Source organism: Amphibalanus amphitrite, unplaced genomic scaffold (genome assembly GCF_019059575.1).
Source record: "Amphibalanus amphitrite isolate SeventyFive unplaced genomic scaffold, NRLGWU_Aamphi_draft 000009F_arrow, whole genome shotgun sequence".
Taxonomy (NCBI): Eukaryota; Metazoa; Arthropoda; class Thecostraca; order Balanomorpha; family Balanidae; genus Amphibalanus; species Amphibalanus amphitrite.
In genome coordinates, this window is record NW_024881505.1 from 1,624,789 (window position 1) to 1,696,877 (window position 72,089).

Sequence of the window (72,089 nt, forward strand, 5' to 3'; positions counted from 1 at the left end):
TACAAATGCGATAGCAATGGTAAAGCGGTAAACGGTGCGGACTCATGCTGCCAGCAAGCACCTCCGAAGCCGATCTGCCAGGAACTGCGAGTAGAGATAATCACGCCAGAAAACACCTCCGAACCAGCAGGTGACTGACTTGCGCCTGGCTTGCGTACCTCATACGTAAGTCCATATGACGTCTTTCGCTCCACCACATACCCCGGGATTCATTTGGGCGTTAGCTATTTGACATTCCCTGGTTTGACGGCAGGATTGTACACAAACACAAGATCCTCGATTTCAAATCCCTTGGTTTTTGCTCGCTGATTGTACAGCTTCCTCTGCCGTTCACGCGCCTCCTTTTGGTTTCCAATGACTTGGGAAATGGCGTCGGCTTGTCGCTCTCCAGAGCTGTCACGAGATCGTCTAATTCCGCTGAGTTTGGGGAGATGTCGCCCGACAGAGCCTTTTCGATCGGTAGTGTAACACGTGTGTGTTCTCGTGCCCAGGGCGGGGCACGGCGAATTGTTGTCGGCCCTCGTCAGAGACGATCGTCTTCTGGTCCAGTTGTATTTGAGCACAACACAGTGCAAGGTGATCGGCCCCGGATCTCTGCGTTACTCTACATGACAAGTGGTAGGCCGGAACGTCTCACAGCCATTACCCCGACTGCCACCCAGGCCACTGTCATCTACAGTAATTGACTAAACTATGCATCGTAGTTCAGGTGAATAACTCCGCCATTTTGGGGCACACGCGGTGGTTTGCGTACCCTCGTGGGTTCGGAGCTAAGCTCCTAAGCCATGATGACTAACTAGTAACTAAAGTACCGAATTAATCAGACTCCGCTCCATTCCCGTTCTCCTCCGACTCAACCCATCTCCAAAGGCAACTGGTCAATTCACACCCTTTGTATTGTTAATGCCGAACATTATAAAAGAGTGCACACGGATTATCGCCTTAACGCGACCATGGCAATCTTCCGCTAACCGCAAAACTAACCTAACGATACCCTACGCCGCGCAAAATAACCTAATCCTCCACCCCGGTGCTCCTACCTAACTAAAGGATGTCCGTGAGCCCGCGACATCCCGGCGTGACAGGAACATACCTCGAGCCAGCCAGCAGCGGATGAGTAGTCGGGCGAGCAGCGTCACGGCACTTAGGCAGCACCGACACTCCCCCGACTCCTCCTCACGCAGTGCTTATATACTGGCTCGAGATGGAAACGCCCCTCTTAGTCGACCCGAGGCAAAAGCCAGCTAACCGGCGCGCCCGGTTCCTATCACGCTGGCCTCCATCGGTCACATACCCCGTCCTCGTTAGCCCCCGCAATCTTCTTGCAGAAATCCCTAGAGATTTACAATTGTAACACGGCGGTTTCTCGTGCCCAGGGCGGGGCACGTCGTGTTGTTGTCAGCCCTTGCCAGAAGAGACGATCTGCCGGTCCAGTTGTATTGTCTCACGAGCACAACACAGAGCGAGATGGTCGGCTACGGTGTCGGTCGAGACCAATGCAGGTACACGTCCGGCGTGAGCGGAGGCTGTGGGTCTTCTCCCAGTCCCCCCGATCGGGTGACTTCAGCAGAGCTATCTTACTCTTAGGGCGTAGCCCTCTAACCTACGTGGCAGCTTACTATTGGCCAGGAGAGCATTTCATATATGGTTACACAGTTGCGATTGGTCCCTACCACGACGGAGGAGGGAGATGCACTGCCCGAGGCTCACCCGGTACTGACTAAGTGTGACTAAACTATGATGGACAGGTATGTAAACGGCAGATCTAAAGCTTTGTTAAGTACAGGGCAGAGTCGAGATAGTTGAATAGCGCGCGCCGCTAAATCCTCCGAAGATGGATATGCGTGGCACCGTGACGAACCGGCTTTGGGCGGCGGCGCGGCGCCACGGCTGGGCGGCGGCGCGGCGGCACGGCAGCGCAGGGTCTCGGCCGGAGTTCGGCGAAGTCGGCACAGTCGGCCCCGCACGGCAGAGATACAGTGAAGTAATGAACGTTGAAAATGTCTAATTGAAATAGGGCCACCACGCAGGTAAAATCAAACTAAAAACTAATTAATCCCACTAAAATAGAAGCGACGGTTAGCGGAGACAAACAGCAATAAGCAATTAACGAGAAGCAATGAACGAAACACACACATTACACACCTCCCCCTAAACCCACTAAAATAGAAGCGACGGTTAGCGGAGACAAACAACAAACAATAAGCAATTAACGAGAAGCAATAAACGAAACACGCACGTTACACAATCAGCACGCACTTCATTCCTAACTGACAGCTACATACGGCAAATCATTGAAGTGGCCGGCTGTGCACAGAAAACACTTTATCAAACAATGCACGAACGAACCAAACAATGCAAAAACCTCTGTATATACTATACGCTACCTCCCTACATCACGAAGGATCCTGATGCTGCACGTTGTGGATGTTTTTGAGGTCGAGAGTCTCTCCTCTGCTACTGTTCTCCCGGGCGGTCACTGCCGTCATCGTTGATGTCACGGGTTCCTTTGCTTCGTGATTCTCAGGGGGGGGGTTGCCAGTTTCCACCGTTCTAGTCGGGTGTTTTGGATGCGACCCTTTTGAGCATGGCTCAAGACGTATCGAAGTGGAGCGTGATCGCTGTGGAGCTCGAAGTGTCGTCCGGAAATGTAATAGTGGAACGTTTGAATGCAGGCGACAATGGCAAGGGCTTCCTTTTTAATGACACTTTATCTTGATCTCGGCGGTATTGAAGGCTCTTGAATATAAGGCGATGGGCGGTCTATCCCCACTTTCGTCTTCTTGGCTCAGCCATCCCCCGATACCAGTGTCGCTGGCGTCGGAAGTGACGATAAACGGTTTGGTGTGATCGTCGAATCGTGAATATGCCAAACGATTAGAGTTGACCAGTGTTGATTTTAGAGCTGCAAACGCCTCTTCACATTCTTTTGTCCGTTTGAAGTGGACTGCTTTCTTTTTGTCATGGATTTAAATAAAGCCGCCAGAGTGGCGAACTTGGGCACGTGCTTTCTGGAATACGAGCATAGTGACAGCGGGGCCATTAGCCCTTACCTTCTGCAAAGACGTCTGCTGGTAAACTGGTGTATTGTCGTCGGATACATGACTTAATATATGGTGAACACTGTAACGTGGCGCCCCTCGTGCTTCTTGGTGTTATTGAAGCAGACTCGGCTCCGAAGAAAACTCAGGTGTCGGTTATTTCTTCTATTTAGCTGAGCAGGGGACACACTAGCGTTACGACCCGGTGGATCTTGCGCCGCCTGTCTCGTAGCAGAGGTCTTTGCGGTACAGTGCCTTTGGCTGAACTAACCTAACTGACCGCGCGTCAGTCGGCTTTTATACGCGCGGGTCACGTTGTTGGCCTCGTCTATACAATGATGAGATAACACAGATGCTACCTAACATATACACAAGCGTCATTACAAAAAATAGCAGTGCATACACTGGTGACAAAAGGCAGATCGCATCTATCATAAGCAGTATATACAATGGTGACAAAAGGCAGATCGCATCTGTCCTTATAGATAAGTAGTATATACAATGGAGACAAAAGGCAGAACACAACTGTCATAACAATGCCGCGTACTTGTCAGTTATCGCTGGGTGTGACAAAGAACCGGAAGGGCGAGTTCGCTCTCTTTTATACACATGTCAAGTTTGATAAGAGCCAATTATAAACAGTCCCACCATAATAAGCTGCTTCTCGGAACGGGTGTGTCGGTGACGGTTCTCTCTCGGATGGTCGGCAGCGGTGGGTGAGGAGTGACCACTTGATTCCGGCCTGCCTCCTGACGGTAGTTCTCGGGGAATGGTGGGACTATAGCCACCGGTGTTGGCGGCTGTACCGTGGTACCCTCGCTGCCGGGTACTATGACGTCGTCGATGTCGTAGTCGTCTCCTATGTCTGCTGCTGTTGAGTTGATCTCGATGCCTTCGGTCGTCGTCGAGTGATCCTCAGGCTGGACCTGTTGTGGTGTTCCTAGGCCTGTTTCCGTACGGTCCTCCTCCACCAGCGTGGCGCAGTTGTAACGGCTGGGCCAGCGGTTGTTGTTTGGCGGCTTTAAGGGCTGGTTGATGTTTGTCCGCAGTTCTAGACTGGTCACAGGAGCTTCGACAGATGCGCGATACCCGTGGATTCTTGGTGAGGGTGGCGTATTTGGAGGGCAGCGGATAGCGGCGGGCCGGTTACTTTTGACCAGGTGAGTCAAATATACTGCTCGCGACAGGAAGATGTGTCGAGATGGGTGTCGTGGGCAACACCTCTCCAGGCAGTAGATGCAAGAGCAGCGATGGAAGCCGGGTGCTGATGTTGTCACCAGGTCACAACCGCAGTGGTAACAGTACCCGCAATCGAGGCACCTGTGCACGTCTGGATGGTAGTGGCACTGGCACTCGTGGGTCTGACTCAGGTTGTAGCGTCTTGCAAGATATTGCTTGTGATAGTCGCAGACCTTAGTTGACGTTAGGGCTGGGCCTTGTAGCAGATAGATCGACGGGATGATCGTATCCCAGCAGAGGCACTGGCCGTTGGGATTATCGATATCGTTGAAGTCAGTCCCAAGATTCGGTCTTCTAAACCCGTTATTCGGCGGTGCTGGTAGCACGGGGATGGTAAAACGTACCTCAGGGCTGGGCGGCGGCAGTGACATCGAAGTCGTTGACGTCACTTGATCCGGGTCACGGCACCAATGTAACGTGGGGCCCCTCGTGCTTCTGGGTGTTGTTGAAGCAGCCTCGGCTCCGAAGAAAACTCAGCTGTCGGGTGTTTCTTCTATTTAGCCATAGCCGAGCAGGGGACACGCTAGCGTTACGACCCGGTGGATCTTGCGCCGCCCATCTCGTAGCAGAGGTCTTTGCAGTACAGTGCCTCTGGCTGAACTAACCTAACTGACCTCGCGTCAGTCGGCTTTCCACGTTGTTGGCCTCGTGATCCCTTTGTCTATACAATGATGAGATAACACAGATGCTACCTAACATATACACAAGCGTCATTACAAAAAATAGCAGTGCATACACTGGTGACAAATGCAGATCGCATCTATCATAAGCAGTATATACAATGGTGACAAAAAGGCAGATCGCATCTGTCCTTATACATAAGTAGTATATACTGTTGTGAATTTAGTTGTGACTCGCTATTAGATCTGCGTCGTTTTGTTGTGTTGCATTTAATTGATGTCACGGATGTGCGAATTGGAGTTGAGTGTTTTGCCGCGTTGGGAGGTGCGGTCGTGGTGAGCCACGTGACCTTTGTCTGGTCAAGGCTGGTATTTTGCGCCTTATTGTTGTTGTCGGCTAGTTTCGAGTGATGCTGAAGTCTGAAGTTCTTGATCGGACGTTTTGTTCTTTTTTGGCTGAAATCGATGCTTGAAGTATTCTCTTTTCAACATGGGTTTCAATACAGAGTGTGATTTAATTCGTTACATTTGGTGCCGAAACGCTCGGGAACGGGATCTTTGATTTTCGTTTTGTGATCTCGCGTCAAGATGAGCACTGAGAAGCTTCGAAAGAGAGCGGCAGCGCGAGGATGGATGAGTCGCTGTCGCCGTAAGTTGGAGGAGTTGCTCGAGTGCCAAGACATTGATGTAAGCGCCCTTCAGACAGCTAAAGGTGATTGTGAGAAAAGACTGGCACTGTTGGATGAAGCACAGTCAGAAGCCGAGCTCAGTTTCCCCTCAGAGGCAGAGATGTTAGATGATATTGAGAGTGCTGCCGAGTTCCGAGAGGGGATAACTGATGTGCTGAACAGAGCTGATGCTGTACTGAGCAAGAAGCCCTCAAGTTCCATTGGATCCTCGCAAACAGGCCACCTGCAGCTACCCAAACTAGAACTACCAAAGTTTGGAGGAGATGTGCTGCAGTGGCAGTCCTTCTGGGAGTGTTTCGATGCCGCAGTGCACAATGCTGATCTGCCTGAAGTGACCAAATTCGCTTACCTGAGATCATTCCTCGTGGGTGAAGCCAAGGAGAGTGTCGCTGGCCTGCCTCTGACTGGAGCAAACTACAGCAGTGCTTGCGACCTGCTGATGAAGAGATTTGGGAGGAAGGAGGTGGTTATCTTCTCCCACATTCAGCAGCTGCTCTCTGTTCCGGAGGCGTCATCCTCGAGCGTCCCATCCCTTCGAGAACTTCAAGACCGTCTTCAGGTCCACATTCGCAGCTTGGCATCACTGGATGTCGGAGGTGACCGTTACGGCATTGTTCTTGTCCCTCTGATTCTGTCGAAGCTGACCCCAGACATTCGCCTCGAGTGGGCCCGTGAGGGCTGTGGCAAGGAGTCGGACCTGGATTGGCTGATGAGCTTCCTGTCTGAAGAGATCAACCGCAGGGAGCGATCCTGTGCGTTCAGCAGACTACAGGTGGCGTCTGCTCGAGAGACTGCTGCGTCCACCGAGAGTCGACCGAAGACCACAAACGGTCCTCAGCAAAGGAGGAAGAAGGAGCCGCGTGAAAGGGTGCCAGCAGCAGCAGCTCTGCAGTCAGGAGCGAGTCCGGGGTGCCCTTTCTGTGGGCAGACACACCAGCCTGAGGTATGTGTCAAGCTTCAGCCCCTGTCTGTCCCCGAGCGTAGAGATGCTATACGACAGGCAGGACTGTGTTTCCGCTGCATGCATGCTGGGCATGTTGCACGAAAGTGTGGGGCAGTGTGCGCTGAGTGTGGTGGACGGCACAATGTAGTGTGCTGTTTCAAGCTACATGGAGGGGGTATGCAGCGCGATCAAGGGGGTGCGACAGGAGCCAGTGATAGCAGTATCCGTAGCAGTGGCTCAAACCCAGCTCAGCATCCATCCCTGTCATGCAAGAGTGGTGGTCTAGAGAGGAGCTGCACAGTGCTGCCCACCGCTCGTGTAACTGTAGTAGGTCGCGGCGGACAGCGAGTAGAAGCCACTGCGCTTTTCGATACAGGTAGTGATAGGACATATGTCAGTGACAGACTCGTTAAGTCAGCTGAGCCCGAGTGGGTAGGCTCTGAGACAGTATCCTATGCGGCATTTGGAGGGACTGGCTCATCTGCTGAGCACAGAGATGTGTACCGAGTGGAGATGGTTGGCTCCAATGTAGCCTCTCCGACAGCCCTTTCCGTTCAGGCTATCAGGATCCCTGTGATATGCATGCCACTCCAGCGCCCACGCATGCCTGCTGCTGTGCTGCAGTCCTTCAGTCACCTGGAGCTGGCTGATCCGCCCTCTGACAGACAACTGACTGTAGACATACTGGTGGGGCTGGACTGCTACTGGGATCTGATGAAACAGGGTGAGATTCGGCTGGAAGGGGGACCCGTGGCGCAGGAGACCGCGCTGGGGTGGATCATCTCCGGTAAGGTGAGTGCGCCAGATGGTGCTAGGACGGTGGGCAGCGCCACATGTCTGCTGTGTCTTGGTGACATTCACGAGCGGTCTCTGAGGCGGTTGTGGTCCCTCGAAGGGATTGGGATCAGTGAGCCAGAGGAGACCGATTCTGAGGTGCTTACCCACTTTGATGCATCTGTGAGCAAAGTTGATGGTAGGTACGAGGTGGCGCTGCCGTGGAAGGCTGGCAGCGAAAAGAAGCTCCAAGAGAACAGGTCCGCCGCTGAGGCGCGCCTGTCGGGTCTGTCTCGTCGGCTGGACAGAGACCCAGAGCTGGGAGTGGCCTATTCGGAGGCACTCCAGGAGATGGAGCAGGCGGGTGTGGTGGAGGAGGTTCCCAGCCACGAGCTGGATGGTCCTTATCCTTGCTTCTACCTGCCTCACCGTCCTGTTGTAAAGGAATCCAGCACTTCGACTCGGGTGAGACCGGTGTTTGACGCTTCTGCAACTGGTCCCAATGGTGTCTCGCTCAACGATTGCCTTGAGGTGGGACCGTGTCTGATTCCCAGTCTTGTAGACGTGCTGCTTCGTTTCAGACGCTGGAAGGTGGCCGTGACGGCGGACATCAGCAAAGCCTTCCTGCAGGTGGGCCTCAGGAAGGAAGACAGGGACGCTCACAGGTTCCTCTGGATTCATGAGGGTCGGAAGCGGGTGATGCGCTTTCGAAGGGTGACCTTTGGGGTCAGCTCCAGTCCGTTCTTGTTGAACGCGACTATCCGCCATCACCTTTCAAGGTATCCCCCCTCTCGCGCGATAACTGAGATGCTCGAGAACTTTTATGTTGATGACCTCCTTTCGGGAGCCGACTCTGAGCAGGAGGCGAGCGCTCTGCTGACGGAGGCTCAGGCCGTGATGGCTGACGCCGGTATGATCCTGACGAAGTGCACGTCAAACAGCTCAGTGATGTTCGACAAGGCTCACGCTGCCTCTGGCACAGGCGAGCTCGAGAGTGTGAAGGTCCTGGGGGTGAGTTGGAGTCCAGCTGAGGACGTCTTCTCGTTCGAGGGCCTCACTGTCCCTGCTGATGTGTCTCCGACCAAGCGTGTGGTGCTGAGCTGCATAGCTCGGCTATTCGACCCCTTGGGGTTTGTTGCTCCGTTCGTGATGGTTGCAAAACGCATCTTCCAGGAGCTGTGGAAGCTCGGTATTGGGTGGGATGATGAGCTTCCCTCGGAGTCCAGCCTGATGTTCATGGAGTGGCTGAAAGGTCTGGAGCTGCTCCAGCAGATTCACATTCCCCGCTGCTACTCGACTGAGGGCTGGAACCGTGGTGCTGGCGTTTCGATTCACGCCTTCGGTGACGCCTCTCCTAAGGGCTACGGGGCAGCGGTCTACCTCCGGGTCTCCCAGTCAGATGGCTCTATTGAGGTGACCTTGGTCATGGCCAAGGCGAGGTTGGCGCCACTGAAGAGTGTTACTCTGCCACGACTTGAGCTACTGGGAAGTCTGCTGGCTGCACGCCTAGCCGTTCTTGTGAGGCAGGCTCTGAGGCTTCCTGATGACACAGAGACTCGGTGCTGGACAGACTCGATGATCGCACTAGGATGGATCCGTGGCGAGCCTAGGCGATGGAAGCAATTTGTTGCAAATCGAGTGACGGAGATACAGGGTCTGACCGCTCCTTCGGACTGGTCTCATTGTCCAGGTGAGGAGAACCCAGCAGATCTGACGACCCGCGGAGTATCGGCTGAGTGTCTGAGCGGATCGGAGCTGTGGTTCCGTGGTCCCAGGTGGCTGGCTACGCCTCAGGCTCGTCCCGGGGCTGATGAGTCAGTGCCTCTCGTGTCCAGTGAAGAGCTGCCGGAGGCAACACTTCTGTCGTGCGAGCTGGATGATGCCGGTGTCTCGGTGGTTGGGAGCGCCGGCCTCCCAGCTCTGGTGACTGCGGCACAGAGTGCCCCAATATTCGACTGCAGCCGCTGGTCGTCTATGAACAAGGCGGTCAGAGTGGTGGCTTGGGTGAACCGCTTCCGCCACAACGCGCGGTCTGGGCGTCACAATCGGTCCACTGGCGATCTCTCGGCCGAGGAGTTGGTGGCGGCCAGGCACCTGCTGCTGCGAGAGGAACAACGACTGGCCTTTGCAGCGGAGTTCAGCGCCCTACAACGGGGCAAGCCAGTACCTAAAAGTTCGAGGGTATACCGTCTGTCTCCCTTCATAGGCGACGACGGGCTCCTGAGAATCGGGAGCAGGCTTCAGGAGTCTGAGTTAACCAGTGAGGAGCGACACCCTGTTTTGCTCCCAAAGGGACGGGTGGCCGAACTGCTGGTTTGGGACCAGCATCGTATGATGTGCCACTGTGGTGTGTCTACTCTGATCACTGCACTCCGAGCGGCCTTTTGGATCGTGGGTCTCCGCTGCCTGGCAAAGCGCATCAAACGCTCGTGTTTGGTTTGTCAGCGGCAGGATGCTGTCCAGTGTAACGAGCCGGCGGCGCCGCTCCCTCGCGACAGGGTAACCCGTGCGCCGCCGTTCTCGGTCACAGGAGTGGATTTCGCGGGGCCGATTTTCGCGGTGGACTGCCCGCGAAGAAAGTTCTATGTGTGCCTATTCACCTGCGCTGTGACACGCGCAGTGCATCTGGAGTTGACAGGATCACTGTCACAGGCTGACTTTTTGATGGCGCTCAGACGTTTCGCTGCCAGAAGGACTCTGCCGTCTGTTATCTATTCAGATAACGCGCGAACGTTCAGCGGAGCTGATCAGCTGATGCAGCGGTACTTTGGACATCTCGCTCCCCGGTGGAAGTTTATCGTGCCAAACTCACCGTGGTGGGGCGGTTGGTGGGAGCGACTGGTGCGCTCCGTGAAGGTGGGACTCAGGAAGTCGCTCGGCACAAGATGTCTCACTCAAGTGGAGTTAGAGACTGTGCTGACTGAGGTCGAGTCATGTGTGAATTCACGTCCACTGACTCAGGTGACTGACGCGATCGACTGCGAGAGTCCACTGACGCCCAGTCATTTCCTCACTGGACGTGGCGCCGGCTTCCAGGCCAGGCTGCTGGAGGATCCAGAAGCGGTAAGTGGTAGAGCGCTCTCCGACAGGGCTAGGGTACGCGAGAGGCGTCTGAACCGTTTCTGGACGGTCTGGAGGGATGTATATTTGCGGAACCTCCCTCACTCGGTGCGCAAGTTTTCGCATCAAGGTCAGCTACAGCCGGGGTCGGTGGTACTCGTCAGGGAGGATAACGTTCCCCGAATGAAGTGGGTGATGGGGACCGTCACTAAGCTGTTCCCTGGCAGAGATGGGGTGACCAGGTCTGCTGAGGTTCGAACCCAGGGAGGGCACTTGAGGACCCGGGCAGTCCAGAGACTCTATGACTTGGGACTACTCGACTGATGCCCTCCACCTGACAGCAGCAGGCAGCGCGCCCCTCTTCTTACCTCTGTCCCCTCATAGACAGTTCGAATGAGAAAGGGCTGGACGGATTGAGGCAAAATAGGTTTGGATTGTCAAGGCAATCCAAAGGCGGGGAGGATGTTGTGAATTTAGTTGTGACTCGCTATTAGATCTGCGTCGTTTTGTTGTGTTGCATTTAATTGATGTCACGGATGTGCGAATTGGAGTTGAGTGTTTTGCCGCGTTGGGAGGTGCGGTCGTGGTGAGCCACGTGACCTTTGTCTGGTCAAGGCTGGTATTTTGCGCCTTATTGTTGTTGTCGGCTAGTTTCGAGTGATGCTGAAGTCTGAAGTTCTTGATCGGACGTTTTGTTCTTTTTTGGCTGAAATCGATGCTTGAAGTATTCTCTTTTCAACATGGGTTTCAATACAGAGTGTGATTTAATTCGTTACATATACAATGGAGACAAAAGGCAGAACACACCTATCATAACAATGCCGCGTACTTGTCAGTTATCGCTGGGTGTGACGCATGTTGACCCTATACTTCTTTATACATCTGTCGACATTTGAAAAGAACCGGAAGGGCGAGTTGGCTCTCTTTTATACACATGTCAAGTTTGATAAGAGCCAATTATAAACAGTCCCACCATAATAAGCTGCTTCTCGGAACGGGTGTGTCCCGGTGACAATTGTATAAATTGTTAACGTTCAGCGGTGGAACGGGGCGCTACATCGACACTGCTCTAGCGTTTCATATCATCTCCAACTGATCTCAACCCACAGCCACAGCGGCGGTGCACCGCCGCCTTATCGTTCAGTCGTATGATCACCACGCTCTCCGCTAATACGTGATTTCGTCGGTGGTCGCTTCCGCTACCTTCGAAATTTTAGCTGTCACTGAATAAAAGCGCAGATACAGGTGGGAAATTTCGTAAATATGTATTTCAAGTCAACCATGACAAAACTCAACTATGACAAACGAGGCACGGGGGTCTTCAGACAAACGACTTCGCCGATGTATCTGTAACAAACGTAAATTGGTGTTAGAAGTAAATCATAGACCCTCGCAGCTACGCACACTACCGATTGTGAACAACAAGCCCCAGTAATCAAAAAGGGGGGCAAGAGCTGATATCGGAGCTCGGATGCTAAAATGGTTGTGGAGAGTTGGCCGAAATATTCAACAGTATATGGCGTTAAACGTTGGATAAGTCAACGTTGATGATCCTTACCTGAGCTGGGCTCAAGAGAGCTCCAGAAGAGCCCACTCGACCTCCCCATCAAGCCATTCTGGCCGGGCGTAGTTTGGGGAATGTAATGTGTAGATGATTTTCCGAAGCCGTTGAATTATTTCCTTATTTCTCCGGCGGGCCCGCTCCATGTCGCGGCGGGCGACCTCCAAATTTCCCTGCAAGGAACCATCACAGCCGTTAATAACTTTGATGATTCTCAAATTGTGAAGCTGATAGGCTGGCACAAGCCGCCGAACCCGAAGTTGATGAGCTGGAGGTCAACGGTATGGAGAAGAGGAAGAAGTTGAAGAATTGAGCCGGTGTTCGAAATACTGACAGCAGTGGAAATGAACGTGCTGCAGGGGTCGACGTGAAGGAAGAGGATTAGCTAAAAAAAGCTGTGTGAAGATGATGAAGCTTATGATGGCGGCTGATGAGAGGAAGCGGTTTTACGAATACTGAAAAGGACATAGAAGAAGTTGTTGAAGATAAGATAAGGGAATGAAGCTCTCTCATGAAACAAAGGATCCCCGCTCTTAAATTCCCTCGCTACACCTTCTCAAATCTTCCAATATCTGCATCATGTTTGGCAGCGGGTACCTAATCTGCTCCGTTACCTCGTTCAATTTTACGAACGATTGTACACGGCGATACTGGTCTGAGGCTGATTAGGCACCTGGCTTCTTTACCAGCAACACGGGTGATCGGTATCCGTCATAGGCGTGCTCGACGATGTTATGTTTGAGCATGAGCTGCAGCTGGCGGTGCAGCTCATCGCGCTCCGCCTCCGAGCATCGATAGTAACGGCAATACACTTGTGACGAGCTGGTGCGCAGGGTAATGGTATGTGCAGCGATCTGGACTTGCCCTAGAGCGAAATCTTGTGTAGCACGGTGCCCCTGTTGCAATTCTCGGTGGTGGTGAAGCCGACTCGGATCAGAAGAAACTCAGTTGTCTTAGATTCCTTCTATTTGGCCGAGCAGGGGACACGTTTACGTATGACCCGGTGGATCTTGCGCCGCCCTTTGACTGAGGTCTTGACTGTACAGTGCCTTGGTCTGGACTAACTTGACCTACCTCTTGCCAGCAGGTTTTTATATGCACGGGTCACGTTGCTGGCCTCGTGATCTCTTTGTGTGCATATGCGCGCTGACACCACACCGATGTTACCTAACATAAACGCAACGTCATTACACATTTGCAGTACCTACTATGGTGATATGAGGCAGATGTCGCCTGTCATTATATCGCTGTGCACTTGTCAGTCATCGTCGGTTGTGACGCATGCTGAGCTTGCAGTTCGATGTACACTTGTCAACGTTTGACACGATCCAGATGTTACATCGCTGCGCACTTGTCGGTCATCGTCGGCTGAGTTTGCAGTTTTATATACACTTGTCAACCTTTGCCAAGATCCAGATGTTACATCGCGTTTGTGCGCCGCCGAGCGGTGAAGCATCGTACGAACAAAGACAAGCATGATTTTGAAATTTTGGTGAGTGGAAGCTAGGGCTAGATGCTACACATGTGATGCGAAGATACTTTCGAATTCGCACAATAGGTGTTCTACTTCCAGCCTCAATGCCGCCTTGAGGTGTTTGAGGTCAAATTGTTCAAGAAAACTGTCGCGACTGGTCCATCGACCTTTCCACCGTAGTGCCGACTCAGATGCGTTTTGTTCGTTTTGGGTTGTTTGTTTCGGATTATCGAAGGTAACGGAGGCAGTGGCGGTGTGGTTGGCTCGGCAGTTACCGGACGTCCCGGCTGCCGGCCGGGCCCTTGGCCAGGCAGCGGAGACGTGAAGCGCGGTCAGCCGTGTGTATGTGACAGTCCATTGTGGCCCATGAGGAGTGGGACGGTATGCCGCAACAGGTGATGGGAGTATGGTCGGTATCAATGTCACATGTGCACATCAGACATACGAACGGGCACATACAATCCTTAAGAGTTATACATGATTTCCGTCTATGGCGATCTGGCTTAAAAGGATGCAAGTATGCACATAAAGCACGTGGCAACACATCAAGATAATTGCCGCCACACCGCCATGACATCAGCCGTAAGTATAAGTACATGGTGATATAGCCAAAATGAATGTCTCGAAGAGCAGCCGAAGGAACGATATAGCCAAGATGTATATTGGCTAGCGACGGCATAGATTTATTGCCATCGAAAAGATGAAGATAGCGGCGACCTGCTGTAGTGTTGAATAAGTGGAAGAAGTGGAAGATCCCAAGGAAGAAGCGGTCGAGAGAAAAGAATCGAAAAGACCACTGGAATGAATGATGGCTGTGGACTGGGCGACCGTCTCATTTCTCTGGGTAAGGGAAAGAGTAGGAGTCTCTAAACAGAAAGAGACGGGCTCGCAGCTTTTAATTTCGCTATAGTAGAGATAAACTCGTTCCTCGACACAGCGTGTGGGCCGGACCGCCTCATCCGTCACACGATTAGCATAGATAATAGGATTTTGCAAGGTTGAAAGTGTAATCTGTGAGGGTGCAGGGTGGAGCAAGGCTCTGCGACACATTCCTCCGAATATTTCCTGTCCCAACCTGGCAAAAGTCCTTGGGGACCCGCTAAGGCCCATCGGCAGGACCTTATATGTGAACAGCCCGAATGGAAGTACGAAGACAGTTTTGTGTTTGTCTTGTTCCATTATTGGCACTTGGCGACACATTCCTCCGAATATTTCCTGTCCCAACCTGGCGAAAGTCCTTGGGGACCCGCTAAGGCCCATCGGCAGGACCTGATATGTGAACAGCCCGAATGGAAGTACGAAGACAGTTTTGTGTTTGTCTTGTTCCCTTATTGGCACTTGACGAAATGTGGCTGTCAAATCAGAACTGCTGAACCACTTTGGTCGGTTCTCTCCTATTTTCGCTAAGAGCTCATCCGTTTTTGGTAGAGGAAAGGTTCTCCTTTTGCTAATAGCGTTGAGTTTTTGGTAGCTCATACAAAATCGTATGCTTCCGTCAGTTTTTTGGCCAAAACAACGGGAGAGATGTACTCAGAGCTGGCTGGGGCAGACAAACTGGTCTAGGATACGTACATGTTGTAGCGTGGAGTGTTGCAAAGCCAACCTGTCTGCCAAGAGTTTAGGGTCTCAGTGCGGACCTTTTTGGGTAGGTATCCTTGATACCGCTGTTGAGGCGACTCTGTCACCGGTGCCAGTGCGAATACCTGAGGGCATCGAGAGGGCCGATTGATGTGTGAACATCGTGGCTATGTCCTGGGCTCAAGATTCGAGAATCCTCATGGATCTCGTCTAAAGGCTTCTCAAGGCCGACACTCCAAGCCCTCTGCAGTTTATTGCATCTTTACTGATATCTGTGGAATTCTGTGAGATGGCTCAAAACAAGGACGAGATGTTGACAAGCCGATTGGGGTGATATTTCTCCAGAGACTCATGGAAAAGTTAAGTGAGAATAGATCCACTATCGGTGCAACCGGCAAGCTGAGCTTGAACTGTCCCTTACCGTTTACGTAACTTGGCACTCTAATTGATCCAAGGGATGCCTCGCATCCAGGCTGCAGACGGAGTATGCCGGTATCGGTCAGCTCAAATTGACCTGTGGGGTGATGTGGAGCACTCATCCTGCTCTGGCTAGAGCAGCGCACTAGGAGAGTTCCTTCGCTGCTCCCTAAAGCCATACTCCTATACCAACGTGGCGAAACATCGGTCTATCGTGGTATTCCACCTGTGCAAAGTGCAGGGCATCTGGTTCCGGTTGGCTGGTCTGAAAACAGATCGTAAAAGACAACGACTTTCTCGAGTCTGCTGCAGTCTCCTGAAGTATGTAAGCAAGCTGTTGGTCGGATTCGCTGCTTCTGCATCCGTCTAATGAAGCAAATCGACCGAGTCATCATCCTACCTTGGATGGAACATCAGATGCTTTCCTTATCGACTGCTACGGTCACCTCCTGAAGTAAATGTGCTTTTGATCGGGTTTGCTGCTGGCCTTACCCTCTTGTAGTCGCCGGAGTGTTCAACTCTCATACTCCGGTAGCAGTGCAGTTGCAGTGGGGTTTGCCGCCTTACACGCCCCATTGGTTCCGTTGTTCACATGCTAGAACCACCTCATTATCATGGATTGTCGCTTGTGCCAGTGAACTGCTGTGTAGCACGCCGTCGTTCACGGGCCCAGGGCTGGGGCACGGTGGGCAGGTGTTGGCCCTTGCAGATTCAAGTTTCTCGGCACAGATGTATTGGTGGGTCACACACGATTCAGACTCGATTGCACACGTCTGGTCTCGGTGACGGCCGAGGGTCTTCTGATCTCACCCTCTGCAGGGTGGTCAGAGCTCCACTCTGCTCGACCCCGTTCCTACTTTGGGCGGTGGCCCTCTAACCCTGCGTGGCAGCTCACGATTGGCCTGGAGCTAGCGTTATATAAGATTTGCACACTGTGATTGGTCGTCGCAAGTCGAACCATCGGGAAGCCTCCTGCGATCACGCGTCACGTGAGTTTGTGCCTCACGCGCTGGTTCCGTGGTGTTAAAAGCATCCGGCTACGCACCATTGCAACGACATGAGACGACACTTAGCAGACAGCAGCTGACTTCTAGGTATAGAGGCCTTAGAGCGCGTTTGACAGAAGACAGGCTAAAAGCTGACGTTTGTAGATAGCACACCGGCGGCGCGGCGCAGAGTGCTGGAGACAGTGAGTCACCTCGTGAATAAACTATGACACGTCCCGAGCCGGCCGCGGCGTCGGCTGCGCTGAGCTGAGCGCGAGCGGAGAGCGGTTGAGCGCGAGCGGGGAGCGGTAAAGATAATGAGCGTTGAAAATGCGAAAATGAAATATAGCCACCACGCAGGTATAATTAGACTACGAACTAATTAAGCCTAAACCCATAAAAAATATAAGCAGCAATTAATGCAAGGCAACGGCGATAAACAATGACACACACTTTACAGCTGCTACCGTCACTGCACGCCCAGCCAATGCCTATAGCTTAAGCTAGCCGAGAATTTCCACTCCTACCCTGCCAGTGTATATAATTTGGTGAGCATTGACCCCAGAAGACCACCCTCTGCCATGCTGCTCACTCTGGTAAACAGGTGAAGCAGGCCCCATCACCAGTTCTCCTCAGCTCCTACGCGTCCGGGCAGCGAGTCCTGCTCCACGCGAGCAGACGGTCCCGTGACGTCCTCCTCCAAGAGACGTCCGTAGGCTGCCCATCCTATCTAGCACTCACCCTTCTCTCAGGGACGTAGGTAGACGGCACGACCTACTCAATAAACGGAAAATCACCCTTCTGGCCCAGCACATCTTTCACCAAATACCTGGCGCTAATCATTCAGTCAAACATTCAGTCGAAACATAGACAAGTTGCCGAAACAGAGTGCCGATGCAAATTAAAGTTGCCGAATCAGTGGCCGAATCACGGGACTATTGAGCGCCTATCGGTCGCTTGATTGGTGGATACCGAGCGCCATCAGTCACTCGGGCTTGATGAAGCCGTACTGTAACAAGTGCAAGTCGCTGTCCGATCTCGGGCCCAGGGCGCCGGCCGTTGGCCGCAGACTGCCCGCCCGGCCCTACCCGGACCGAGGCGGGGCGGGGCGGCCGCTCACTCCCTATTGGCTGGGCCGGCTGCGGCAAACGGCAGCCAGCACAACCCTCATATGAATATCGACAGAATAATACACCAAGCATTCCAGCACCATGCTGGTTCCAAATGACACGGACTTCCTGAAAAAAGGTCAGCTACATTTGTCCCCATAGCGCAGCTTCCCGAGAGCTGGCTGGGGCAGACCACCCGGTCTATGATGCATGCTGTAGCGTGGAGTGTTGCATAGTGGGTGTTGTCGAGTGTGGTGTGTGTGAGTGAGAGCATCGTTTCTCCGTCTTGTGCCTGTGTTATGCCTCGCAGCTCACACAAACACAGATAAGGCATTCGCCAGCGGTCTAATTTCAGCTCTTATCAGCCGGTCGGCCGACTCAGGGCAATGTTGCTTACTTATTAGAGGCCTCCTCCGGAACGGTATGCCACTCAGTGCCGTACGTCTGCCCCTTCGTCGTTTATCCGACCTTGCTGATGCCAGTTTTAATCTGGTGGTACCGGCTCCCGGTCTCCGGCTCCATATATTGTGTGGTGTGCAGCAGCGACGGTACCAGCCCGATAACAGAACAGTCAGCCGCGCGGCTGTCCAGTTTTCACCAGTCTGAGTGACGCTGGGATAGAAATGCTGCCCAATATTTCTCACATCCCTCCCTTTTCTATAAAGATTCTCGGATTTCCTCCTTTGGGGTTTAACCCTATTAGCGTCAGGGAAGTTGCTTTCATCCACCCCTCACGGTTTTTCGGAGTATCTGCGAAACGACTGGAGCTAGAATGCTGGAGCTAGGCCGCTCTCTCCACCTGGACCGCATTGAGCCTGGCGAGTTCGGTCTTTATTCGCAGGTCATTGATACGCGATGCCGTTGACCCAGATGCTGTCGAACACTCGGCCTCGCTGCAGGTGTCGGCCCTTATACTCGGAGCTCGCCTGCTCGACTGTGCGCTCATCACTGGAGTTCGCAACGTACGAATGTTCACTCATCCGAACACTAGTTCACTAGTGTCCGGCCTGGAGGACCAATTTGTTCCTGACACAACCGCGCTATGCCGGTGACAATGTTCGTGAAAGAGTTTTTAGAGAATAACTTATTGTAAAGGGCCGAAATCAAACCACTTTCCGATAAATGTAGAAGTAGATTGAAAGGCAACACCAATATCAAGCCAATACCGGTGCGTCGGGGCAGCGGCACACCGTCGTCGTGGGTGCACCGCAGACGCACCTCTTCGCAGTAGGTACGGCCACGAGCACAGGGACTGAGCCGCTACAACGTGCGCCGCTTTCGGGTCCCTTCGATGTACTACTAACACACGCACAGCCGCCGGCTTTTAACGGACGGGAGAAAGCGAAAGCACAGCATACACATTATGTAACGATAGAAAATGCATTAGGTGTGCCTCTAGCGCGGAGTAAAAGCGCCGAGACAACACATAAAACAAGTAGAAAGCAAACAGTTATCGAGAGCGTGGTCACCCCCCCCCCCTTCGGCCGGTCGCACCGCTGGCAGTTTTCGGTGGTAGCAATAACATATCCTCCGGTGGTCTTATCCAAACGAAGGATGTTCGTGAGCCCGCGACAATCCCTTCGTGACGGGAACCTACCTCGAGCCAGGTGAGTCAGCAGCGGATGAGCAGTCGGGTGCACAGCGCAGCACGGCACTTACGCAGGCAGACACTGAACCCCGATTACTCTCATTTTCACGCCGTGCTTATGTATTGTGTCCTACATACTTCCACAGGCATCTACAATAAGAGTCTGAACAACGCCATAATACACGCTTTACATATTGCTCATGTTCGTGGGTTTGTTGTTTCTCCGGAGGACCAACACTAGAGGTTAACTGAGGTGCATTTGCGCGACGTGAAAACGATGGTTTTGGAGACGGACAAGAAGAGAAGAATCGCTGCAGGGTGAGCTGCGGCCGCTGACGGTGCGGTCCGCTCTCGGCGCCCGCCTCGCAGGAGCGTTCGTGCAACGCTGCCTGGGCCTGGATTAAAAACACTGGAATTCGTTGATTCTGGAGAAAAGATACATAACTTTGGGGAAGATGACAATGTAGGGTGGCCTCGTAATTGTCACACTCAACCATATGAGGGCTGACAATGAAGTTGGTGGCTAGTGACGACGAGGCCTGGATATCCCCTAATTGTCCAGGAATGGGCTGGGAATTTGGGGAAGCGGATTCCAAATGGGAGTCGGAAAAGTCATTGATATTTTGCACGGAGTAAGGAGATGACAAGGAAACTGGCTGGTCATAGGTACCTAAGATGCTGAATTCAATGCCAGATTTCGTGATAACTTGGTCAGATTGTGACAAGGCTGGTTCCTCTCCCTTCTGATGTTGTTGATGTAGCGGCTCGCCCACCTCCCCGAACAGAGTCAGAGTGATGTCGACCCGTTGATGTATTGGCGGTTCGGGTTGGCGGCGGCAATCAGACGAGAGCGAACAGCGGCTAACCTTCTCCCGGAGTACAGGTGCGCGCCTCGGAGCCCCGCCGCAGACTGCCCCTCTCGGTACGGAACAAAGGGTCGTACGCACCCGGGCCGAGCCACTCGTTACCAGTTCAAACCAGTACAGAGTGCCCTCTACCCGGTTACGCCCACTCCAGTTCTTTTCCATCAGGCAGTCTCGGGTCCGATAGCCACCAGAGCTCTCTAGTCCGCGCAGGGACTGGCACTGCTTAATAGTAAAATAACATTTCGACACCTCCGGCGGCCGCAGGCGCGTGAACTGTATATTTGTCTAGCGACACACCCGAGCGGCAGCGCGCCGGCGGACGGTGGCCGGCGGCCGACGGTGACCGCTGCATTCTACTAACAGATGACTCACACTCGACTGAGCCCAGCACCGTGCAGGCCTGGACTGGCGCGTGGGGAGGAGAGCGAGTGCGTTTCAGTTTGCTGATAAAAAATGAAAATGCTATTCTACAAAATTGCATAAAAAAAATAGAATCCGTGTCTGGCTGTTACAATACCTCCCATGCGTGCTGCTGATGGGACTTTGCGTTCTCTGAGTCTGCCCTACGTTTGCGACACGCTCGCTGGACGTGTCCAGCTATGCCGCAATAGAAGTATATGGGCCTGTTGTCTTTCGTCCACCGATACTCCTGTCGTGAAGGTCGGTTGTTAGAGGGACCACGGTTACCTTGACTTTGACCTTTGGGTGACTGGAAGTGGGGTTGTCCGCTGTGATACCGCTGTGAAACCTGTGGATGAACCTGAAAACGCTGATCTTGAAACTGAGGCTGTTGCTGTGGGACTGGTGGCTGGTTCTGGGCGACTAGAACCTAACAAATATTGTTTAGAGTTTCAGTCACCTGGTTCAGTTGTTGTTGAATGTGGTCGTCCTTTGCCTTTTCTTTAATCAGTGCATCGCAGTCCATTGGTTCAGAGCCCTGAGTGTTGTCCTTGAACAGCGAAACGTGCTCTCTTACCTGTTGCTCGTGATGAGCGTGTTTGTAGGCCTCTGCCAGAGTCCTGGGCATTTTTCTGGCAACATTTTCTTGGAGTCGGCGGTCGCGCAGTCCATTTATGAAAGCGTTGGTAAGGGTCTCGGTTACCTCTATCTCGTTTATGCGATCAGCTAGGCCTGTTTCCCTAACGTTCTGATCCTCTCGGCAAAGTAAGCGACAGATTCGTTTGTTTGTTGCAGGGCCGTCCTAATCTTTTGCTTTGATCTTATCACCGGGTTGAGGTGTACATACCTGTCTAGGATGACCTCTCTGAGCTGGGGCCATGTGGTAATCTGCGAGCTGTTTTCCATATAAAAGTCAAGGGCCATACCTTTCAGGGTCTGTGAGGCAACTAGGAGCGTTTGGGCGTCGTCATGATCCAAGCGGACACAAACATAGTCCATCATCTGCAACCATTTTGTTAGGGCATCGGCACTCGATCCGTCGAACGTTTTCTTTAAATCTATCATTTGTGCAATCTGTTGTCCTTTTTCCAAGTCACGTACTGATTTCGCTATTTCTGCTAGAATATGAGGATCCATGTTGATGTTATTTCCAATTTGATTTGACTAGAATGATCTGATTGAAAATTTGACAATGGGGCTTTTAGGGTTTCTGGTGTGAGGTACTCACTTGTCCTTTGCTGGCGCAGCGAAGTCTGTCTCACCAGTCGCCCTCCTCCGGTTGGTCTGGTATCGGTTGCGGCAGTGCTAGCGGCAGGAGGCCTGCCGCCGGGATGATCTGTCGGCGGACCGATGGGTCGGCCCGCTGACGCCAGTGTCGTCGGTATATGCGCCCGGCTCCTCTTGAGCCTCTTGTGCTAGGCGCGCTGATGGGGTTGTCGGCTCACGCGCTCGGCTCCTCTTGAGCCTCTTGTGCTAGGCGCGTCGATGGGGTTGTCGGCTCACGCGCTCGGCTCCTCTTGAGCCTCTTGTGCTAGGCGCGTTGATGGAGTCTTTTTCACCAGTCGTCCTCCTCCGGCTGGTCGGGCGTCGGCGGTGGCAGGACGAGTGGCGGTGGCTGGGTGCACAGCCGGTGCCAGGGCGCCCGGGGCGTTGGCTGGGCCGGCCGGCGTTGCGGCTCAACTATGGCCACTGGTATTTGCGTTGGCTGGGTGCTGGTGGCCGCGTCCTGACCTCGGGAGCTGTCGCTCTTGCGAGTACTTGGGCTGTCTCGGCGGTTCCCTACTCTGGCTGAGATGCGGTCGCGTTTGGGCAGCTGGCCTTTGACTGCACCTGTCTTTGGGTGTGATGCCGCCGTTCCTGAATAAAAATTTGGTGGGCGGTGGGTCTAGAGGCTGTGAGTTCAGATTGCGTACAGCACCTGGCTAGAGAGTATCTACAGGAACAGCGGTGAAAGCCGGGCGCGGAGGTGGTGACGAGATCGCAGCCGCAGCTGTGGCAGATGCCGCAGAGCTGGCACCGATGGTCGTCGGGATGGAAATGACACCTGCAGCTGGTGGCGCACTCCAGGCGTCGGGCCACGTATTTTCGGTGGTATGTACACACCCGTTGTACGGCGGTCTCGATGGGCACTAAAAGATGGAAGGCTGGGACGAGAGCGTCCCAGCAAGTGCACTGACCGTTTGGGTTGACGTAGTCCTGATGGTAGTTAGCCCCGAAGGTCGGTCGTTGGTTCCGATCCTGGGGTTGATGAGGCAGAATTGGTATGGTGATGCTGAGTCTTGGGCTCCGAGGTGGCGAGGACATCAGATGACGATGGAGTCCTGATCCGGGTCACGGCACCAATGTGACAAGGCTGGTTCCTCTCCCTTCTGATGTTGTTGATGTAGCGGCTCGCCCACCTCCCCGAACAGAGTCAGAGTGATGTCGGCCCGTTGATGTATTGGCGGTTCGGGTTGGCGGCGGCAATCAGACGAGAGCGAACAGCGGCTAACCTTCTTCGGGAGTACAAGTGCGCGCCTCGGAGCCCCGCCGCAGACTGCCCCTCTCGGTACGGAACAGAGGGTCGTACGCACCCGGGCCGAGCCACTCGTTACCAGCTCAAACCAGTACAGAGTGCGCTCTGCCCGGTTACGCCCACTCCAGTTCTTTTCCATCAGGCAGTCTCGGGTCCGATAGCCACCAGAGCTCTCTAGTCCGCGCAGGGACTGGCACTGCTTAATAGTAAAATAACATTTCGACACCTCTGGCGGCCGCAGGCGCATGAACTGTATATTTGTCTAGCGACACACCCGAGCGGCAGCGCGCCGGCGGACGGTGGCCGGCGGCGCGGTGACCGCTGCATTCTACTAACAGATGACTCACACTCGACTGAGCCCAGCACCGTGCAGGCCTGGACTGGCGCGTGGGGAGGAGAACGAGTGCGTTTCAGTTTGCTGATAAAAAATGAAAATGCTATTCTACAAAATTGCAAAAAAAAAATAGAATCCGTGTCTGGCTGTTACAAGATGTAAAAGTGTTGACTAAGTTGTTGTTGATAGCTTCTGAAATAGTAATCGTGGGTCGGCAAGTATGGCCGGTAATCTTATCCACACGATATGTGGGATTGTATTGTGGAACGAGGTACCAACGGAAATGTAAACAGGGATCATAATGAATGACAGAGCAAAAGCGAGTCTTGGCAGGGATTGAAATACACGAGGTAACTCCAGGCCAAGACAGAGCTTCCTTGGTTATTTCTTGAAAGTGATGTCGCCTATAGGGACGCAATGGGCTTCCCAACTACAATATTCGTAGTGAGGACAAATCAGTTTAGACGAAATATGGACTGAAACTGGAAAGGCATTATATTGATGAATTGTAGTCGATTGACAAGAGACGTCTTCAAATTTAATGCCGACATAGTACATATTTGAGCCACTATCATCAGAGAAGAAAAGACAAGTCGTGGAACCGATGTTAGACAAGGTGACCTCGGCTTGGCCAGACAGAGCACAAGATTGTTTACCGTTAGCAGGGGTTTGACACGCTGAGACACGAGAAGAAATTACTTTGACGATCATGTATGGGTGAAGCAAGCAAGGGAGGAAGAAAACAAGCTAAGAGGACGAGGCTGTACTTTAACTGAGACGTAGTAGGGGCCAGGGGGGCTCGGCGTTCGAAGTGGTGGCATCTCAACTGGATTATTAGCGAAAGCAGTAATGACCGAAAATGTCCGCCGTATGTGAGAACGAGTCGAGGTGCCTCAAATGGCACCAGTGCGCATGGCGAGGCGGAAGCAGGTGCGGAAAGCACGGTAAATTGTAAATAGCAGCCAGATGAATGCTCGAAGCATCGAGAAAATGGCGCTAAATGCAGACCGTACATAAATCAGAAGGAGGCCTGTAGTCAAAATGAAGGAACCTTATACTAGATATTGGAAACTTGAAGGCAGACACGACAAGTTTGACAACATTTCGGCACAGAAGGTGCACGAAATACGAGAGCAATGAGTTGAACTAGGAATGTCAACTGAGCCAGATAAAACATGACCATCGGTTGTCACAAAAGTAAAAGATAGTGATCCTTCATTATAGCGGAAAGTAGTGGGCAAAACAAACTGTCGATTTTCATCTGTTACGGTATGGACGATTTCTAAGCCGTCCTTCCTGGCCACAGAAGTTCCTGGGTCACACGAAACACCATATTCAAGACGTTGCATGTCATTTCATTTCATCGCTTGTCTTTGCATTGCAATTTATTGCAACATGAATTGTTAATTATAGTTATTACTAAAGGGATATGTACAAAAGGGAAGCGCTTCCATATATACAGGTATTATTGCTTCCAAATTAAGCTTGATCCTCACCTCGCTCCAGTACTGTAGTGAATACCCTACCGAAGACCGAGTTTTACCGAGATACCTACCCGGCTCGGCGAGCCGTGCGATAGACCAGAGGTTTGACATCCGGGGCCTTGTGTCATCCGGGAGTTTCAAACGCGCGGGTAGGGATGCGGACGTGACCTGTGGTCGGTCAGCGTTCGGCGATTTTGGCCTCGGGCGCCTCTGACGTCAGAGGCATGACCCGGCGCTCGGGCGCAGCGCCGGGCGAGAGACGGGCCGCAACCGTGGTGCAGCTGGACGCGCGATCGGAACGGAATTCAGCCAGGACCCGCATCGTAGGTCAAAGGTCAAGGGCACATATGGCCGGCGGGCGAGTCCAGCGGCCGAGAAAGAAGTCGCTGTGAAGCGAGGGCATCAGTGATCCGACCCCGGCCCGGGCTTGACCGGTGTCTGAGAATGTTTTTTGCTCTACTGCGGGGTGATTTGACTGCGTTAGTTTTAATATTGCGTGTAATAATCATAAGCACAGTATGATTTAAAACAATAATGTCAGTATAATCTGAACATATATTATAAATATTTATCAGATAATTATTAACCCGCGCCAAGCAGGTGCTTGCGCCAACCACCTCCCCTCCCCTCCCCCCACTAACTCGGCTCCTGGGCCACGTATGCGACACGTGGTAAGCGGCATTCGAGCTCGAAAATTTAAAAAAACTATTGTTTGCTTGCTTCGTGCAATCGGAAAAAAAATAATGTATGAGAAGGCACTCTCCTCGGCCAGCGACGTCTAGGACGTAAATTGATTCCCTGCTTCTGAGAATGTGAAAAGGTTTAGCGTAAGTCCGTGTAGCACTCAAGTTGCCAAGCGCGCCAAATATTTTCTCACCCGTAACACGCCCATCCAGCGCTCCCCACCCGATCATCGGCCTGACCACTGCAGCACGGTGGCGCACTCATCATCCCTGATTGGATAGAATATGACCCAGCTATGCATCACGCTCACGTGCCCGCCATTATCACAGGTCACACCCGTGTCCCTGCCCCAGGCGCGGACTGACAGTCACAAGGTCCACGCACTGCTTCAGTCTTACACGCACCTCACCGGGACAGCTACCCTGGCGATACGGGAGGGGTTCGGGAGGGTATTCAATGCAGTACTAGAGCCAGGCGCGAATCAAGCTTAATTTGGAAGCAATAGTACCTATAAGAATCTTTGTCCTTGGCTATTCTTGAGCTCTATCTGATACTTTCTCTCTTTTCTTTTACGGTACCGGAGCTCTATAATATATTCTTTCTCAATTCTCACTTTCCTCAGCACAAGGACGAGAGCTCTTCTCTATATAACTGGCAGTTACGTTACTGACCATATTTTGGAGGTGCCCGTAAGTTGGATCTTGGCCTTAAGTTATAATGCGGTGGAGCTTGTTCCATCGCTGGTCCTTGGGCATTGTAAATTTCCTCCATTTCTACCAATTCAAGCCGTCGCTGCTGCGGCATTCTGTCTCGGACCTCTCTCGGTTCCTGCGGTCTCTCGGGTTGAGGGTCTGCATGGGTCCCTGGGTCGGCCAGCAGCGTAATGGGAGGGTTCTCGCCAGTATTGCTGCTTTTGTTAGCGTCGCCGAGGAACGGTTAGCAGTTTCACCACTGTGAGCCACAGGAGGTTTCGGATCACCGAACGGCTGATCCCCGGTGAACTTCTTCAATCGGTTGACGTGTACAAGTTGTACGTCACCGGAATTTTCCAGATGCTAGATGCGTGCATTGACGGGACTAGTCAAATGTAGCACTCTGTATGGACCTTTGTTCAGTTTTTGGAGTTTGCAGGCGAGTCCTGGTTTGAGACACCAGTCTCTTCGGAGGCATGGGTTCGAATTCCACCGCTGCCACCAAATGTCAGCGGGGCCTTTAGCCCTTACCTTCCGTAAAGACGGCTGCTGGTGAACTACATGTATTTCGGTCGGACACAGGACTTTATATATGATGAGCACGCGTGCACGAATGTAAGACACGGGGTGACACGTGTGGATGTAAAACATAGGGCGGCCGGCTCAGCGCTGCAAGTTCAGCGCCTGATCACTATCATAGTCGTGTACGCGTGCGAAGCCGGGCCGCCTCATCTGTCACACGGTTAGTGTAGTGAATAGGATTTCGCAAGGTTGAAAGTGTTATCTATGAGGGTGCAGGATGGAGTAAGGCTGTACGACACGTGAGCAAAAACGCATGGCTGGCGGCGGGCCGCCGCATTTCACGTGACGCGACGCCGAGCGGGCGGCGGCCGATCACCACAGCTGTCGTAGATACATAAAGCTAGTTGACAGCGTAAGCACGAGGAAAGAGAAAGGAGTTAAGATACATTATTTGATCGCCAACAGATCATTTGTTGATATCTCTGTTGAACGTGGGGCCTGACTTTAAAAAGAATATTCGTAGCGCCTGACTAGTACCTCTAGTAGGTCTCCGACTCTTCTATTTAAGTTGACTAGAAAGATCTGATCGAATATTTGACAATTGGGCTTCGTTTCTGGTGTGAGGTGCTCACTTGTCCTTTGCTGACGTAGCGAAGTCCGTCTCACCAGTCGCCCTCCTCCGGTTGGTCTGGTATCGGCTGCGGCAGTGCTAGAGGCAGCAGACCTGCCGCCGGGTTGATCTGATGGCGGACCGATAGGCCGGCCCGCTGACGCCAGTGTTGTAAGTCACGCGCTCGGCACCTCCTGAGCCTCTTGTGGCGCTGGTGTAGTTGTCGTTACACGCGCTTGGCACCTCTTGAGCCTCTTGTGGCGCTGGTGTCGTTGTCGTTACACGCGTTCGGCACCTCTTGAGCCTCTTATGGCGCTGTGAATTCCATCCATTTCACCAGTCGTCCTCCTCCAGCTGGTCGGGTATCGGTAGTGGCAGGACGAGTGGTGGTGGCTACTGGCTGGTTGCGCAGCCGGTTCCTGGGCGCCCCGGCAGTTGGCTGAGCCGGCCGGCGGCGTGGCTTGACTATGGCCGCCGGTATTTCAGTTGGCTGGGTGCTGGTGGCCGCGTCAGAGACCTCCGGAGCTGTCGCTCTTGACTGGACTTGCGTCGTCTCGTCGGGTCCTTGGTTTGGCTGGGCTGGGGTCGCAGCTTTTTACTTCGGGCAGCTGACCTTCGACTGCGCTCGCTTAAGGACGATATGCCGGCGCTCCCGGATAAACATTTGGTGGGCGTTGGGTCTAGAGGCTGTAAGTATAGATAGTGTACAGCACCTGGCTAGACAATATCTGCAGGAGCAGCGGTGGAAGCCGGGCGCGGAAGTGGTCACCAAGTCACAGCTGCAGCTATGGCAGATGCTGCAGTGCTGGCACCGATGTTGGTCAGGCTGGTAGTGGCACCCAAAGTTGCTGGTGGCGCACTCCAGACGTCGAGTTAGGTAGTCTCTGTGGTAGGAGCACACCCGGTTTCTGGCGGTCCCTACGGGCTCTAGCAGGCGGAGGGCTGGGATGAGAGCGTCCCAACAAGCGCACTGGCCGTTTGGGTTGGCGAGTTCCTGGTTGTAGTTGGCCCCAAAGCTCGGTCGTTGATTCAGTGCTTGGGGCTGGTGCGGCAGAATGGGTATGACGATGTCGGCCGGAGATTGCCGACTTTCTTGGAGGTTCGGCGTGCCAGTGTGTCCGTAAAGCTGGTCTCGAGCACAGTGTGTATTTGACAATTCATGCACGCTTTATATACAAGGTTTTGCACGCACATCACGACCATGTAAGGGACGTCATGCGGCGAGCGTGTGGGCCTATTCGAGGAACCGCGCGGAAGCCTCTGCAGAGCCGGTCATTCGTTGAACCCGGACCTGCAGTGGTCGCACGCACCTGACCAAGGCCATACGCGCTTGTCGCACTAGTCCTCTGAACAAAGCCTTGCGACATTACCTCCCCTCCCCCCATGAGCCGACAATAGGAGGCGTCAGAACATACACAACACACGACCGGGTGAAGAGGCAGACGTCCCGAACTGATGGGTGACTTGCTCGCAGCGTGGAGATGTGGAGGTCCTCCGGATCTCGATGTCCGAGGTCTCGGCCCATGACGGAGCCGATGAGGTCGCCGTCAGCGGACAGCGACAGGAGGCGCGGCCGGCCGGAGCGGGCGGTGATGTCGACTGTTGGCAGCCAGTGATTGCGGGGACAATTGGCTGGAGCCGGCAGAGACATCTGGTAGTAGAGGTGACCTCCGGATGATGCGCGAGCAGAAGTCAATGGAGACGTCGCGAATCGATGTACTGGTACCGAACCCTGTGTGGCGATTTGACTTGTATGGCGCTTTTGGACCGCACTCGGTTGATGTGGTCCCGAGAATGCGACGCCAGAGAATCGCCGTGTAGTCAGGTACCAGTGGCGATGTCGTGGACTCGTACCGGCTGCCGGCCGGGCCCTTGCCCAGGCAGCGGAGACGTGAAGCACGGTCAGCCGTGTGTATGTGACAGTCCATTGTGGCCCATGAGGAGTGGGACGGTATGCTGCACAGGCGATGAGAGTATGGTCGGCTGTCTGCAACATACACAATTTCTCATCAATATTACATGCGTACACCAGACATACAAACAAGCACATACAATCCTTAAGAACTATACATGTTTGCGACAATGTTGAGTCTTGGGCTCCGAGGCAGCAAGGACATCTGATGATGTTGAAGTCCTTATCTGGGTCACGGCACCATTGTGACAAGCTGCTCCTCTCTCTCTCTCTCTCTCTCTCTCTCTCTCTCTCTCTCTCTCTCTCTCTCTCTCTCTCTCTCTCTCTCTCTCTCTCTCTCTCCCGTGATGCTGGCGCTGACTCGGCTCGCCCACCTCCCAGGACAGAGTCAGAGGGGGGTCGGTCCGTTGATGTATTGACGGTGGTGATCAGAAGACAGCAGACAGCGGCCAACGATCTCCCGGAGTACAAGCGCGTGCCTCGGAGCCCCGTGCTATACTGCCCCTGCTGGTCCAGAGCTGAGAGTGTACGGGGCCGAGCTTCGGGGCCAACTACAACGGGCGGTGGCCGACCACCACAACCATCGTAGAGTAAAGTAGTTAGTTGACAGCATAAGCACACGGAACGAGAAGCGAACATGATTTGATCGCTAACAGTCCCCTTCTTCGGCAAGAAGGGAACATTCCCTTACTGTGGGGGGGGGGAGAGGGTGGAGGGCAATCATATTCTCTGCCAGGGCCAGTCAAGTAGCCACACGAGGGACCTGGGCCACGACAGTGGCCAGTGGGCACCAGCCTCCACGGCGACGAGGCGCGCGCCTTTACGACGATCGGTGTATCGGCCCCCACGTTGATGCGGGCGCACCAGCCTCCACGGCGATCGCCTCCGTAGCGTTACGCGCGTCACCGCGGCGCCTCACACGCCTTCGTGGTGTTTTCTGCTTCCACATCACCGCGTTGGGCTTCTCTGCCGTGGCGTTCTCTACCGTGGAGTTCTCTGCCGTGGCGTTCTCTGCCTCGGGCGTTCTCTGCCCCGGCGTTCTCTGCCCCGGGGCTCTCTGCCCCGGCGCTCTCTGCCCCGGCGTTCTCTAAACTGTCGTTACCGGGTCGGTTTCTGCTCCGCAGCGGCTCTTCTGTGCTCCGCGCCGTTCTATGCTCTGTCTTTACCACGACGGCTACCATTATTGTTTTCCTTCCACTACGGCTGCTACGTATTTTGACTGCTCGTCACTCGTCAACCAACGCGAGGTGAAACGGTTAAGATGTTAAATTGGATTGGTAGTAGCATTATGTCAGCAGTTGATAGGTATTGACCATTGTGCTTGTGTGTTCACAGAAACTGGCGACTTCGTTTCGTCTGCCCTGATCGCCGCTTCTGTCGACACCATCGATCTGTACCTTATCATGAAGGAAGTTTCTCTGCGACTTCAATCACCATTGATGCTCAGCGATTGACACCAGGACATTGCTGATTCATGGCAAAACGCTCAGGCGGAAAATAGTTCATGATTTTAAATGTTCTTGCTAATAAAATAGACGCGAATATCATAGGTTACTTTGCATTGTACCAAAATATAATAATTCTAAACATTGTGCGGGTATTTAACGGTCAATAAGTAATAACTCATACACAGACTCACGGACATGTGCTGACAACTTTGACGTTATCCCTAAAATGCCAAATTACGCTAAGTGAGCTCACCAGTACCACTCATTGTGCAAAGTTGCCATCTTGACGTGTGTCTAGGATAGATTTGTACAAACGTGCAACTTGCAGAAAGTGTATGTAAATCTCAATGGCCATAATTATGATTATAGCTAGCTTCTATTAAAGGGACTATCCCACCTTCTAAAATGTTGTTAAAACCAGTTAAATTGTGTCCGACTTTATAGATTGGATGACCAGGAACACGGTTCTGGCTTTTATTTTTCATTAAACATCTTAGGCTTCCCATATTCCAAACACAAACTTTCAAATATGTGACGTCACAGCCCAAAATTACCTCCTTCCCCAGGCCACATTACTGTCATAAAGCTGATTCTTTTTACTCTGTAGGCACCACAACAAAGTTCAGACCAAGTTTTAAGCGATTTTTCAACGAACAAACCCATTTAAATCAGAATGACTAAACGAGGTGACGTCACACTAACGGTCGCTCCATGTTGAAGATAGGGCCTTGCGCAAGGCCCATTTTCAAATGAAGGGAACGAATTTCTTCAACACCAAGAGGCCGCGGGGGTTGCAACCTAGATAGATAGTGGTTTCTGAACCTCGCCGCAAACTTGGCTATCTCAACTCAAACCCCATGTTAAAGGTGGGATAGTCCCTTTAATAAGTTTTCAATTCACACGACCCCTTATGTCCATGCCCAATCGAGCTGGAAAAAGTAACTATCCACATTAACCCGATACCAAGCTTGCCTATCTTGAGCACTAAGTCGTGCCTATCTCAATAAAATTGTGTTCCCTACGACTTACCAGTGACCTCATGGAAGTGCGAGTGACTGGACCAAGCGTTCTCATAACGTCTCTCCGGTACAAACTTGCAAATACAACTGAAGTCAGCTTGTTACCTCGAACCGACCAGGAAATTTCCGGACTATTTCGTCACACTCGCGCTAAGACAATAAGTATCTAACAGTGCTCCTAATGCTGTGCCGTATGGTCGTGTTACAGGCTGTCACCACACCAGCTGACCCGATCGGTCAACCATCGAGCCGGGGTTGGAGCTGGGAGAAGCGCAGCTCTCATGGCTGCAGATGGACTGCTCTTCTCTGCAGGCTCCGCACCATTGTCAATATAACCAGCAGAACCGCCGTCCGCTACTCATCGGTCGAACTATTCGGGCCGGCGAACGATCACGTCCGGTGACATCTGCAGATGTCAAACCCCGCGCCGATGGAAGGGCTCAGTTAACGTGTCGGTTAACTGACTAAAGGCGGCACAGTCGACACACATCTCTGTTGCGGGCGATCATGTGAATGTGGATTAGTCACAGTCGCAGGGTATGACTGCGTGGTGCATTCATGTGTATGTCTGGAGGGATTTCCCCGAGATATTATGTCATTACTGGGAAGAGAGATGTGACGAGCAGCCAATGGGACGAATGCTAGGTGACATGACGTTCCTGTATAGATGTTTAGTGCGTCTGTCTAGCTGAGCGTTGCTATCGACCGTTGCACCTGAGAGCTGAAGTGTTTCTGTCGTGCCTGGATTTTCTCTACTAGTTACAGTGTGATTAGGCTTTAATTTGGAGCATTATATGGTCTTATGCCCGTGTTTGTTGTGGATTTTATCATCATATTATCGTTGTTTCACTTTTCAACATGTGGTTAGGTTAGGTTAGGTTAGTTTAGTTTAGGTTAGGTTAGGTTAGGTTAGGTTAGGTGATTACTTTTCATGTTATATGTATATAACATGAAAAGTAATCACCTACAGTTATGTGTCTTGTCGTGGTCTCATTCACATCACGAAGCCCACCTATTTGTTTGATATTTTACTGCACTTCTGAATGTTTTCAATGGGTCAGCAATACACGTCACTTACCGAATTTCATCAGATGTTTTCCACGAATCCCTTCACAACACCGCGCACTTACGTGTTAGAGGGCGCTGAAGCCTGAAACTAGCCTCAGCTCTAGCCGTGTCGGTGCTGGCCCATGAGCTTCTCGCTCAGACGAGGGGCCGTCGTTAACACTCTATCGCATATCTGGGCTGTTTTTGGCTACCAGCTGCAGGTTAGAGGCGACTGCAGCGGGTGCCTAAGAGCAGCTGTTTGCAAGGAGAGAGGAGGCTAGACTGCTCGGGTGGGTACGTCGCTGTTTAGGTGACCGGCGGGGGTGGGCGCATGGTATAGGGGGCTCTCGGAGACCTGTCCGCACGGCGCCATACATATGTACATAGATCCCGTCCGACGGCTGCTCAGGTGGGCAGAGTTACCTCCAGGGGGAAAAGGCGATTATGGGTAATTGGAACTCGGTAGTCGACCTTAGTACTTTCCTCTCAGGCCACTACACCTCCGGGGGCCACAACCCAGACCAACACACAGACTGTCAGTGTCGGTGAGCCGAACGTCACAGTGGTCTTTTGGGCTATCGGATTCTTTCGTTAAAAAAACCTCAAACCAATCAGTCAACTAACATAAACAAGGAAATCGGCTATGACTAATTGTGAACTCATATCGAGCTTAACCCGCACCCCGCTGGGGGTCATGGATTTCCACGCCCTGCTGGGGGGGGGGGTGTTGAACAACCCCTTCTAACTCGGGTCCTGGGCCACATAGCCATACGGGACGGGCGGCGTTCGAAAGAGCGTTAAAAATAAGGACGGAAAATAAGAAAGAAATCACTTTAGTCACTGTTTTGGTCAGGTCAAAGGTCAGGTCACCAGAGGTCATTGAAGCCCAAAATTCGCCGATTTGTAGGTCAGATGTCGACAGTTTTCAACAAATCGACGCACAACTCGGAAACAATAAAGCTAGAGCACCGCGAAAAAGCGCATTTGATAGCCCTTTTAACCCTATTAGTGGCAGGCTCCTGGCTACCCCTATTAGTGGCAGGGGGGGGGCTGTTTACGACCCCCCCCCCCCCCCTGATATCTCGAGATCTAACGGGCCGATTTTCCAAATTCAAACGGCATTCGATTTCGCTCAACGTGATCTACATTCCTAAAAAATAAGAATTAAGAAATGTCAATAGGGGGGTAGAGGGGGTAAAAACGGGCAAATTGCAGATACATTTTAGACTGTTTATCACGGCCAGGTTTCTGAACCAATGTTAACGCAACTTTTGCCGATCGATAGAGAATGAACCAGGAATTGACATGGATCCTAAAAATACGCATTTTCAAAAATCATAGGCGGATACAGATGTAATTACTAATTATTCCCCAATATTCAGCACCTGGACGCGCCTATGGTTTTAGGGGAAAACATCGCTTGTAAGTGTTCACAAATACATGGCATGGTGCATTTGATCGCTTTCTGGCAATGTAACTACTACGAAACCGCTCATCAAATGGTACTGTACATTTCAGTATGAACCCCCCCCCCCCTTTTTGGACGCCTGGATCCGCCTATTATAGCAAAAACGTGTCAAAAGAGGACGCACAATAACTTTGTATATGTTATCACATGATGCCTTTCATTCACTGTTCGTAAAACTGGTGCATACAGTTATAATACATCAGCATCGTGATCTTCGCCCAAATGACTCGTTTCACGAATAGGACCCCCCAATTCCCAGTGCTCTGGAGCCGCCCCTGGTAAAGATATGAACTTGAAATTTTCAGGGAATGTGCCCAATTTAGTTTTAGGAAAAGTCAGAAATTTTCAGCATCGTAGCTTCAGCGGTTTCGGAGATATTCCCGAAAAACCTGAGGGGTGGATGAAAACAACCCCCTGCCACTAATAGGGTTAACCCGCGCCACAGTGGCAGTCTCAGCCAACTTCGCCCTAGTGGGGGGGGGGGGGGGCATATGTTACCACCCACCTCTAGCTCAAAAACTAAGAGGGCTAGATCAAGGCGCGGTAAAAAGCAGTCGATAGCTCTCGATGCGCACGTTTGAAAGTCATTCAGTCATTTTTCATATTAGAGCAATAATGGGGTCACCAGAGGTCATGAAAGGTCAAAGTTTGCGAATTGTAATTATATTTTTCAGAAAACATGCCATGATCTCAGGAACGCATGGAAAAACAATTGATGATTGAACTCTTCTTTTGATAAGTTCATCATCAAAAATGACCTCAGGTCAATGGTTTAGCCTCCAGAGGGCAAAAACTCCAAAAATAACTGTGTTTACAAAAAAGTGTTTTTGGACAATAACTTTTGATTAAAAAAAGCCACGACATTTCTATTGCCAGAATCGTGTTCCTCTCGCCGAGACGCGTCGAATGAACTATAATTTGACCTTGAAAGGTCAACTTGAAAATTTGACCTCCGGAAAAGGTCATGGACATGGTGCATATCAATCGATACGTCTCGGCATGACAAGCACAATGAGGCCGTCCCCAGCGAACTATCTCTTTCCGATCGAGAGATATTGGCAAAAATCTATTTGTAGCCTCAAATGATCTCGGATGGCCTTTCTAGAGGCTATCAGCAAAAAAAAAGAGACACATTGGTCGTCACGGGTGGTCCAAATCATTGTGATTCTGAAATATTTGGACTGTTCCTATGCGTACACATGGATCTAGAGGCATTTTGGTTTTTCTCCATTGACTTATAATGGAAAAGTCACGCCACTGGCCTGAAATTAGGTCACGGATATAAAAAAAAAACGAGATACACAAATTATTGGCGCTCATAACATCATGCAATCCACCAAGTTTGAAACCTTTCTGACAAACACTGCAGGCTGGACATTATTGCAAACTGTTTTAGGCTTGGTCAGTTAACTTGACCTGGTGACCTGACCTGACATGACCTGGGGTCAAAAATTTCACACATTGTCCAAAATTGATGTACATAAAGCTACTCCAAGCGGCGCGGCGCTACGCGCCGCGGTTTTTTATTCACACGCAAAAAACGCAACAGGGTGGTAACATATGCCCCCCCCCCACTGCACAGTGGGGATTTTTCCGATCTAGCGCTTATTAATTCAAAAAATATTTTTTTGGATTTTTGTTTATTTTTGTGTCAGTAGGGCTAAGAAATGTCTGAATTTGTCATATAGGCCATTGTTTTATCTGTATGTCCACAGCAAAACTAGGAAAAATGCGCCCAAAGTTCACACTCATGCGTGATTACTCAATGGGCTCAGCAAGGCCCGAAAGTATAGCTCAATTTCATTGTCCTGTCCTGTTGGTTTTAATCTTGCGAGGTCTTAAGGTTGCATATCGTCTGAAAGGCACCTTTATTAGGAATGGAATGGCAAACAGAAAGTATGCCACAACCTTACTAAGGTCACAAAAATGCCCTTTACAAAAAAACCCTTACAGACACCATATTGAAGGAATGGTATTCTAAATAAATGTAGGAAATCAACAATGTTCTCCACACTTTTCCACTCCGAAATATATCCTATCGAATACGCCACTTTCTTCTGCACAAGACAACGCCTAGTTTGGCTGCCGAAACTTGCCTGAACACGGAATATTCACATTATAGTATCTTAACACCCCACTCGAGGAGCGCTAGGGCAAACAGCACGATATAGGTATGTTCCGGACATAGGCGAATAATTTTACCTCGTGATTTATATGATGCATATTTTCTGAGACACATTCATTAGGAATAGGATGACAAGCGTAAATTATACATACCGTAACTGTTTCTGCCTTGAGTCACACGCATGCTCGACCAAAGGGTTTATTCCACCCAACGAAATAGCATGGTTTCTGAAAGAAACACAAAACCAAGAGTAAATAAAGGCACCGGCTGAGACTGAGAAATAAATCATTCGCCGCTCCTTATTCAGTGAAATTCACCACAAAATCAGACGATAGGTACGTTGGAAATACAAATAAAAGCAAATTCATCGCGTTTGATAGAATTCTTACCGACTGTTTGGCAGCGACAGGCAGAATATGCATCAACACAAAATCGGCGCCTCCTCAAACGAATGGCGCCTCCTCAAAACGAATGGCGGCTCCGAACAGCTGATCTGACCATTCGAGAACCCGACCACACCCACTGCGTCCCAACAGCGTCACCTGCAGTCCGGTGACTGACACTCGGGTTCAGGTGCTCGCCACCAGAGGCGCTGCGGTCACTGACGCACTATGTCCGTGGTGGTGAGAGCGCCGCCACCAGGAGAAGAAACGCAGCGAGCAGCGCGGCGGAGCTCCGCAGGACGTCGGCCCCCGAGCGAGCAGATGTGTCTGAGTCCGCTCAGCGGGAAACACTGCTCCGCTACCCGCTTCACAGCACCAGTCCTCCCGGCACCGAGCGCCAGCCGCAGCTCGAGCACCGGCACCCGGCGCGCGCGCACATCACTCCCCGCCAGTTCGCCCCGGCGCCGAGCGTCCCACACAGGCGCCGTAACAGTAACCTTATTAACCATCGCACTTGTGGGGAGGGGGAGGGGGAAGGGGTCGGATAAAACCCCATGGTTTTCCGCAAATTACTCGCGCAAAAAGCGGCCGATCGCGCCGAAACTTTCGGTACCCTCGATATCAACAATTTTACATCTAACCTAAAAATTTCATGACTCTGACCCAACTGACCTTTGACCTGTGGCATATTTCTCGAGACCATGTTTGGCCGGAATCGCGATTCGGCGTATGCCAGCTCACATTATCCGCGGTTTCCAGTCTTTTTGTGGTTTTAAACGTTCAAATATGTGAAATGATGTTGGTGCCATGCATAATGGTGGGTGTCAAGGTCACGTGAAGGTCAAGTCAAGGTCATTGACCTTTTGATGACCTTGGTTCACTTTTTCGAGTTTTACTTGTTTCTAGGGTAGTTTTTGGTGCTGATTTCGATTTTAGCAGCCATTTGAATATTTACGAAGTAGTTCTAGTGCCTTCGTTCCATGTTACGAAGCTATCAGTAGTAGGTGACACTTCTATGGATGGCCGGCAGGACGCCTACTAATTGATCTAACCTGACCTGACCCGACCTGTCCTAAATGCATAAAGACATCGTCTGTGATCAAAACTAACATGAAATTCGTGATCAGCACCCCAAAATACACCGTAACACCCTAACTTTGCGAAGTTTCAAGAGGTCTCGATTTCCCAACTTTAGTTGGGTCATTAAACTGACTTGGAAAGTCAGCTTATGACCTTGGACTTTGAAATTGGATATATTCGGCCAAATTTCGTCATAGGCAGCACGCTTGACTTTTCCGCGAAGCTCTAGCTTGATCAGGGGCCAAACGGCTGAGCGGGGGGTCCAATTGAACCCCCTATACTATGTTGATTATGCACATTTACAGGTAAAATTCTCACCAGGACACACCAGCCAACATCTGTGCACAATCTGGCTACAATTCTACCTATGGTTTGCCCTCTACGAATAAATACGTGCTAGATCGGAAAAATCCCCACTGTGCACTGGGGCGAAGGTTAACCCGCGCACCGACGGGGGGGGGCGGATATCCGCCCCCCCCCTGAGGTTTTTCGCGAATAGCTGGAAAACCGCGGCGCGTAGCGCCGCGAAATTTGGTACGACTATTCCCTTATCAGTTTTACACATGGTGTGCAAGTTTGAACCTCCTACCTTTTAAGATCAGGTCACCAGGTCACTTTGAATGACCCAACCTCAAGTCACTTTTTTGCAACTTTGTCACCGTGCCAGAGCTACAGTAGATGTCGGAGGCCTTTGAAAGTCGCAGGATGTTATAAGGTCATTAGTAGCTACAATTTGTGTATCTCGGAATTTTGATATCGGTGACCTAAGGTCAGGTCAATTTCGCGACCTCCCCGTTATAAGTCAATTGGGGAAAAATCAACTCCCTATTTTTACCACTAAAACGGGTCGGAATGGCCCCATATACCATACATGACTTCATATACGATCAACCTTCACTACCTTGAGGTCTGTTTTGCTGTTGGGCAGCTGTGAGGTCATGTGACGTCATCAAAGTTCACCAAAGGTTTTTGGCCAATAACTCCGTACAGGAACAAGATACAGCCGCGTGAATGGTCTCATTGTGTTCAGCTCGTCAAGACGCATCGAGTGATATACATGATGACCTCGAGGTCACGTGACCTGAGGTCAACCTTTAACCTTGACCTTTCGAGGTCAACATATATATCATTCGATGCGGATTAACGAGAGGATCACGATGATGCCCTTAGTTTGCTCCTATCTTGACTAATTCGAAAGTTATTCGAGAAAAACTCTCTCCATATCTAGCGCCGCCATTTTGAATTTTTCGACCCCTGTGACGTCATCTTTGACCTGACCTGAAAATGACCTTTGTAAAAATTGTAGATCTTGACCGTGCGTATCCGATGCCGTTTACCGCTTGTCGCTATCTTGCTTCGTTCTCGAGATCTCAGGGGGGGCGGTCATCCGCCCCCCCGTCGGTGCGAAGTTGGCGCAGACCCCCGTCGGTGCGCGGGTTAATAGCTATCAGCTAGGGTTGCGCTAATTGCTTATATGCCTGCTTTGTCATATTATCAGTGAGTATCAACCATTAAAACACTGAAATGAATTCAATTTGCTGTTAAAGAGATTAGGTGCAGATTTGGTCAAATCAGGTTCATTCGCCGGATAGCCCGTCGTGAAAACGGCTAGTGAGAAGTGAATGAGTTGAATGAGATTGAATTAGATGAGTGATAGTTTGCCGGTAGGGCTAGTGGCACTGACGTGCTCGATGGGAACAGTCCAAATATTTCAGAATCACAATGATTTGGACCACCCGTGACGACCAAGGTGTCTTTTTTGCTGATAGCCTCTAGAAAGGTCATCCGAATTCCGAGGTCATTTGAGGCTACAAACAGATTTTGCCAATAACTCTCGACTGGAAAGAGATAGAACGCTGGGGATGGCCTCATTGTGTTTGTCATGCCGAGACGCATCGACTGATAGGCAACATGACCTTTTCCGGTCAGGTCATGACCTTGACCTGAGGTAAAATTTTCAAGTTGACCTTTCAAGGTCAAATTATAGTTCATTCGACGCGTCTCGGCGAGAGGAACACGTTTCTGGCAATAGAAATGTCGTGGCTTTTTTAGTCAAAAGTTTTTGTCGAAAAACACCTTTCGTAAAAACAGTTATTTTTTAGTTTTTGCCCTCTGGAGGCAAAACCGTTGACTTGTGGTCATTTTTGATGATGACCTTATCAAAAGAAGAGTTAAAAAGATATCGATTGCTTTTCCAACCGTTTTTCTGGCTATCATAGTTCCTGAGATAATGGCATGGTTTCCGAAAAATATAATGACAATTCGCAAATTTTGACCTTTGATGACCTCTGGTGACCCCAATATTGCTCTAAGATGAAAAATGACTGATATACTTTCAAACGCACGCATCGAGAGCTATCGACTGCAAAAACCCCCAAAATAGCCGTTTTTACGAAAAGTGTTTTCTCGGCAATAACTTTTGACTCAAAAGAGTCAAATGACATTACTTTTACCAGCATCGTGCTCCTCTCGTCGAGACACGTCGAATGAACTAAATTTTGACCTTGAAAGGTCAGCTTGAAAATTTGACCTCAGGTCAAGGTCATGACCTGACCGGAAAAGGTCATGTTGTATATCAGTCGATCCGCAACGTCGAGCCGAACACATCTAGGGCGTTTTCAGCGCTCTAGCACGCCTCTATCAGAAGTTATTAGCGAAAAACTGTTAGATTCTGTTCGTGACCTGAGATGACCTCGAGGACATAACGAAGGGTCACAGTTGCCATTTTCCGGTTCAGTGTGTCAATTTTATGTACATCTCGATGTTTGAGAGTGTCTAGAATAGCGTTCGTGCAAAACAGACGCTTTTCAATTTTCTCCCATTGACTTAGGCATAATGGAGAGGCCGCAAAATTGACCTGACCTTAGGTCACCGATATCAAAATTCCGAAATAAAGATTTTATAGATTATGTTGCTCTAATCAATCGCTGAAAGCTTCAAGGCGATCGATCAATCGGTGTAGCTATGACGAGCATTCTTTTTTTCTGAGGTGAGGTCAGTTGGCGTGACCTGGTGACCTGACATAAGGCGACCTGGGTCTGAAATTTTCACAACATGTGCGGAAAAGATGCACGAGCAGGTGTGCTAAAAAATCGCAAGGGGTGTTCAAACACCCTCTCCCCCCCCCCCGGCCCGGCGCGGGTTAAAAGAATGGTGATGCTACCCAGCTCGACCGTACATAAGTAAGACCTCAGGTACTTCATCATTTTATGAAATTCGGACTGGTCAGAGACCGGTGGGCAAGGGCGGCGCCGCAGGGAAGGGGCGGAGGGACTTCTTCTCCCAGTCCACCGAGTGGACTGTGGAGGGTTATCCCCTCCCGTTTTGTCGGGGCTTTCGGTCGGTCGGCTTCTAAATGCCTTTTTCAAATTCAAACACACAATAGGAAACTCCGTAAAGCCAATAATTTCTATGCCTACAACAGTAGCGGCGGAACACCTTCAATTAAGGGGGCACTGCCGACTTTTGGTCCCATCTTTCCATGCAACGCCCATAGGGCTAATGTTAACGTGCCCAAATCAAGGGTGGCACGGTGCCCCGGTGCCCTCCCCGCCGTTCCGCCGCCTATGGCCTACACCGACAAGCAACTTCACCCGAATATGACTGCTATGATGAGCGGCACCGGTGCCACATTAGACAATCGCCCCGCTGGGCTATTTAGCCATACGCGCCCTGCTGGGGGGGGGGGGGGCAGATTCTGCCCCCCTGCCTAACTTCCGAACCGATGGTCGTAGAAAGACGGGAAAAACGGCAATCGAAAGCTCTCAACAAGGCGGATCTATAGAGCCCATTTTTTGGCTTAAGTAGGTCAGAGGTCAGGTCAAGGTCAGGTCAAGGGTACAAAATGCAAGTTTCTACAGTATCGGCCTTGCACCGTAGTTGCCGAAGAATGGACTGAGACTGATTGCCCAAAACGTGTTCTTAGGCTACCAAGACAATATTCGTTGCATACAATATCATTCAAAGGTCAAGGACAAGGTCAGGTCAGGTCAGGTCAGGTCACCAAAAACAAAATATAGAAAAGGGCATGTGCGACACATGTTTTATGGGTCATTTTATTCATAGAATTCAATAGGCACACTCAATAAGTGATATGGACCACATCTGGATGAATTTCAGGTTGAGGTCAGGTCAAGGTCAGGATAAGTGAGGTCAAATTTTGAAGTTGATTGTTAAGGCCTAAAAAGGTGTCTATCTGATGTAGTTTTCACGGCGAATCGAAGGGTGCTATTTTTGTTTCCGTAAGAGGTCTAAAAATTCAAAAAAAATCAAAAATTGTGTGTGTCGTGACGTAATAAAATTTTGAATAACTCCCACATTTTTTAACCGATTTTTCTACAAATTGGTATGTAGGTGTACATTGACCACTTCTCTGACATATATTCCGTTTTCTTTCGACATACTCAAAATTTTGGATTTTATAATTATTTTCTCAAAAGTGAGTTTTTTAGAAAAAATTGGGCCAAAATCCAAAATTTTCAAAAAACCGAGATAGCCATTTGATAGACAAAGTAAAATCACGTATAACCCTTTTTTGTTACGTCTTTATTCCTTTAAAAATGAAGATGTTAGCGGCGTTTGAAATTTTGCCGTTTTCTAGGCGAAAATGGCGAACATGACGTCACTAAAACGTCATTTTCTCAAAAATTTCCGACGGGGTTCGCTCAAATTTTCAGGGAACGTGTCAAATTGATGTAAAATAAGGTACTGAAAGTTTGACGTCGCTGGCTTAACGCGCTTAGAAGTTATTGGTGAGAAACGGGAGGGGGGGGGGGGCAGATTCTGCCCCTTCCCCCCCCCCCCCCCCCCCCCCAGCGGGGCGCGGGTTAATCGCGCAAGCATTTTTTAGGGCTAGGTTCCTTTCCTTCGGTTAGATCCTTCCAACAATGCCCAGACCAATTTTTGGATTACGTACCAAATGCTTCGTTGTCCATTTGATATAAGATCACAGGTATAAATATCCGAATCATACGAATTGCTCCGGCGTTACCGTAGCATTATTTAAGCTGCAACTCCGCTTAATATCAATAGGAGGATTGATTCAATGGAGCAACCGCATCCACAAAGGACTGAAGTTCGGTCCCAAAGTCTCGGGGACAGCTGCAGAAACACACATTTCAGAGCATTCACAATACTCCAGACTGTCCCCCACTTCCAAACGGTCCTCCTCCCGTGCTAGGCAAACCGACAGTCGAAGGGGCTCACCATGGCCTTTGAGGGTCTGATACTGGTGTGAGAGGATCTCGTCACGGTCTGAGAGAATCCAGGAGGTTTTGATACTCAGTGTGGGCCTATATTGGTCTGACCCCTATACAACCACCGTCCACCAGTCACACGGCCAAAAGAACCTCCAGCTCTTTTCCCACCCGCTTTCGGGAAACTGGGAATACGGCTGGCCACAAACGGGCTTCATATATTTCGACTAACCAGTTAAAGGCTGATCCCAAGCCAGAAAATATTGACTGCGACTTCCGAGTCGAAGTCCGAACGATTCGGTGACTCCAGCTCCGACTCTGGCCAAAACTGTCAACACCAACCGACTCCGGCTCCGACCCCGCAGTCCTTCAGTTACACTACACGAATAGTCCAACTTCTAGGAAAATGGGCTGCATAGTGCATAGGTATATCTACGGGTAAAAATACCAGATTTTTTGGGGGCGAGGGCTTCTCAACCCGCGCACCGACGGGGGGCGGTTATCCCCCCCCCCCGAGGTTTTTCGTAGATAGCGGGAAAACCGCGGCGCGTAGCGCCGCGAAATTTTGTACGACTATTCTCTCATTAATTTTACACATGGTGTACAAGTTTTAACCTCCGAACTTTTAACCCTCGCCCTGGCAGGGGGGGGGGGGTCGATGCGACCCCCCCTAAGGTTTTTCAAAGATAGCGTAAAAACGGCGGCGCGCAGCGCCGCCAAATTTGGCACAGCCTATGGGGCAACCTTTTTACATATGACCTGAAAATTTCAGGTCCGAGTGACTTAGGGTCAGGTCACCAGGTCAGAAAAACCGGTACAAGGTCATGGTCAAATTTCAATTTTCTTTTTGCACCTGTCCAACTCATAGTTTTGGACTGATTTCCTTCAAACTTTCAGGATGTGCAAAGTTTACCGAGTTGTATAACATATAGTTCGGGTTTTTTGAGGTCACTGACCTGAGGTCAGTTAGAGGTCATTACGTCGTAATGTTAAGCCTATGGGAAAATACTAAATTCGGAAAATACTGGAGATATCCGCTTCGTTCCATCACTTTTGTGCTTTAACACCACAGTACTTAACAGCAGGTCACTTGGTGCTTCTTTGTTTGGTGTACTTATCCATGGGTCAGGTCAAATGAGGTCAACTGAGGTCAAATGACGTTTTTGCCAATAACTTGGCACATAATGACGCTAGAGCTTAAAAATGGTATCATTGTGTTCCTGGTGATCAGCCGAATCGAATGATATGCGATATGATGCAATTTGGTTAACTTGAACATAATTGATAAATTTAAGTTTACTTAAAATTTAAGAAAAACTTTAAGTACACTTAAGCAAGCTAAAAGTATATCGTTCGACGCGCCTTGACGGGCTGAGTTCACTGGTGCTTTTCTTTTTGCTCTATCCTAATTAGATCAAAAGTTATAAGCGAGAAACTTTTGACCTGTTTTTAGCGAAATTTTTACATTTATACCCCCCAAAACTCCCATAAATATTGACCTAGAGCAACCAAATTTGCACAGGGGCGAGAACTCCAGAGGGCCCACCTACCTACCAAATTTGGTGTTTCTCGGTGCCATAGGAGCCAATCGCGAGGGGGGGGGTCGCATCGACCCCCCCCTGCCAGGCCGTGTTATGAAAAATGCCCTGCCAGGGCGAGGGTTAACCCGCGCGGGGCTGGGGTCTCCAGCCGAACGCGCGGAGCTGGGGGGGGGGGGGGTAAAATTTACCCCCCCCCCTGTTATCTCCCGAACTAATGGTCCGATTTGGAAAATTCAAACGCCAATCGAAAGATCTCATCACGAACAACTAAAAACATGTATTTAATTTAAAGTTTGAGGTCAAGGTCAAGGTCAGGTCATGGGTACAAATTGCAAGTTTCTACAGTATCGGCCTTGCACCGTAGTTGCCGAAGAATGGAGTCATGGACTGAAACTGATTGCCCAAAGCGTGTTCTTAGGCTACCAACTACCAAGGCAATATTGGTTGCATACAATATCATTCAAAGGTCAAGGTCAAGGTCAGGTCAGGTCAGGTCAGGTCACCAAAACAAAATATAGAAAAGGGCATGTGCGACACATGTTTTATGGGTCATTTTACTCATAGAATTCAATAGGCACACTCAACAAGTGATATGGACCACCTCTGGATGAATTTCAGGTCGAGGTCAGGTTAAGGTCAGGTCAAGTGAGGTCAAATTTTGAAGTTGGTTGTTAAGGCCTAAAAAGGTGTCTATCTGATGCAGTTTTCACGGCGAATCGAATGGTACTATTTTGGTTTCCGTACGAGTTCTAGAACTTCCAAAAAAAAAATCATTTTTAAAGATTTTTGTGTTATGTGACGTCATAAAATTTTGAATAACTCCCACATTTTTGAACCGATTCTTCTAAAAATTGGTATGTAGGTGCACATAGACCACTTTTCTGAGATATATTGTGTTTTTCGATACACTCCAAGTTTTAGATTTAATAAATATTTTCCCAAAAAGTCAGTTTTTTTGAAAAAAAATTTCGGCCAGAATCCAAAATTTTCAAAAACCGAGATGGCCATTTGATAGACAAAGTAGAATTACGTATAACCTTTTTTGTTACGTCTTGATTCCTTTAAAAATGAAGATGTTAGCGGCGTTTGAAGTTTTGCCGTTTTTGAAGCGAAAATGGCGAACATGACGTCACTAAAACGTCAATTTTTCAAAAATTTCCGACGTATTTCGCTCATATTTTCAGGGAAAGTGTCAAATTGATGTAAGAAAAGGTACTGAAAGTTTGACGGCGCTGCGCGCCGCCATTTTTGAGATATTGCAAAAATTCGCGGAGGGGGTAAAATTTACCCCCCCCAGCCCCGCGCGGGTTAAGGTCAGGTCACCGGTGGCAGGTCACTTTGAATGACCCAACCTCAAGTCACTTTTGCAACTTTGTCACCGTGCCAGAGCTACAGTAGATGTCGGAGGCCTTTGAAAGTCACAGGATGGTATTAGGTCATTAGTAGCTACAATTTGTATATCTCGGAATTTTGATATCGATAACCTAAGGTCAGGTCAATTTATCGACCTCCCCATTATAAGTTAATGGGGGGTAAATCAACTCCCTGTTTTTACCACTAAAACGGGTCGGAAGGGCCCCATATACCATACGAGTACCTACATGACTTCATATAGGTACGATCAACCTTCACTACCTTGAGGTCTGTTTTGCTGTTGGGCAGCTGTAAGTTCATGTGACGTCATCAATTGTCACCAAAGTTTTTTTGCCAATAACTCCGTACAGGAAAAAGATACAGTCGCGCGGATGGTCTCATTGTGTTCAGCTCGTCAAGGCGCATCGAATGATATACATGACGACCTCGAGGTCACGTGACCTGAGGTCAAACTTTAACCTTGACTTTTCGAGGTAAACGTATATATCATTCGATGCGGATTGACGAGAGGATCACGATGATGTCCTTCGTTTGTTCCTATCTTGACTAGTTCGAAAGTTATTCGAGACAAACTCTCCATATCTAGCGCCGCAACTTTAAACTTTTTTGTCCACTGTGACGTCATCTTTGACCTGACCTGAAAATTACTTTAGTAAAAATTGTAGAACTTGTCCATGCGTACCCGATGTCGTTTACCGCTTGTCGCTAGCTTGCTTGGTTCTCGAAATCTCGGGGGGGGGGTCATCCGCCCCCCCGTCGGTTCTAAGTTGGTGCAGGCAGACCCCCGTCGGTGCGCGGGCTAGCTTGGTAATGGTGACCAGTCCTTAGGTGTTCTGGTATCAAGCTTGTTACACCAGTTGCATCATGTATGTGTATTGGAGCAGTTTTGCCAAGTGATTTTGGAAAACTTCGCGGCGCTTCGCGCTGCCCATTTAAGCCCGGTTCTGACTGCCGAAATCGATCGGAGCGGATGGTAAGCGTATGGTGATCGTATGGTGAGCGTGGCTGGCGGAAAAAGATAAAAATCTCTAGGCCCGATACGATCTGGTAACTGGTAGATCGTATCGTGCGGATCGTGCGCAGGGGGCTGTCATCCCGAGCTTTCCTATGTGCCGGGCGCCCGACTGTTTAACATTACCCGTGACGTCACGGGGGCGTACACTTGTCAGCTGGCCTTCCCCGCAAGTTTGGCCGTGAATACGATTTTGAGGGTCACGGTTGTAAACAAGTTCCTTTCCGGAAACTTTCCGGAAACGCTGGAAACGTTGTCATCCTTCTATTTTCCGGAAATTGCTTCATTACTAATTTGCACCTAAAATCACTTTAACCCTCGCCGGCACAGGGGGGATGCAACCCCCCCCCCCCTAAGGTTTTTCGCGAATAACTCGCGTAAAAAGCGGCCGATCGCGACGAAATATTAAGTACGCTCGCAATGATCAATTGTACACCTGCCCTGAAAATTTCATGACCCTGACCCAAATGACCTTTGACCTGTGACCTACTTTCCGAGACCATGTTTGGCCGGAATCGCGATTCGGCGTATGTCGGCTTGCATTAGCCGCGCGTTTGCAAGCTTTTCCTGGTTTCAAACGTTCAAACATGTGATTTGGTGTTGCTCCCATGCATTAGGGTGGATGTCAAGGTCACCTGAAGGTCAGGTCAGGTCATTGACCTTTGGTGACCTCGTTCACTTTTTCAAGTTTTACATGTTTCTAGGCTAGTTTTTGGTTCTGATTTCGAATTTAGCAACCATTTGAACATTTACGAAGTAGTTTTGGTGCCTTCGTAACATGTTACGAAGCTGTCAGAGGCGGTTGACACGTATTACGAAAACCCGTCACGACCCCTACCGGTTGACCTGACCTGACCTGACCTGGCCTGGTCTAAATGCTTAAAGACATCATCTCTGATCAAAACTACTACACGATATTCGTGATCAGCACCCCGGAGAACTCCATAGCAGCCACATTTTACGACTTTCTAACAGGTCCCGATTTTCCCGATTTTTCGGGTCATTGACCTGACCTGGAAGGTCACCGGATGACCTAGGATCTTAAACTTGGATATCATCGGCTTCCTCTCGTGACGGGCAACACGCTCGTTTTTCCGCGAAGCTCTAGCTCAATCAGGGGCCAAACGCGAGGGGGTGTCGTACCACCCCCCCCCCTCTTGTGCCGTCGAATGACGCAAAATGGCCTGTGCCGGCGAGGGTTAAGCATAGGCTACTTAACGCTTTCCTAATTGTAAAGTGTTGCATTGTCTGCATGGTGAGGAGAACGCTAACCGGTTAGAAGGGCGATGTGTTGTGAGGAGGGCGCCGACAGGTCAGGAGGGCGCTGTACGATGAACGGCGACGCTGACTGGTCGGGAGGGCGATGCATGGTGATGAGGGCGCTGTGCGTTGCAAAAGGCGCAGGCTGGTCAGGAGGGCGCTGAACGCGAAGATGTCGCCGACAGGCGAGGAGGGCGCTGACAGGTCAGGAGGGCACTGCACGGTGATAAGGGCTGCGACAGATCTGGAGAACGCTGTCCGTGAAGAAGGCACCGACAAGACAGCAGGGCGCTGTATGTTGGGGAGAGCCCCGACAGGTCAGGAGGGCGCCCATGGTGAGGAGGATGCTGTACGATGAGAAGGGCACTATACGAGTGAAGAGGGCGCTGGCAGGTCAGGAAGACACTGTATAAAGAGGAGGGCGCGGACAAGGTGAGGAAGGCGATGTACGGTCAGGAGGGCGCCGACAGATCAGGAGGGCCGTCTACGGTGAAAAGGGCACCGACTTGTCAGGAGGACGCTGAACGTAGAGGGCGCCGGTCTGGAGGGTTAGGAGGCCGCTATACAGTGAGCAGGATGGCGACAGGTCAGGAGGGCACTGTACGGTGAGGAGGGCGCTAAATACGATAGGCGCTGCCAGGTCAGGAGGGCGCTGACAAGTGTGGAGGGCGAGACAGATCAGGAGGATGCTGTGTGATAATGTCCATGAGGGCGCTAACTGGTCTGCCCGGAGGGCGCCGAATGTGAAGAGGGTGCCGACAGGCCAGGAGAGCGCCGAAGGGCGAGAAGGGCGCCGGCAGATCAGAAGGGCGCCGAGCAGACAGAAGGGCGCTGAAGGTGAGCCGAGGGCGCTAGATGGTCAGGAGATTGGGAGTGGATATCCGGCATTTAAGGATTGTGGGTGCATCTTCACCCACCGAAAGAGATATAAAATTGTAAATCTGGGCGCCAGGTACCGCATGATGACGCCGCAATGGCTTACCGTCGAGGGCGACTAGAGTGCTGGACACTGAAAAGGCGCCATCGGCGCACAGAATGATCGTGGATGGCGTCTTTCCAGAGGGTGCCTGCTAGATTTGGGAGGGGCTAAAGCCCAGTGTGCCCCTCCCCCCTTGGCTGCGCCCCTGAATCCTTTGTCTAGCGATTTTCGAAGTATGTATCGCGTCCGTAGGGGCCTTGGGAGCTGCCGGTGACCACAGGGGCCTTATAAGGCCCCTGATGACTCGGGACCCGTAGGCCGTATACGGCCTTCGGGTCCCGAGTCATGTGGGCCATATCACCACAGGGCACCGCATCATTTTCGAGATAAATGACCGTTCTGAAGCGTGTCGCATTTTCCTGAGCATGATCTGGCGTTTACATAATATTAAGCGCCCGACGGCCCCTCTCCTGTCTGCGGCTGACAGCTTACTGACAAGCCACCTGGCGATCGCCAACTCAACCCTAATTACGACGTTGTCCGCTAGGTGGCGGGGTCATACAATCCCAGTCAGGACAAGGGATTCTCATAATTATTTTGCTATCATATTTTCCCCCTTTTTAAAGTCATTTAAAAGCGCTATAGCACAAGTAATTTTACGATTAGCAGCGATTCCAGCCGCCGCATCAGGGTCCGGATGGAGCCAGGGAGCGTATGCCCCGGTGACGTCACCGTAGTGTTGCAGATTTGTAACATTAGCGAGCCCGGACGATCTTACCTAACTTATACGGCCTTGATCGTGCGTACCGTGTGGGAGTCTGCGTCCGCCATTACTGCCGGCGGTGATAGATAAGAACGAAATAAATACTTTTTACGCTTGAAGAGACGTTAAATGTAGTTTAAAACATCTCTCTCATTCAATAATTTAGTTTGAATAGTCGGGTCTGACTGTTCCGTGAAGTTAATCAACATTTCGGCTTGATTGGAGCAGCATGGCGGCGGAAACCATTCTCGGCCGTGGAAGGTACGCGATTTTGAAAATGCGTGGAAAAATAGAAAATCATGTCAAATTGTCCTGGAAAGTAACCTACAACCTAAAAGTGAGTATTGTGAATGCTGTGCATCGGTTTTCTTGAAAATCGGTTCGTTGAAATTGACAGAAATTCATTGGTAAGATATCTATGTACCACCTCCGGTGTCGCCGGTAAATCGCCGGTCACCACGAGGCTTGCCGGCTCGGCAGAGGGCAGGCGCACAGATGACGTCATCTGAGGGAAGCGCGTTGATTGGCCGCCATGAACGGGACGAGATCTATAAAGAGGGAAATTAATACTTTTCATACTTATAAAGAGGTTAAATGTAGTTAAAACATTTCTTTTATTTAAATATCAAATTTACATTATCGGGAAAGGCTTTTTCGTGCAATAAAATTAATACTTTGATGTAATTGACGCACCTGAACGAAACAATGATTTTTCGTATGGTATCTTCTAAGTGGAAGTACCTACTTTGATTATAAGTATTATGTCAATCAAGCTTATTTATTTAAAGTATGCTACTGATAAGATAAGTTATATCAAATATGTTAGCACAAACCTTCCACAAGACAGCAGCAATAAAAGCAGCAGCACAGCGAGTTCCCCACACGATGTCAACTGTACGATACGATCAAGACAAAAGATAAACTCAATCCATCTTTCGACGGAACGCACTACGACGTACGATCTGCCGCTACCGAACGACGCGCACAGTCACGTTTTTCCCCGGTTCTCACTGCACACATACGATTACCATCGCGGCGATCGGGAAACGGGCGTGCCGATCCCCATCCCATCACCATACGATCACGATACGATCACCATACGATCCACCAAACGATCGAAAAACGGCAGTGAGAACCGGGCTTTATATACTGGAGACCAAAAGTGATTGTGAGTTGTGACAAATAAAGCAGCCCCCACGCATGTACCAGTATGTATATAATAGCCGTGTTCACGACGGGCTATCCGGCGAATGCACCTTACTTGACCAAATCTGCACCTAATCTCTTTTACAGCAAATATCTTCATTTTATTTATTTATTTCAATCGATGTTACTCTGATAATATATGACAAAGCAGCCATATACGCAATTTGCGCAACCCTAGCTGCTAGCTACATTTGACTTTAATTTCCGGTTAATAATTTAACCGGAAACGGCCACCCCGTTTCCGGCTAAATTATTCATCAATAAAATGCTGAAGTGTTTGTCCCTTCAGCGTGGCAGCTGGGGTAACGCCAGCGTAAAATTTAACGCTAACAAAAATTGTAGGTATATTGTTAAAGTTAAAGAGCAAAAATGATATTTCAAGGGTTTTTAGCTAAAAACTGAGATATGTTGCACTGTTAATGTTATACCATACAACCCTAATATTTATATACGAGTGATATGAAAGGATCGTTTAAGTGCTTGTAGTGAGGGGTGACGAGGCAGGCTGGCTTAAGTATGACATATTTTCCAAACATCGCTGTTTTAAAATAAAATTAGCACATTGGGGTAGCCCCGGGCGAGTGGGCGAGATTACCCCCAACCGAGAGCAATGCCATTGAACCACTGTGTTATAAACGTTATAAATAAATAAACGTTATACGTTATAACGTTTATTAATTACGTTATAACGTTATACGTTATACGTTACAACGTTTATATATTAAACGTTATAAATGTTATAAACACACTGACTTCATGATTGATTTCTAATTGATGTAATTTTAGTATATAATGGCCGTTTTCACGACGGAATAGCAGGCATCTATTTGATACCAATATAATCCTTTGGTTCCTCAGGAATTTTAGTAGTTCTTTTTAGTAGGTTTACCAGCTTTCGAATGAATGGCGCGTTAGTTTGCTATTTTTCTATTAAATATCACATCGATTTACTTTATCTAAGGATTTATCACTAACATCAACATAAAGCGTAAGCACAATTACAAAATTATGAAATTAGTAAATACTAGTACAATAGTTAAAAAAAGATACTGAGTTGCCACACTACAAAAGATATATTCATTTATGGCGCACGACAGACATTTAGAAAGCAGCGCCCTGTTTTATTGCACGCTGCTAGCCGCTTCCATTGGGTTTTGCAGGCCGACGTTATTGGTTGTTACACGTATGATGTCACGCGACTTGTGGCCTATCACGGCTCTTTAATGATCTCCACTAAATGAATGCAACAATGGCCTTTTAAGTTGATATCTGTGGCCATCTGTCTATGGAGCGACCAATATGAAAGTTAGATGAATTTACCGGGGTTACATGACTATGAGCAAGCAAATGTGTATCAGGAATGGATTCAGGTGGAGAATTGCGCTGGACCATGAGTGCTCGAGCGCTCCCAATTCCACGCCGGTTTGGCTTTGGAGCCGAGACAGACGATGCGGGTCAAGGATGCGGGTCAAGCTGGGGTAACGCTGGATTGGCTGCGCCCGAGCACCCGTAACGCGGCACAATTCTCCATCTATAGATTTTCCTATTCGCTCAGCATTGTGATACCTAGGTGTTCGTAATAGCAATTACTCTGCTTATGTACTTATCCCCGGTTATTTAAATGTTCGTTAACGGGCTAGCGCCGGACAGCGGCGAGACGGTCCTCCGAATAGCCGCGCCGCCGCCCGGGGCGGCCCCGCCGGCGGCGCGGCCCTCTCGGACGGGACGGGAGGGGACGGGAGACGCTTCCCCAGTGTGTGGGCGCTCGGCGCGCGCGGCGGAGGTGCGCTCCCGCGCGCCGAGAGGAGCGTCCGTCGGGTTCGATTTTTTTTGTAGTGTCTGCCTCCGTGGGATAAAGCACGCCGCTACGTTCCTGCGATCTACATCGGCACCGGTGACGTACCCTCTGGCCATGTATATGGCGGCACCCTGCAGTGTCATACGTGTTTGTCTCCGTCTCTCTGGCCTCTGTAGCCGCCTCGCCCATGGGGTGCACTGCCGGAGGCCGAGACGTGACGTGCTCCTAAGCAGTGCAGGTCAATTATCCCCGGTAAATACCTCTCAGATGGGCGTCGTGCGTGGCGAGAGCTCGCCGTCTCCATGGGCGTGTGTCTCGCGCTTGACGTCGCGCAGAAGAGTCTACCAGCGAGAGGAGATTGGAGAGCGAAATGCCGCGTTAAGCAGTCCCCTTCTGTGCCCTCTGAGCGCTGATCGCTCCACACGCTGACAGCCCGTACTTATTCGAGTAGCCGCTGACTGACCCTCTGAGCGCTGATCGCTCCACGCACTGACCGGCCCCTCTGAGCGCTGATCGCTCCACGCACTGACCGGCCCCTCTGAGCGCTGATCGCTCCACGCACTGACCGGCCCCTGAGCGCTGATCGCTCCACGCACCGACCGGCCCCTCTGAGCGCTGGTCGCTCCATGCACTGACCGGCCCCTCTGAGCGCTGATCGCTCCACACGCTGACAGCCCGTACTTATTCGAGTAGCCGCTGACCGGCCCCTCTGAGCGCTGATCGCTCCACGTACTGACCGGCCCCTCTGAGCGCTGATCGCTCCACGTACTGACCGGCCCCTCTGAGCGCTGATCGCTCCACGCACTGACCGGCCCCTCTGTGCGCGCGCTGATCGCTCCACGCACTGACCGGCCCCTCTGAGCGCTGATCGCTCCACGCACTGACCGGCCCCTCTGAGCGCTGATCGCTCCACGCACTGACCGGCCCCTCTGAGCGCTGATCGCTCCACGCACTGACAGGCCCCTGAGCGCTGATCGCTCCACGCACTGACCGGCCCCTCTGAGCGCTGGTCGCTCCATGCACTGACCGGCCCCTCTGAGCGCTGATCGCTCCACACGCTGACAGCCCGTACTTATTCGAGTAGCCGCTGACCGGCCCCTCTGAGCGCTGATCGCTCCACGTACTGACCGGCCCCTCTGAGCGCTGATCGCTCCACGTACTGACCGGCCCCTCTGAGCGCTGATCGCTCCACGCACTGACCGGCCCCTCTGAGCGCTGATCGCTCCACGCACTGACCGGCCCCTCTGAGCGCTGATCGCTCCACGCACTGACCGGCCCCTCTGAGCGCTGATCGCTCCACGCACTGACCGGCCCCTCTGAGCGCTGATCGCTCCACGCACTGACCGGCCCCTCCGAGCGCTGATCGCTCCAAGCACTGACCGGCCTCTCTGAGCGCTGATCGCTCCACGCGCCGACAGCCCGTACTTCTTCAGACCTGGCCGCTGATCAGCCCCTCTGAGCGTTGACCGCCCCACAAACTGACACCCTGTACTTATTCTGGCGGCTGCTGACCGGCCCCTCTCAGCGCTGCCGGCTCGTACGCCCGACGCGCGCGCAAGCATGAATCGCTGACTGGCCCTATATAGCGCGACTGGCAGCCCGTCTGCACGATTGGAACTGTGACCCGTCCCATAGCATTGTCGGCTCACATACACTGGTAAACAGCGGTACGCACGAATGGATCGAACGCACGCTGACCACCGCATGCGACCACGTACGGCCCGTACGCATCAGGTGACCGCGCGCACGCTAACCACGTGGCCCGGCCCAGCAGTCCTGACGTCACACCGCCCGCAAAGAACGGGGTCACGGGGTCGAACGGCGGTGGGCGAACGTGTGGTGCGGTTGACACCTGACCGTCCATTGTTTACTTTTCCCGCCCGACTGGTGTTTGACCGTGGGTTGTTTTCGCGCTCTCCCCACCGGTCACCCTAGCGTTATCGTACCCATAATACCGCTGGTGACGTTCCCGGCGAGGCCGCCATGTCGCCAACGCCCCCCCCCCCCGATACTGGCGTCTCAGTGGACCTAAGCGCCTTCATTTCACTCACAGGACTGCAAACAACGCCCCTAACTGACGGTCTGTTATCCTGGCCTATGCAGGACTCCGACCGCTCACCCCAACGGACAACACCGCAGCGCGGAGCGCGATCGTTGGCCCCTGGGCAGACGTGACAGGCCCGCTACCCCCTACAGCAATGCCCGCCCACCAGACGACCACCGGAGCTGACGCGCCGGCGGGCCCCCAGCCGGCCCCGGTACATACCAGCAACAACACGGGCCCACGGAGCCGGAGACCCACCGGCTTGCCCTGTGCCGACCGGCGACGGCCGGCGCCGCGGCCCCGCCCTCATGGGGAGGCGCGGCACACACCCCCGCCTACCCGGCGCCCGGAGGCGTGCCCAACTGGCCGGCGGCCGGAGGCGCGTCCAACTGGCCGGCGCCCGGGGGCGCGCCCAACTGGCCGGTGCCCGGGAATGAACAGTTCGCCGGCGTCGGCCCCACACCCACGGCCCAGGCCCACAACCGCCCGGCCCCCGCGACCCAGCCAAGCGGCGCAGCCAGCACCGGGCACGGGCTGCCCCCACAAATGATCCAGCCCTATGACGAGTACCGACGCTCAGCCGGCGAGACTAGAGAGAGCGCAGCCGCGGCAGAACTAAAGGGGCACGCGAGCGAGGGGTGGCGGCGGACCGCGCACAAGACCACCAGCAGCTACCGGTAGTGTCCTACGCGCAGCCGCCGGTACCCGCCCTCCGGCTAGCCGGGGTCAGCACCAAGGCCGCCCAGGACCTCCGCCACCGAGGCCGCTACGTCGCGGTCGACGACTCGGGGGATGAAGTAGGGGGCCCGCTGACGACCACCGCCCACTATTTGGCCCGTGTAGCCGAACTGCTGGCTCACAGAGCCTACCATTTCCCGGCGGCGGGGCTCCAGCTGACAAGTTACATGGCGTGGCTGCTGCGTACTTACGCCAACCGGCCTCTCGCCGAGACTCGGGCCGCCGACGCCAAAGCACGAGAGGCCATGGCGGCAAATCCGAGTATTCTGCACACAGCTCTCGACTGGGACGTGCTGTGCCGGCCTGGCATAACACCAATTAGCCACAGTGTGGAGACCAGGAAGCCGCAGCGGGTAATCATCTGCCAGACTTCCTGGCCGATCGCTACTTTCATGCCAATTCATTAACTTTTTTGAAGGTGGGAGGGTCCCTTTAACATCGCGTCTTACGAGTGCAGGACCGCTCGTGAACTGAACATCACAGCCGCTCGGTATGGCCCATACAAAGCCATCGCAATTTGACGTGGCTCTGCCGGCACGGGGCCGCCGACCGGTGCTCGCGCTGACGTCACATCGCGTCACCAACTTCACCGGCAAGCCCACTCATGCCTTAGTTCCGACGTCACACCACCGCCAATTGACCCGTTCCAACGCACACCCCCGCCGGTCGGGAGCACGCTGACGTTCCATCGTGGCTGCCGACCCAGGTGTAAATGCATCCCGCTGGCAGGTAATTGCGTTAAAGACCCACTCCGCGTGTGTCCATTGTAAGACGACACCCACCCGCGCTCTCCGGCTCCGACAGCGGACAGCGCAGTTCCCCTCCCCTCCCCCATTGCCGACCTCACGTTATCGGGACCAACAGCAAACACGCGCACCCCACCCGCCCACCACCAGCTGATAGTGCTCATGGCACGGGGAGACGAGCCCGGCTCTGGCAGCCGCCGAAAGGGGCCCCGACATGATGTCGGTTCAGGTTGACCCGGGATCTGACGTAACCACACCGCTGACCGGTGCTCGCGCTGATGTCACATTGCGTATGGCGAGCGCAGGGACGGCTCGTGATTTGATATCATACCACAGCCGCTCGGTATGACCCTGATATGGCGCCGACGCCAACTGATTCGGACTCTGACATTACAATACCGCCGACCGGTGCTCCCACTGACGTTACATTGCGTCTAACGACCACAGAATGATCTGTAACCCGATTCATAGCACAGACGCTCGGTATGGCCCCTGATTGGTATGACAACCGTATGTATGGCTTGGTATGACGAGCCAGCGCAGGCTAAAATCGGATGCTGACGCCACACCACCGCCAATCTACCGTTTGACTGCACACCGAGCTCAGCTGGCTCGGCTCGGGCACCGGACGGCGTAGTCTCCCTCCCCATTACTGCCCCCATATTGTCGGGGCCAACAGCAAACACGCGCTCTCCGGCCCAGCCGCAATCTGCCGGAGGAGACAGCACAGTGCTGACCGCCCGAGACGCCACCCTCCCCACCAGTGGACCGTTGTTTGTGCTACGGGGCGCCCGCCCTCACCCGGCTGTGTTCGAATAGCACACTGCGGGCAACTATCGGCTCAGGTTCGACAACCACAGCCTCCGCGACGGGCTCGCCACGTCCGCGTGCTCAGCCGGTGTCGCTGAACAAGTCATCCGGCGCCTGGGGCGACGGTTCAGTGATGCGTATGAGCGGGCTAGCATGTGTGAAGCAGCGCCCCGCGGTCAGCTGGGTTTGCTGCTCAAGGTCGGACGGGGCGGCCCATTACAATCGTCGACCGCTGGCCCGGCCCAGGCGCGTCCACGGCCAGCCAGTATGAGCCGCGACGCCCTTACCTCCCCTGTGCGCGCCCCCGCCCTCCACTGGGCGCTAACAAACTCCAACCAAGTGACAGAGGTGAGTCGACGCCCATTCTCCTAGTGTGTGATCAGTGCTGTTTGCCAACCAACCCTGCCTCCTGCCTGGCGTCTCGTGGCCGCGGCCTGGCCTGCCTGAGCAGGCCACTTTACGCCGCGTCCCTCCTGGAGCACCGATCACTATAATAACATTCTGTCCTGTCGGGTGTGATTGGCGTAAGGAATGGAGGAATGGACATAACGTGAGAGGGACGGCCGGCCGATCATCAGCCAATGTAACGTTCGAGCAGAGTCTGTGCGGCGCTATAGTTAACGGAAGATAACGTTGTTATATGTTCGTTAACGGGCTAGCGCCGGACAGCGGCGAGACGGTCCTCCGAATAGCCGCGCCGCCGCCCGGGGCGGCCCCGCCGGCGGCGCGGCCCTCTCGGACGGGACGGGAGGGGACGGGAGACGCTTCCCCAGTGTGTGGGCGCTCGGCGCGCGCGGCGGAGGTGCGCTCCCGCGCGCCGAGAGGAGCGTCCGTCGGGTTCGATTTTTTTTTCTTTCTTTTTCAGCTCGTCGACCGTCCCTCTCACATCGCGTAAGGAATGGAGGAATGGACATAACGTGAGAGGGACGGCCGGCCGATCATCAGCCAATGTAACGTTCGAGCAGAGTCTGTGCGGCGCTATAGTTAACGGAAGATAACGTTGTTATAAGAAGTTTTTGTGAGGGGATATCACGGCTATAGGTAGGTACTCAGTTGCCCTATTCACAACTTTCAAAGAATGCTCCGATATCTAAATACCGCACAGACCTACTGCATTGGTGAATCTGACAAAAGGTCTGTGGAATTACATTCCCCCTCACCACACCCCTAAAAACTCATCCAGTGTCAAAAACCACTTTTATCGACTCGCCAAAAAAAAAAACAAAAAAAAAAAACACACACACACACACACACAAAGCATGGGGCATGTCAGCTCTCAGTTCATTTATCATTGTCTTTACCATGGTTCAATTGCATTGCGCGATTCAAAGCACGTGAGTGCCTATATAGTATATATGTAGAAGATAATACCTACAGCAAAACATCAAAAATTACAAAGGCTACAATGCTTAAAAAGTAGGTTCATCAAGGAAGCCCATTTTAGCTTGCGTGGTGTTGCCAACCATGCGATTCCAACGCGGGCTATTCACAACGTCTGCAAAGGCACGTTAACAACTGACAAGCCGCCACCGCTGCCACTTATTCATAGATGGTTGATATCGCAGCTTGAGCGTCAGCAGCGCGGCCCACAACGCGTCGGCGCCAGCGCACGCAGCTGTTGGCACTCGGCAGCCGGTGTTGCGACTTAACGGCCGGCCGGCCCCATGAAGGAGAAGCTCTTGCTGAAGCTTTGTGATCGCCTCATAGCCGCCTTGGATGCCATCTTTCTTGGCAGATCCATCCGTTCAGATGGTACGGTGCAGTCTGGATAAAGGACGAAGTCCAACGCCGCTAACCCCGCGACCGCCACCCCAGAACGTGGCCGCAGACCGAACGGGCGTGAGGGCCGTAAGGGCCACCCCGCCATCCGGTAGGTGGCTGAGCAGCCGGGCGCAGCGGCGCCTGGGCGGCGGCCGCGCTGAGATGAAGTCCCAAACCGCCATGTCGCCATCACCGCCATCACCATTGCTGCAGCTGTTCCCAACCGCCTCCATTGCCGCCGTTGTCAGGTATTGCCAGCAGCCGCGCCGCGGGATGTCAGAAGCCGCGCCTCCAGCGCCCCTCTCCGCACGTGTGCAGGTGCTCTGCGGCCGCCGGGTCCGACGTCCAGGCAGAACATGATATTTCCATGCTGCTCCGACGGTGGGCTGGTCTTGTTTGGGTGTTCCTCCACTGTGACGTCGGTCACGCCTACCCCGGCCAGGGCGCAGAGGCCGACGTCTCACCATCCGGTTGCGGTCCTCAGTCGGGTCGCAACGTGTACCTCTACCGCAGCGTGGAGCGCGCTCCCGCTGGGCAGCGATACAGCCAAACGTAACATGCGGGCGGCCAGCGCTGCGCCGGACAGCGGACCCATGCAGGGGGTATGCCGGTCTCGGCCATTAGCGGGGTCGTCGGGGCCGAGGCTGTACATACAGCTGGTGACCGCGTGAGCCGCCAATCGAAGCTCACGGCTTATAAGCTCGACGCAGGCATCACACGTTGTCCCGATGGGAGCTCCACGACGCCGCCGCGAACTCCAGCAGCGCGGCTCGCAGCGCGAAGACCGGTACGGACGGCCGGGGCGCGAACGGCGTGCGGGAGTCGCAGGCGACGGAAGACGTTCTGCGGACAGAAAGGGTTGGGCATAAGCTGGTCGGCAGGACACTCTTGAGCCGAGCCTTTGATGTAATTACAGATGATCCAGAAGCATGCACAAAAATTCATGACACACTATTCCCATTTATGTATTTGCTACATATGATATGATATACCAGCTCATGATCAGTGACGCATTCTGGGCAATATGTTCTAAAGTGAAGTAACTGAAGTTACAATTGACAGCTTAAAAAACACACACACACGCACACACATTCGATAGCTTATGAGAATAACATGCCTTGTCTGTTTAATGCAGGAAAATATTTTTCACTTTTTTAGAAACAGCAAAACCGTTGTCAACATGCCATGTCAACTATCTAAACAATTTTTATGGAAACTGCTCTAGCTAGCTTAAAGTTCCACAACGTTTCCGGAGCACTGTACCCAAACTCAGTTCATGTTGCAAGAAAAAACAGTAATAATGCCTCCTAATTTTGAATGAAATATAGGTATGAGTAATTTGATTTGGAAATTGGAAAGCAACAAATTTCCGCACATCATTTGAGCAAAATTACTATTTTCTTCAGCCACCAGGTTTTGCACAAAACTATAGTAAACCTTATGATCTAGTTTACACAAAACCAAAGCCCCTTTTAACAAATGTTGAATAAATTTTAACAATTTTAAAAAAATGTATCGTGGAAAAAATGAAAAGTGTAGATTTGTAAAGCCGGGATATTTCACGGATTAGGCACTTAAAGAAATATCTTCACCTTTCTTTGAGCCACCAGCCTTCACCAAGTTTTACACGAATGTAGTGAACCAGACAATGTGGCAACTCAAAATTGTGATGGTTTGAGATAATTATAACGGTAAAAGAAAAAGCAACACAAGGTTCCTTACCCTCGCTTTTTTCACTAGTCCAGATGAGGCTTCAACTGTTGCCGACCTGAGGAGCTATAGGGACTTGAGCTTTCCAAAACTCAATTTCTAAGGGCACTGAGCAGTGTTTGGGTTTCACACGTATGCGATCGTAAGTTATATTAACCCGCGCCCTGCTGGGGGGGGTGTTTGAACACCCCCCCCCTGTGGTTTTTCGCGAATATCTCAAAAACGGCGGCGCGGAGCGCCGCCGTTTTTGGTACACCTTATCGCACATCAATTCTACACATGTTGTGAAAATTTTAGACCAAGGTCATTCAAGGTCAGGTCACCAGGTCACTTGAAGTGACCTCACCTCATAAAAAGTTTCAATGTCTGTCATAGCTACACCGAGTGACCGATCGCTTTGAAACTTTCAGCGATTGCTAAGAGCAATAGCATGTACAAAATATATATCTCAGAATTTTGATATCGATGACCTAAGGTCAGGTCAATTTTGCGACCTCCCCATTATAAGTCAATGGGAGAAAATTGAAATGCGCCTCTTTTGGACAAAAGACATTATAAACACTCCCAAACACCGAATTACAAGTGGTTTAGACACACTGAACATGAAAATGGTGTCCGTGACCCTTGTTTATGCCCTGAGGTCATCTTAGGTCACGAATGGTATCTAACAGTTTTTCGCAAATAACTTTTGATAGAGGCATGCTAGAGCGATGAAAACGCCTTAGATGTGTTCAGCTCGACGATACGGATCGACTGATATGCAACATGACCCTTCCCGGTCAGGTCATGACCTTGACCTGAGGTCAAATTTTCAAGTTGACCTTTCAAGGTCAACTTATAGTTCATTCGATGCGTCTTGAGGAGAGGAACACAATGCCGGTAAAAGTAAGCTCGTACAAGGCTTGGGTCAAAAGTTATTGCAGAAAAACTGTTTCCGAAAAAATCGACTATTTTTGCAATTTTTGCCCCCTGCAGGCAAAACCGTTGACGTTAGGTCAAATCTGAGAGAATGACTCAGAAAGAGCTTTAATAGGGCTATCGAATGCGCTTTCCCGCGGCGCTGTAGCTCTATTGGTTCTCGAGTTATGCGTTGGCTTCTTGGAAATTTTCGACATTCGACCTGGAAATCGGCGAAATTTTGCCTTCAATGACCTCTGGTGACCTGACCTTTGACCTGACCAAAAAATTGACCGATGTGATTTCGTCATTATTTTTGACGCTCTTTCGAACGCCGCCTTCCGCGTATCGCTACGTGGCCCAGGAGCCGAGTTACAAGGGGGGGTGTTCAAACACCCCCCCCCAGCAGGGCGTGGAAATCCAGGACCCCCAGCCGGGCGCGGGTTAAGTTGACAAAGCAAGCAAAGCAAAGCATGATGCCCCGCGCGTCCACCCGCGACCACGTCCCGCGTCCGACTCCCGACCGCCGCGTGACCCGAGGCTCCCGGCGGTCACGTGACCTACCGGCCGGGACTGCAAACGGCCTTCAACACCATTCTTGTATGACGTCATATCCTACTGAGGTGCTGATTGGTTATTTCCACCGTAGTTATTTTTGTTTCATTGTTTTGCGTGTTTTTCTTATGTGAAATGTAATTAAAAAATTTGCCATATTTTAATCACCATTAAAACATAACTGAATAGGTATAAAAGAGAACTCGATAAATACTTTCATTGTTTTTAAGAATTCCGGAATTAGATACCCGAGGGAGCAAAGAGGGAGCAAGTTGCCACGCTGATTTGATACCTCATAGTCGAAAGGTGGGCTACTAGAACCGAAAATTGCTGTGTTTGTAAATAAATAAGTGATTTGAGGGCAAAGAATGCCCGGGTTTAAACTTCTAAAATTATTTTGAACATAAAATATTTCAGTTTGAGGGATGTTAAGGCCTCAAAGAGTAGGTACTTTTCAGGTATCAAATAAGTTCCTCTGCGAAAGTTCCGTCGTGAAAACGGCTAATGTAACGAATACTAAAATTCCCCTGCAAACGCCTGTGAGCCGTGGGCACTGCAAATGTGTAAACAGCGGACGAATGTGCATCGCCCATAGGGTTAATGTTAAAATGCCAAAATCAAAGGGGGGCACGGTGCCCCGGTGCCCTCCCCGTTCCGCCGCCTATGGCTCAAGCGGCCACAATAGGCGGCTGGATTTATCATCCGAGGATTTATTAAGTAGATTCCACTGTACAGCATTAAAAAATAAGTCCACTGAAGACCTACTTTGCTAATGGGTAGGTACTAGGTACAGTGGGTCTATTTAAGATCTCCAGAGCCACCACGTGGCGCTACGGTCGGGGTAGGGCGAGTCCAAATCCTGAGGGAAGTGAGGTCACCGGTCATTGTGGGGGAAGGAGGGAGGGGGAGTGACGCGGTATCACGGCACGTGGGGCGTGCGTAGCGCCGGGAGTGGGCCGCCCGCCACTGCGCCGAGGCTAAGGGGAGGGGATGGTGGCTGCGGGTGCGTTCACTCCGGTATGGTGGTATCCTGTTCATGTGGAACCGGCAAGAATGCGACTGAAGGGAATCATTATCTCAAACAAACGGGCAAGCCAGAGGCAGCGTCAGTTCCAGACAAAATGTTGAACAATGATAATTGAAATCTAGGACGTATTCATAGCATGCAAATTGCAACTATTCAGTCGATAGTTGCATGCTGCTTTTCATGATGCATGATGAGGCTTTTCTAAATTGTTATTTGAGTTCGATATTTTTCATTTGGCACGTTCAGTTTTGGTGGGTCATAGACCACTATGTATATCGGGTCGAAAGGAAGCAGAAAAGAAAAAGGTTGAAATGGCTCCAGACAAATGACCAAAAATATTTTCTTAAAAAATGGAACTTAGCTAAAGATTGATAAGAGATAATTTTGACTTTTTGAGAGGATATTGGGGAAAGATATTGGGGAAAGGTGTCATCGTGCTTATCTGTGTTGCAGTAGAAGGAAAGGTTTTGGTTCGTGCCTAGATAAAACCAGACCCGGGAGTGGGGCTCGAACTCACGACATCGCATTCAGCTCACATGGCTACCCAACCTCAACGCCACGAGCACCTATCGCCCTGCGCAGCTTGCTCAGTGTTTCGGCTAAAGTTCGGCCAAAGTGTCTGACGTCTGTCAATGTCACGAGGCGAAACCCCAAGGTAAATATCCGTCCCGGTAGCTCGGTCGGTAGAGCGTTGGACTCCATGTGCCATGAGAGCGCACGTCCCGGTTGGAAAAGTCCGGGTTCGAAACGCGACGTGTGCTTGATGTTTCTGAGCGGCTCCTGACGGGTATGGTTGTGGTTGGTGGCAGGCCGCTGCCAGGCGAAGTCAGTGAGGGGACCGGCCGTGCGCGGCTATGCGCGCACATTAAAATTTGGACTCAATTCTGCCATAGACCAGGAATGGCTTGATCGGAGGGTAGAGAGCAGGGTCAACGCAACAAGCTCAGCTTAGCGGGGACTTTGTCCTTGTGATTCCTTTCTTTCAAAAAGTTCGGCCCAAATTTACGATTAAAAAATGGGGAGCCGAACCAGGTTGGGCCGGGTTGAACCTGGTTGGACCGGTGTCTTACACGCAATCATGGTCAGACAAAACAGAGGCTAATACCGGGTCAATTCTTTTTATTAACTTATCTTACTGTTTTTAGCTTACACGTATAATAACTTTAAGCTTTTTAACTCCAGACTTCATGCACAAAAAATGTGGCATTCGTCCACTTTTCCTCATCTTTTCTTAGCGACTTGATTTGACCTTCCCAGCAAAAAAAAAATCGCCTGTGTGATAATTAGGTATTTGCCAAAGGGCGCTCTACGCATGAAACGCCAGCCGGTCAAAAAACTGGTGAACGATACGATCTTTCTATTGCTTGAATTATATTCAATAAAAATTTCAGGAGAAATAAATAATCTTAATCCTCATAGCTACTGGGCGCCCGGAGCATTCGCTAGCATTCCATTGCCAGCTGCATTACCAACATCACATTTGCATTACTTTTGGGTTCACCATAGTTGACAGTTATAGATGAGCCGGCCACAGTAAACCCATGCCTCATTATCCTTTCCTTCCAAGGAGCCAACTGCCAAGCTAACCGGCCGCCCGGCCCACCACCGCGATATGGAACAACGCTGGAGTGCGCCATTTGCCTGCGGCAGTGCCCCACCGCGCCGGGGCTGTTTGACAGGTCACCCGCACCGTGACCTCGCCACCCTCCCCCCCCCCCGCCCACCTCCCCATCGGGCCCAGCTCGGAAGTGACCTCTCCTTGAATCTCACATGGACTCGACTGAGGCTCAACGCCATCTAGTTGCGTCTGGAGATCCTTACTAGATCCACTGTACATCGAATAGTGACTGTAGTTATTTGCTTAGTTTTGATATGGCCCGAGTTTTGATATGGCCGTGAGAAAAACAACACCATTATTACCCAGCTGCTTACACAAAAAGGAGTGCTTAGAACAGTGAAAATGTCATTTTTCTCGTACAAACAAGCAAACAAACAAACATACAAACAAAAACTTGAATATCTTTGGCGACAGAGCTTGTTGGGCGAAAAGACATTCCTAATAGCATTTTTCAGTGTTCAATCTACAAAACTGCTCTCTCAGTTCAAATACGCTCGCGTCTATTTGATGAAGTTATCGTTATCGATTGACCGAAACGGGGACTTCGATAACGTTACTTCGATAACGATAATCAATAACGATAAACACGAAAAAAAACGTTATCGTCGATAACGAATTCGATAATCGTTATCGATGGGTAATGGATAGGTAATGCATACATACTAATGATGTCAATTACAGAAAATCGGAATACCGATACCAAACCAAATACCAAGCAAAGCCGTGAGGATATACCGAAACCAAACCAATTTTGAAGAATGAGGAAAATACCAACTTTTTACCAATTTATCAGCCTCTTTTGCATATGTGTTTTTTTTTTTAATACCAACAAAATACCAAACATAATAGGATTGAAATACCAAATACCAAGTTGGTATTGGTTTGGTATCGGTATACCAAAAAGTTGGTATCCGATTGACATCTCTAATACATACTTGCATTGGGGGATGCTTTATTAATCACTACTCACAATTTCTGTTTGACTCGAGTATGAATCACTTCCAAATCACCTTAATTTTGCAGCCCGTGTAACAAGTTTGATGCCAGAACACCTCACTAAGGTCTGGTCACCAAGTCAAGTAGCCCTGCCTCTAAAAAAATGTGGTCCTTTAACCGTATAACTTATTTCTTAGCAGACTGGTGTTTGATTCATCTGTGATTGAATCGATTGGATTGAATCAAACAAAATTTGTTGAATCAAAAAGGTTTGATTCACCGTCAGGATTGTTTGATTCACAAGCCATGATTGAGTCAAACGCATTGGGAATCAGGGTTGATTGAATCAAAAAATTAATGATTCATGAACTTGAAAAAATTGAAGTGAACGAACATAGTTCATTATCAACAAATATTAATACTACTGCCATTACATGACAACAAAAAGAACACAACAAATACAATACTATCCCTGATATTTTGTATATTTTATTTTTTAATTGAATCAAAAAAGAATCATTCAAAAAATTTGGCTGAATCAAACGTGAATCATTCCTTTTATTGTTTTTTGATTCTATGAATAAAAAGGAATCGATTCACCAATTTTTTTGAAGGAATCAAACGGTGATTGAATCAAACAAAAATCAAATGAATCAATGATTGAATCGATCAAAAAAGGTGAATCAAAAACCAGTCTGTTTCTTAGAAGTTTGAAATTTTGTGTAGTGCAACTGCAGGACTGCGGGATCGGAGCCGGAGCTTGACAGCTCGTCAGCTTGACTTGACAGCTCTGGCTAGAGTCGGAGCTGGAGTCACCGAAGTCGTTTGTACTTTAACTTCGACTCCGAAGTCAGAGTCGACATTCTCTGGCTTGAAGTCATGCTCATTGCTCTTTAAAGGAAACAGTCCACTTTCCTGAAATCAGTATTTTGCTATTGATTTATGATTTTTTATGCTCAAAATAATCATGAAATAAAATAAAACCTTTTTGTAAAAACAATTATTTTCTTTATTTTAATATAGGGCGAACTATATTCTATGTAAAATAATGTTGGACGCGGAAGCTTATTACGCATTGACCAATCATATTGCGTAGCTCAAACCTACGAATACTGCATTGGCTGTAAGCAGCACGCTGATTGGCTGACGATGACGTGGCTGCATTCCTGTGCAAGGCACGCATTCCTCTACAAGGCACTCTTTTCGGAACGAGAAATGGAATTTCTTCGTCTAGGGTGATCGTTGAGCCGTAAAAGCTCCTGATTTGTGCTAGTCTCAGCTCAAGCTACGAAACTGCTATTCCAGCTCAAAACCCCATGTTAAAAGTGAACTATTTCCTTTAAAGGGACCCTCCCACCTTCAAAAAAGTTTATGAATTGGCATGAAAGTGATGTCGCTTGGTTCAGAAAGAGCGAAAACGAATATCTACCAAATTTCACCGAAAAATATTCACCGGTTTTCAAGATATTAGACTTTTACTTTTGTTTACTTTTTGGGATCTCCGCTGTTCCTAGCGACTTTATTTGGAAGCAATAGTTTGGCAGCTGAAAGTGCGACACTTGTTGCGCGCAAAGCAGCATATACCACCGCGTGCTACAAAACGTTTTAGTCTTAAAAATCGTTAGATATCTGCGCTGACGTCACACATTCAGAGGGGTATTCCTATGCATTAGCCCCTCTGAATCAAAATGCTGCAATTTTGAAATTCAATATTTCCGATTTAAGGCATTTCTCGAATTCGATGTTGTGAGTGCCGAAACCGGTAATTGTGAGCCAGGGACCCCATTTTGGCTATCTCAACTCAAATCTAATGTTAAGGTGGGAGGGTCCCTTTAACTGGTTAGTCGAAATTTATGAAGCCGTTTTAGCCGGTCGTTTACGGTACGCGTGGAATTCGTGGATGACAATAAAAATTAGCGGTTTCCAAAGGACGGGTGGGATAAGAGCTGGAGGTTCTGTTGGCCGTTGTGACTCGTGGACGGTGGTTGTATCAGTAAAGGGGTCAGACCAATATAGGCCCACACTGAGTATTCAAACCTCCTGGACCCTCTCATACCACACACCGTTCCGTCATTTCTATCCTCAGGACAGTTAAATCCCTCTCCTCCACGCCTCAACCCCTTGTTCCGGGCTGGACGGGGAACTTTATCCCATGCGGGAACCCCCGATAAGAGCACGCCCGTAACCGGGTGCGGTGATTGGTGAGTGCTTGGGGTGCTGGTCGGCCTGCCCTCTGGACGGGGTCAGCCTCGGCGACTCGCCAGGGTGCTCGCCCAGACCAAATGTCCCCCCTCCCCCTCCCCCTCCCCCTAATTCCTATCTCCTTCCATCTCTGAAATGGTCTCGTCAGACCGAAAAGGCCTAACCCAATGAAAAAAATCCCAAACCGTGGCGAGGTCATCTGACCTCTCACACCAGCATCAGGTACTCTAAGGTCATGGTGAACTGGTGAGCCCCTTCGGCTGTCGTTTTGCCTAGCACGGGAGGATGGCCGTTTAAAAGTGGGGGTCTTGCTTGAGTATTGTGAATACTCGAATGTGTGGCTTATGCAGCTGTTACCCCACCCAGAGGACCGAACTTCAGCCTTTGGTGGGTGTACCTGAGCCACTGAAGTGTCTGAGTTCTCAGTTGTACCGTCCAACTGACCAGCATCAGTATTCTTTTAAAAATGGTTTATTTCTGTTTACATGACTCCATTGTGAATGACCGTTGCAAATAGTCACTTTTGAAATCCTTTATGGGCGATTTTTTGGAAGGGACGTCCCCCCGGATTCCTCGACTGCCGGGGGGACGCGTCCCCCCGTCCCCCCGCTTTCGACGCCCATGCTACCTAAACACTCTCAAACATCGGTTTACTGGAAAACATGACACACCCGAATATTGCACCGGTTACCTCTCTGTGTGACCCTGAGGTTATCTCAGGTCATGAAGGGTCAGTGGTCACCAGCAGTTTTTTTTAAACTATTACTTTTGAATTGATATAAGAGACGACAGACATGCTAGAGCGGTAAAAACAGGTCAGATGTGTTCAACTCGGCGATACGGATCGACTGATATGCAGCATGACCCTTTCCGGTCAGGTCATGCCCTGACCCGAGGTCAAATTTTCCAAATGACCTTAAAATTCCGAATTTCATTCGACGCGACTCGACAAGAGGAACACGTTGCTGGCAAAAGTAATGTCGTGTCTCCCTTCAGTCAAAAGCTATTACCTAAAACTTTTTTTTCGTATAAACCAGGGATGCGGAGCCGTGGAAATTTCAGACGGTCCGGCTCCGGCTCCGGCTCCGAGTAAAATGATCCGGCTCCGGTGGCTCCGGCTCCTACTCAGTACATCCCCTATGCGATTAATTAAATACCTACGGGTGGAAGAAAAAGGGCGATTGAAATTGGATTGGTACACGCTGCCTCTGTATTGGCATAACAAGGCTACTTTGAATAGTGAATACCACATGGCCTACTGTCAAACCGAACTAGGTCAATAATTTTTTTCCTCTTAAAAAAGAGCCGGAGTCGCCCTTTTTTGACGGCTCCGGTTCCGGCTCCGGGCAATATTGTTTCACGGCTCCGGCTCCGGCTATGGGCAAAATATACTGGCTCCGGCTGCTCCGGCTCCGGCTCTGCACCCCTGGTATAAACGGCTATTTTTATAGTTTTTTCCCTCTGGAACATGGAATATATAACATAGGACAGGAAAAAGGTTAACTGTGAAGGAACGGGAGGAGCTGACGATGATAAGCGCGATCTGACGGTGAGAGGAAGATCCTTGCGGAGGCTTGGTTACGGGGATAGTGGACACTACACGACTTATTAGGCACTTCTGGTGTGAAAACTGAAAGGGCAATCAATCAACCCACTTTCGGTATCGGTCTCCATTATCGACACTTCAGCATACCTACATACGTGCGCTTGGATACGCTGCAATGCGTCTTCATGTCATCTGTCAGGTTTGTAGTGCCATCGCAGCGATGTCGCTACCAGCAGCTACGCACCTCCGTCTGGAGGATGTAAGGTCCTTATAGGGATGCCACTGTATAGAGACTCAGTGATGTCATACGATTCCGTCCCTTAGGAACCGTACGCGCCGCCACCTATCGGACAGCCATTGAACTAACAGTTTACAGCTTGTACAACAGATGTCACTATTTTGGATGATACGGTCTTGGATGCTGCGGTGCCAAAAATGTTTTTTGGATGATACGGTTTTGGATGCTGCATCCTTGGATGTTTCACTCTTGGATGCTGCAATTCCTCGTCCTTGGTTGCTGCCAATTTGGATGATACGATTTTGGATGCTGTGGCCCTGGATGTTGCAGTTTTGGATGTTTCGCTCTTGGATGCTCTGAATCATCCCTATTGGGTCGGTTTTGGATGTTATTTGGACGTTTTGATCACTGGATGCTAAGGTTTTGGATGTTGCATCCCTTGGATGCTGCGCTCTTGGATGCTTCAATACTCACCCCAGCGGAGATCCCAAAAAGTAAACAAAAGTAAAAGTCTAATATCTTGAAAACCGGTAAATATTTTTCGGTGAAATTTGGTAGATATTCGTTTTCGCTCTTTCTAAACCGAGCGACATCACTTTCATGCCAATTGATAAACTTATTTGAAGGTGGGAGGGTCCCTTAAAGGTTTGCAGTGTTGTTGTTGTTGTTGGAATAGGACGCGTAAAGGTTTGCAGTGGAATAGTGCTATTCTTTTTTAACAGCAATCGTCTCCAAGGCGTCAGATTGGCTGTAATACTGATTTTGAAGTTTTGGATTAGTTTTGTCGGGTCAATGATGTCATAGCTGCGTTTCCCCTTTTCGACAAACGAGCAAATGCTTCCGAGATTATTCCAGGCCGAAAACGGTAATTGCGCTCACCAAAGAACACATTATTGTAATGAATCATCGCTTGTGTAATGAATTGAATCAATGAAATATGAACTATGCAGGCTATGTGCTTTAGATAAGAAACGCCAGGAAAATGCTAGATACCAAAGTGACACTAGACAGTGAATGTGCGGCAAGCTAGGCCAATTTTAAGTATTCATGTGAGTAATTGAGCAAAATAATGCAATATTCTTACCCAAGCTGTTCACACCTACCCAAATTTTTATCTAATTCTCTCGTAAAAATGATAATCCTTACGATGACTGGTAATGACGTAATAAGCATTTTTGACTGCCATCCAATCCTGGACAGACAGTAAAAGACATAACCTTGATGAAGATAAGGGAGTGGTCATAACCGTTGTTCGTCGCATTGCCAATGCGTTGTATTTTGAGACGGGTGTGGTGTTTGTTGGGTTGTTGCCTGTGAGAACTGGAAACTCAAACTTGTTTGCTGCCATTTTAGCATACAACATCAAAAGTTATGAAAATGGTAAGCATCTTAGCTAAGTGACATTAAATTCATTTTCTTCCATTTTGCACTAGGCTTCTTCTCAAAGTCCTTGCTTCAAAGGACAAAGTTTGATTTGATTTTGTTTTTATTTTTTTGATGCTTTGCATCTAGACTATAGTTTTCAGAAGCTCAGCATGAGTATTCAAATATATAAAGTACCTACTACCTTTCCCCATTAATTTCCTCGGCTAGCTGCTGGCTCCCACTATCTGGAGGAAAAGCTTAAAAGAGATCTTATATTGAACAAAGAAACGCAGGTTTGCAGAATGTTAAATAGCTCATTTCAACATCTGTTTTTATCGTTAAAAACACCATCAGCATTGAAGGATTTTTGGACCCGTAGGCTGTTGATGCCATTTTGTGAACATTCTAAGACCTTAGCCTTGCTTACAGGGTGTCCCATAAGTTCGTTCTCACCTTTTATTTGCATGTAAAACATAGTACATTGCGTTTTGATATGTTTATAACCCCTCAATGTGCTCCCCATTTCATAGGCAAACACATGAATACATGCTGCGACATGCCAACCGGCATGTTTGGCAGCATAGCAGGCTTGAAGTTAGCCCAGACTGACTTGGCATGCGCCGTGAGCTCCTCAATGCTGGAACACCGCTTCGCTTCGACGAGCCTCGATTTCAATATTCCCAACACATTTTTATGAAATTTGGATCCGATGAGTTGCCTGGGATGTGATCTTGCCACATACGCCTATCACAGTCTCCTGGCACTGCTTTTATGCTTTGCTTGACCTCTGCACTGATGCACTGTCTTGCTTGAAGATGGGCCTACGACCTCCCGGATGCCATTTTCTCCTAAAAAAATGTGGTCATACTTGCGGTTCGAGTTAAGCTAGAAAGCTGAAACTCCTCCTAGATCTTCTTGGAGAAGCATTCTGCGTCCCAAGACTGTTTCTGGAGCATCAATCGCAACGTGATCAGTGTCTGGACGCATATTACCCCACATTACCGTGACCCTGGCCTTTTGCATAGGAATAAAGCTGGATGACACAAAGGCCTTTTCCGTCGCCCATATGGGACCGTTTTGGGGTTTGGACGGGTGTTTTATCTCGAGCACGGACTAGGTAGTCCAGATGACCACATTGATGTCATCGGCCCTCCAGTTTTT

At 50.5% G+C, this 72,089-nt stretch overlaps 1 protein-coding gene and 1 long non-coding RNA gene across 2 annotated transcripts in view; one reads left to right on the top strand and one right to left on the bottom strand.

The window, feature by feature from the left end:
* Positions 1-11,608: 11,608 nt before the first annotated feature.
* LOC122380437 lies at positions 11,609-37,053 on the bottom strand. Its single transcript, XR_006256331.1, has 4 exons — positions 36,594-37,053; positions 36,357-36,431; positions 11,925-12,100; positions 11,609-11,713 (listed from the first exon to the last, which is right to left on the bottom strand). It is a non-coding gene; the product is annotated as an uncharacterized LOC122380437 (long non-coding RNA).
* A 33,268-nt stretch (positions 37,054-70,321) lies between these two features.
* LOC122380445 (myosin-2 essential light chain-like) overlaps positions 70,322-72,089 on the top strand; it is a 4,959-nt gene continuing 3,191 nt past the window's right edge. The window contains exon 1 of the mRNA XM_043363606.1: positions 70,322-70,943. Coding sequence (XP_043219541.1) covers positions 70,935-70,943 — 9 coding nt within the window. The 5' untranslated portion in view covers positions 70,322-70,934. The remainder of the gene's footprint in view (positions 70,944-72,089) is intronic.